This window comes from Rhipicephalus microplus, chromosome 2 (assembly GCF_043290135.1).
Source record: "Rhipicephalus microplus isolate Deutch F79 chromosome 2, USDA_Rmic, whole genome shotgun sequence".
NCBI classification, from domain to species: Eukaryota; Metazoa; Arthropoda; class Arachnida; order Ixodida; family Ixodidae; genus Rhipicephalus; species Rhipicephalus microplus.
The window spans coordinates 8,250,482-8,322,570 of record NC_134701.1 but is presented as its reverse complement, the minus strand read 5'-3'; the positions used below and the strand labels follow the sequence as shown (position 1 = coordinate 8,322,570).

Here is a 72,089-nt window from a genome sequence, read left to right as displayed (position 1 = left end):
CTTTCAGTTAACAGCCGATCGCGCTAGCCAATTGCGCTACAGAGACAGTCCACTCTCACCACCGTCAGACCATTTCTTCAGAGCTATCACCCCAAAGAAAAAAAAGCGCCGCACCACCACCGGGTGCGCTCAAACCTCCAATCTTTCGGATAACAGCCGATTGCGCTAGCCAATTGCGCCACGAAGACAGTCCTGCTCCACTCTCACCACCATCAGAACATATCTTCAAAGCTATCAGCGGAAAGAAAAAAAAGCGCCGCACCACCACCGGGTGAGCTCAAACCTCCAACTTTCGGTTAACAGCCGATCGCGCTAGCGAACTGCGCCACGGAGACAGTCGTGCTCCACTCTCACCACCATCAGAACATATCTTCCAAGCTATCAGCGCAAAGAAAAGAAGCAACACACCTCTCCCGGGAGGGCTCGAAAGTCCAACCTTTCGGTTAACAGCCGATCGCGCTAGCCAATTGCGCCACGGAGACAGTCATGCTCTATTCTCACCACCATCAGAACATATCTTCAAAGCTATCAGTCCAAAGAAAAAAAAGCGCCGCACCACCACCGGGTGGGCTCGAAACTCCAACCTTTCGGTTAACAGCCGATCGCGCTAGCCAATTGCGCCACAGAGACAGTCCACTCTCACCACAGTCAGACCATTTCTTCAGAGCTATCACCCCAAAGAAAAAAAAGCGCCGCACCACCACCGGGTGGGCTCAAACCTCCAACCTTTCGGATAACAGCCGATCGCGCTAGCCAATTGCGCCACGAAGACAGTCCTGCTCCACTCTCACCACCATCAGAACATATCTTCAAAGCTATTACCGCAAAGAAAAAAGCAACAGACCACTCCCGGGAGGGCTCGAAACTCCAACCTTTCGGTTAACAGCCGATCACGCTAGCCCATTGCGCCACGGAGACAGTTTTGCTCCACTCTCACCACCATCAGAACATAACTTCAAAGCTATCAGCGCAAAGAAAAAAAAGCGCCGCACCACCACCGGGTGGGCTCAAACCTCCAACCTTTCGGTTAACAACGAAATCGCGCTAGCCAATTGCGCCACGGAGACAGTCCTGCTTCACTCTCACCACCATAAGAACATATCTTCAAGGCTATCAGCCCAAAGAAAAAAAGCGCCACACCACCACCGGGTGGGCTCAAACCTCCGACTTTTCGGTTAACAGCCGATCGCGCTAGCCAATTGCGCCACGGAGACAGTCCTGCTCCACTCTCACCACCGTCAGAACATACCTTCAAAGCTATCAGCCCAAAGAAGAAAAAGCGCTTCACCACCACCGCGTGGGCTCGAACTTCCAATCTTTCGGTTAACAGCCGATCGCGCTAGCCAATTGCGCCACGGAGACAGTCCTGCTCCACTCTCACCACCATCAGAACATATCTTCAAAGCTATCAGCCCACAGAAAAAAAAGCGCCGCACCACCACCGGGAGGGCTCGAACCTCCAACCTTTCGGTTAACAGCCGATCGCGCTAACCAATTGCGCCACGGAGACAGTCGTGCTCCACTCTCACCACCATCAGAACACATCTTCAAAGCTATCAGCGCAAAGAAAAAAGCAACACACCACTCCTGGGAGGGCTCGAACCTCCAACTTTTCGGTTAACAGCCGATCGCGCTAACCAATTGCGCCACGGAGACAGTCGTGCTCCACTCTCACCACCGTCAGAACATACCTTCAAAGCTATCAGCGCAAAGGAAAAAAGCCACACACCCCTCCCGGGAGAGCTCGAAACTCCAACCTTTCGGTTAACAGCTGATCGCGCTAGCCCAATGCGCCACGGAGATAGTCTTGCTCCCCTCTCACCACCACCAGAACATATCTTCAAAGCTATCAGCCCAAAAAAACAAAAGCGCCGCACCACCACTGGGTGGGCTCGAACCTCCAACCTTTCGGTTAACAGCCGATCGCGCTAGCCAATTGCGCCACGGAGACAGTCGTGCTCCACTCTCACCACCATCAGAACACATCTTCAAAGCTATCAGCGCAAAGAAAAAAGCAACACACCACTCCTGGGAGGGCTCGAACCTCCAACTTTTCGGTTAACAGCCGATCGCGCTGGCCAATTGCGCCACGGAGACAGTCCTGCTCCACTCTCACCACAAAAAAACATATCTTCAAAGCTATCAGCCCTAAGAAAAAAAAGCGCCGAACCACCACCGGGTGGGCTCGAACCTCCAACCTTTCGGTTAACAGCCGATCGCGCTAGCCAATTGCGCCATGGAGACAATCGTGCTCCACTCTCACCACCATCAGAAAATATCTTCAAAGCTATCAGCGCAATAAAAAAAGCAACACAGCCCACCCGGGACGGCTGGAACCTCCAACTTTTCGGTAATTAGCCGATCGCGCTAGCCAATTGCGCCACGGGGACAGTCCTGCTCCACTCTCACCACCGTCAGAACATTTCTTCAGAGCTAGACCAAAGAAAAAAAAGCGCCGCACCAACACCGGGTGGGCTCGAACCTCCAACCTTTCGGTTAACAGCCGATCGCGCTAGCCAATTGCGCCACAGAGACAGTCGTGCTCCACTCTCACCACCGTCAGACCATTTCTTCAGAGCTATCACCCCAAAGAAAAAAAAGCGCCGCACCACCACAGGGTGGGCTCAAACCTCCAACCTTTCGGATAACAGCCGATCGCGCTAGCCAATTGCGCCACGAAGACAGTCCTGCTCCACTCTCACCACCATCAGAACATATCTTCAAAGCTATTACCGCTAAGAAAAAAGCAACACACCACACCCGGGAGGCCTCGAAACTCCAACCTTTCGGTTAACAGCCAATCGCGCTAGCCCATTGCGCCATGGAGACAGTCTTGCTCCACTCTCACCACAATCAGAACATATCTTCAAAGCTAGCAGCGCAAAGAAAAAAAAGCGCCGCACCACCACTGGGTGGGCTCCAACCTCCAACCTTTCGGTTAACAATGAAATCGCGCTAGCCAATTGCGCCACGGAGATAGTCCTGCACCACTCTCACCACCATCAGAACATAACTTCAAAGCTATCAGCGCAAAGAAAAAAGCAACACACCACTCCCGGGAGGGCTCGAAACTCCAACCTTTTGGTTAACAGCCAATCGTGCTAGCCCATTGCGCCACGAAGACAGTCTTGCTCTACTCTCACCACCATCAGAACATATCTTGAAAGCTATCAGCGCAAAGAAAAAAAAGCGCCGCACCACCACCGGGTGGGCTCGAACCTCAACTTTTCGGTTCACAGCCGATCGCGCAAGCCAATTGCGCCACGGAGACAGTCCAGCTCCACTCACACCACCATCAGAACATATCTTCAAAGCTATCAGCCCAAAGAAAAAAAAGCGCCACACCACCACCGGTTGGGCTCGAACCTCCGACGATTCGGTTAACAGCCGATTGCGCTAGCCGATTGCGCCACGGAGACAGTCCTGCTCCACTCTCACCACCATCAGAACATATCTTCAAAGCTATCAGTCCAAAGAAAAAAAAGCGCCGCACCACCACCGGGTGGGCTCGAAACTCCAACCTTTCAGTTAACAGCCGATCGCGCTAGCCTATTGCGCCACGGAGACAGTCCTGCTCCACTCTCACCACCATCATAACATGTCTTCAAAGCTTTCAGCCCAAAGAAAAAAAGCGCCGCACCACCACCCGGTAGGCTCGAACCTCCGACCTTTTGGTTAACAGCCGATCGCGCTAGCCAATTGCGCCACAGAGACAGTCCACTCTCACCACAGTCAGACCATTTCTTCAGAGCTATCACCCCAAAGAAAAAAAAGCGCCGCACCACCTCCGGGTGGGCTCAAACCTCCAACCTTTCGGATAACAGCCGATCGCGCTAGCCAATTGCGCCACGAAGACAGTCCTGCTCCACTCTCACCACCATCAGAACATATCTTCAAAGCTATCAGCGCAAAGAAAAAAAAGCGCCGCACCACCACCGGGTGGGCTCAAACCTCCAACCTTTCGGTTAACAACGAAATCGCGCTAGCCAATTGCGCCACGGAGATAGTCCTACTCCACTCTCACCACCATCAGAACATATCTTCAGAGCTATCAGCGCAAAGAAAAAAGCAACACACCACTCCTGGGAGGGCTCGAAACTCCAACCTTTCGGTTAACAGCCAATCGCGCTAGCCAATTGCGCCACGGAGACAGTCCTGCTTCACTCTCACCACCATCAGAACATATCTTCAAAGCTATCAGCACAAAGAAAAAAAAGCGCCGCACCACCACCGGGTGGGCTCGAACCTCCAACCTTTCCGTTAACAGCCGATCGCGCTAGCGAACTGCGCCACGGAGACAGTCGTGCTCCAGTCTCACCACCATCAGAACATATCTTCCAAGCTATCAGCGCAAAGAAAACAAGCAACACACCTCTCCCGGGAGGGCTCGAAAGTCCAACCTTTCGGTTAACAGCCGATCGCGCTAGCCAATGTCGCCACGGAGACAGTCATGCTCTACTCTCGCCACCATCAGAACATATCTTCAAAGCTATCAGTCCAAAGAAAAAAAAGCGCCGCACCACCACCGGGTGGGCTCGAAACTCCAACCTTTCGGTTAACAGCCGATCGCGCTAGCCTATTGCGCCACGGAGACAGTCCTGCTCCACTCTCACCACCATCATAACATGTCTTCAAAGCTTTCAGCCCAAAGAAAAAAAGCGCCGCACCACCACCCGGTAGGCTCGAACCTCCGACCTTTTGGTTAACAGCCGATCGCGCTAGCCAATTGCGCCACAGAGACAGTCCACTCTCACCACAGTCAGACCATTTCTTCAGAGCTATCACCCCAAAGAAAAAAAAGCGCCGCACCACCACCGGGTGGGCTCAAACCTCCAACCTTTCGGATAACAGCCGATCGCGCTAGCCAATTGCGCCACGAAGACAGTCCTGCTCCACTCTCACCACCATCAGAACATATCTTCAAAGCTATTACCGCAAAGAAAAAAGCAACACACCACTCCCGGGAGGGCTCAAAACTCCAACCTTTCGGTTAACAGCCGATCACGCTAGCCCATTGCGCCACGGAGACAGTCTTGCTCCACTCTCCCCACCATCAGAACATAACTTCAAAGCTATCAGCGCAAAGAAAAAAAAGCGCCGCACCACCACCGGGTGGGCTCAAACCTCCAACCTTTCGGTTAACAACGAAATCGCGCTAGCCAATTGCGCCACGGAGATAGTCCTACTCCACTCTCACCACCATCAGAACATATCTTCAGAGCTATCAGCGCATAGAAAAAAGCAACACACCACTCCCGGGAGGGCTCGATACTCCAACCTTTTGGTTAACAGCCGATCGCACTAGCCCATTGCGCCACGGAGACAGTCTTGCTCTACTCTCACCACCATCAGAACATATCTTCAAAGCTATCAGCGCGAAGAAAAAAAGCGCCGCACCACCACCGGGTTGGCTGAACCCTCAACCTTTCGGTTAACAGCCGATCGCGCTAACCAATTCCGCCACGGAGACAGTCGTGCTCCACTCTCACCACCGTCAGAACATACTTCAAAGCTATCAGCGCAAAGAAAAAAAGCCACACACCCCTCCCGGGGGAGCTCGAAACTCCAACCTTTCGGTTAACAGCCGATCGCGCTAGCCCAATGCGCCACGGAGACAGTCTTGCTCCCCTCTCACCACCATCAGAACATATCTTCAAAGCTATCAGCCCAAAAAAAACAAAAGCGCCGCACCACCACTGGGTGGGCTCGAACCTCCAACCTTTCGGTTAACAGCCGATCGCGCTAGCCAATTGCGCCACGGAGACAGTCGTGCTCCACTCTCACCACCATCAGAGCACATCTTCAAAGCTATCAGCGCAAAGAAAAAAGCAACACACCACTCCCGGGAGGGCTCGAACCTCCAACTTTTCGGTTAACAGCCGATCGCGCTGGCCAATTGCGCCACGGAGACAGTCCTGCTCCACTCTCACCACAATAAAAATATCTTCAAAGCTATCAGCCCTAAGAAAAAAAAAGCGCCGAACCACCACCGGGTGGGCTCGAACCTCCAACCTTTCGGTTAACAGCCGATCGCGCTAGCCAATTGCGCCATGGAGACAATCGTGCTCCACTCTCACCACCATCAGAAAATATCTTCAAAGCTATCAGCGCAATAAAAAAAGCAACACAGCCCACCCGGGACGGCTGGAACCTCCAACTTTTCGGTTAATAGCCGATCGTGCTAGCCAATTGCGCCACGGGGACAGTCCTGCTCCACTCTCACCACCGTAGAACATTTATTCAGAGCTAGATCAAAGAAAAAAAAGCGCCGCACCAACACCGGGTGGGCTCGAACCTCCAACCTTTCGGTTAACAGCCGATCGCGCTAGCCCATTGCGCCACGGAGACAGTCCTGCTCCACTCTCACCACCGTCAGGCCATTTCGTCAGAGCTATCACCCCAAAGAAAAAAAAGCGCCGCACCACCACCGGGTGGGCTCAAACCTCCAACCTTTCGGATAACAGCCGATCGCGCTAGCCAATTGCGCCACGAAGACAGTCCTGCTCCACTCTCACCACCATCAGAACATATCTTCAAAGCTATTACCGCAAAGAAAAAAGCAACACACCACACCCGGGAGGGCTCGAAACTCCAACCTTTCGGTTAACACCCAATCGCGCTAGCCCATTGCGCCATGGAGACAGTCTTGCTCCACTCTCACCACAATCAGAACATATCTTCAAAGCTAGCAGCGCAAAGAAAAAAAAGCGCCGCACCACCACTGGGTGGGCTCCAACCTCCAACCTTTCGGTTAACAACGAAATTGCGCTAGCCAATTGCGCCACGGAGATAGTCCTGCACCACTCTCACCACCATCAGAACATATCTTCAAAGCTATCAGCGCAAAGAAAAAAGCAACACACCACTCCCGGGAGGGCTCGAAACTCCAACCTTTCGGTTAACAGCCAATCGTGCTAGCCCATTGCGCCACGAAGACAGTCTTGCTCTACTCTCACCACCATCAGAACATATCTTGAAAGCTATCAGCGCAAAGAAAAAAAAGCGCCGCACCACCACCGGGTGGGCTCGAACCTCCAACTTTTCGGTTCACAGCCGATCGCGCAAGCCAATTGCGCCACGGAGACAGTCCAGCTCCACTCACACCACCATCAGAACATATCTTCAAAGCTATCAGCCCAAAGAAAAAAAAGCGCCACACCACCACCGGGTGGGCTCGAACCTCCGACGATTCGGTTAACAGCCGATTGCGCTAGCCAATTGCGCCACGGAGACAGTCCTGCTCCACTCTCACCACCATCAGAACATATCTTCAAAGCTATCAGTCCAAAGAAAAAAAAGCGCCGCACCACCACCGGGTGGGCTCGAAACTCCAACCTTTCGGTTAACAGCCGATCGCGCTAGCCTATTGCGCCACGGAGACAGTCCTGCTCCACTCTCACCACCATCATAACATGTCTTCAAAGCTTTCAGCCCAAAGAAAAAAAGCGCCGCACCACCACCCGGTAGGCTCGAACCTCCGACCTTTTGGTTAACAGCCGATCGCGCTAGCCAATTGCGCCACAGAGACAGTCCACTCTCACCACAGTCAGACCATTTCTTCAGAGCTATCACCCCAAAGAAAAAAAAGCGCCGCACCACCACCGGGTGGGCTCAAACCTCCAACCTTTCGGATAACAGCCGATCGCGCTAGCCATTTGCGCCACGAAGACAGTCCTGCTCCACTCTCACCACCATCAGAACATATCTTCAAAGCTATCAGCGCAAAGAAAAAAAAGCGCCGCACCACCACCGGGTGGGCTCAAACCTCCAACCTTTCGGTTAACAACGAAATCGCGCTAGCCAATTGCGCCACGGAGATAGTCCTACTCCACTCTCACCACCATCAGAACATATCTTCAGAGCTATCAGCGCAAAGAAAAAAGCAACACACCACTCCTGGGAGGGCTCGAAACTCCAACCTTTCGGTTAACAGCCAATCGCGCTAGCCAATTGCGCCACGAAGACAGTCCTGCTTCACTCTCACCACCATCAGAACATATCTTCAAAGCTATCAGCACAAAGAAAAAAAAGCGCCGCACCACCACCGGGTGGGCTCGAACCTCCAACCTTTCGGTTAACAGCCGATCGCGCTAGCCTATTGCGCCACGGAGACAGTCCTGCTCCACTCTCACCACCATCATAACATGTCTTCAAATCTTTCAGCCCAAAGAAAAAAAGCGCCGCACCACCACCCGGTAGGCTCGAACCTCCGACCTTTTGGTTAACAGCCGATCGCGCTAGCCAATTGCGCCACAGAGACAGTCCACTCTCACCACAGTCAGACCATTTCTTCAGAGCTATCACCCCAAAGAAAAAAAAAGCGCCGCACCACCACCGGGTGGGCTCAAACCTCCAACCTTTCGGATAACAGCCGATCGCGCTAGCCAATTGCGCCACGAAGACAGTCCTGCTCCACTCTCACCACCATCAGAACATATCTTCAAAGCTATTACCGCAAAGAAAAAAGCAACACACCACTCCCGGGAGGGCTCAAAACTCCAACCTTTCGGTTAACAGCCGATCACGCTAGCCCATTGCGCCACGGAGACAGTCTTGCTCCACTCTCACCACCATCAGAACATAACTTCAAAGCTATCAGCGCAAAGAAAAAAAAGCGCCGCACCACCACCGGGTGGGCTCAAACCTCCAACCTTTCGGTTAACAACGAAATCGCGCTAGCCAATTGCGCCACGGAGATAGTCCTACTCCACTCTCACCACCATCAGAACATATCTTCAGAGCTATCAGCGCATAGAAAAAAGCAACACACCACTCCCGGGAGGGCTCGATACTCCAACCTTTTGGTTAACAGCCGATCGCACTAGCCCATTGCGCCACGGAGAAATTCTTGCTCTACTCTCACCACCATCAGAACATATCTTCAAAGCTATCAGCGCGAAGAAAAAAAGCGCCGCACCACCACCGGGTGGGCTGAACCCTCAACCTTTCGGTTAACAGCCGATCGCGCAAGCCAATTGCGCCACGGAGACAGTCCAGCTCCACTCTCACCACCATCAGAACATATCTTCAAGGCTATCAGCCCAAAGAAAAAAAGCGCCACACCACCACCGGGTGGGCTCAAACCTCCGACTTTTCGGTTAACAGCCGATCGCGCTAGCCAATTGCGCCACGGAGACAGTCCTGCTCCACTCTCACCACCGTCAGAACATACCTTCAAAGCTATCAGCCCAAAGAAGAAAAAGCGCTGCACCACCACCGCGTGGGCTCGAACCTCCAATCTTTCGGTTAACAGCCGATCGCGCTAGCCAATTGCGCCACGGAGACAGTCCTGCTCCACTCTCACCACCATCAGAACATATCTTCAAAGCTATCAGCCCACAGAAAAAAAAGCGCCGCACCACCACCGGGAGGGCTCGAACCTCCAACCTTTCGGTTAACAGCCGATCGCGCTAACCAATTGCGCCACGGAGACAGTCGTGCTCCACTCTCACCACCGTCAGAACATACCTTCAAAGCTATCAGCGCAAAGAAAAAAAGCCACACACCCCTCCCGGGAGAGCTCGAAACTCCAACCTTTCGGTTAACAGCCGATCGCGCTAGCCCAATGCGCCACGGAGACAGTCTTGCTCCCCTCTCACCACCATCAGAACATATCTTCAAAGCTATCAGCCCAAAAAAACAAAAGCGCCGCACCACCACTGGGTGGGCTCGAACCTCCAACCTTTCGGTTAACAGCCGATCGCGCTAGCCAATTGCGCCACGGAGACAGTCGTGCTCCACTCTCACCACCATCAGAACACATCTTCAAAGCTATCAGCGGAAAGAAAAAAGCAACACACCACTCCCGGGAGGGCTCGAACCTCCAACTTTTCGGTTAACAGCCGATCGCGCTGGCCGATTGCGCCACGGAGACAGTCCTGCTCCACTCTCACCACAATAAAACATATCTTCAAAGCTATCAGCCCTAAGAAAAAAAAGCGCCGCACCACCACCGGGTGGGCTCGAACCTCCAACCTTTCGGTTAACAGCCGATCGCGCTAGCCAATTGCGCCATGGAGACAATCGTGCTCCACTCTCACCACCATCAGAAAATATCTTCAAAGCTATCAGCGCAATAAAAAAAGCAACACAGCCCACCCGGGACGGCTGGAACCTCCAACTTTTCGGTTAATAGCCGATCGCGCTAGCCAATTGCGCCACGGGGACAGTCCTGCTCCACTCTCACCACCGTCAGAACATTTCTTCAGAGCTAGACCAAAGAAAAAAAAGCGCCGCACCAACACCGGGTGGGCTCGAACCTCCAACCTTTCGGTTAACAGCCGATCGCGCTAGCCAATTGCGCCACGAAGACAGTCCTGCTCCACTCTCACCACCATCAGAACATATCTTCAAAGCTATTACCGCAAAGAAAAAAGCAACACACCACTCCCGGGAGGGCTCAAAACTCCAACCTTTCGGTTAACAGCCGATCACGCTAGCCCATTGCGCCACGGAGACAGTCTTGCTCCACTCTCACCACCATCAGAACGTAACTTCAAAGCTATCAGCGCAAAGAAAAAAAAGCGCCGCACCACCACCGGGTGGGCTCAAACCTCCAACCTTTCGGTTAACAACGAAATCGCGCTAGCCAATTGCGCCACGGAGATAGTCCTACTCCACTCTCACCACCATCAGAACATATCTTCAGAGCTATCAGCGCAAAGAAAAAAGCGACACACCACTCCCGGGAGGGCTCGATACTCCAACCTTTTGGTTAACAGCCGATCGCACTAGCCCATTGCGCCACGGAGACAGTCTTGCTCTACTCTCACCACCATCAGAACATATCTTCAAAGCTATCAGCGCGAAGAAAAAAAGCGCCGCACCACCACCGGGTGAATTGAATTGAATTGAATCTTTATTTTTTATGTCTGGTACAACATGAAGGATGGCGGGAGTAAAAGCTGCATTAAAACAGCTTGACTAGCTCCCGCTACCTAAAAATAAATGGGTCACAAGCAGTGGCATACAAATGAGAACAAAAGCATAATGTACAGAAATTCCCATGCTATTGGGAATAAAATAATTACATAATCTGAACGTAAACAGGATACAACAGTTCCTACGAATAGAAGAACAAAACATCAGTATCTTGAAGAGGCTGTGTATACATGTGTTGAAAAATACATAAGAGGTCAAACGGATACAAAAGGGTAGATTTCATCATAATACAATTTATAAGAAAAGAGATGCAATATTTTTTGTGGTCATGGTTTCTATATTTACGTCATTGCTGCTTAAATAATTCAACATTCTGGGAATAACACTGCGTACCATTTGGTCACCATACTTTGTGCGTGATCGTGGTATTAACCAGAGGTTATGCTTACGGGTATCATATTTATTTTCCGAAGATTGCAGGTTGGCTAAGTCAGATAGTACAGTTTTTTGCTTCAGCTCTTTTTTTATAGTCCTACAAATGTTGTAACTGTAAAGATTTTGAAAACTGATTAGTTTATATTTTTGTTGCATGTACATAACTGATTGATATGGTTCTTTCTTAGCAATAATTTTCAGAAATCTAGTTTGAAGTCTAGTAAGCTTCTCAATATTTGTTTGTGTTGTGTCACCCCATACTATAAAGCAATAGTTTACATAGGACATAAATAAGGAATGATAAATAATAAGTATTGTTTTTATTGGAAGTAGATAATTGTTGCGATAAATTATACCAAGTACACGTGCCGTTTTTGTTGCCACCTGCTCTACTTGTGCATCCCATAGCATGTTGTTTGAAAATACGATACCTAATGTTTTGACATTGTCAACTATTTCAATCAGACTGTTATTAAGATAGAGCGGAGAACTTACTTGTTCCTGCTTGCCTTTTGCTCGAAATATAACCGCTTTGGTTTTTTCCGCATTTATTAATAGTCCATTGGAACATGCCCACTTATATATCTTCTCTAATATATTATTTCCTTTTTGAATCAACTGGTCAGTATCGTTATGTGCAAAAAATACGCTTGTATCGTCCGCATAAATAACGAATTTTGCTGAAGGGTCTATGTTTACAATATCATTTATATACAAATTAAACAGGAATGGACCTAAAATACTGCCCTGAGGCACTCCAGAGAATTTGGTTTAGTCACCGAAGAAAAATTGTTTATGCACACGTATTGTTTCCTTTCGCTTAGATATGAGTCGAGCAAGTCTAAAGCAACACCTCGTACACCGTATAAATCCAGCTTATGTAAAAGTAAAAGTAGTAGGAAAGGTTGAGGGCTGAACCCTCAACCTTTCGGTTAACAGCCGATGGCGCAAGCCAATTGCGCCACGGAGACAGTCCAGCTCCACTCTCACCACCATCAGAACATATCTTCAAGGCTATCAGCCCAAAGAAAAAAAGCGCCACACCACCACCGGGTGGGCTCAAACCTCCGACTTTTCGGTTAACAGCCGATCGCGCTAGCCAATTGCGCCACGGAGACAGTCCTGCTCCACTCTCACCACCGTCAGAACATACCTTCAAAGCTATCAGCCCAAAGAAGAAAAAGCGCTGCACCACCACCGCGTGGGCTCGAACCTCCAATCTTTCGGTTAACAGCCGATCGCGCTAGCCAATTGCGCCACGGAGACAGTTCTGCTCCACTCTCACCACCATCAGAACATATCTTCAAAGCTATCAGCCCACAGAAAAAAAAAGCGCCGCACCACCACCGGGAGGGCTCGAAACTCCAACCTTTCGGTTAACAGCCGATCGCGCTAACCAATTGCGCCACGGAGACAGTCGTGCTCCACTCTCACCACCGTCAGAACATACCTTCAAAGCTATCAGCGCAAAATAAAGCCACACACCCCTCCCGGGAGAGCTAGAAACTCCAACCTTTCGGTTAACAGCCGATCGCGCTAGCCCAATGCGCCACGGAGACAGTCTTGCTCCCCTCTCACCACCATCAGAACATATCTTCAAAGCTATCAGCCCAAAAAACAAAAGCGCCGCACCACCACTGGGTGGGCTCGAACCTCCAACCTTTCGGTTAACAGCCGATCGCGCTAGCCAATTGTGCCACGGAGACAGTCGTGCTCCACTCTCACCACCATCAGAACACATCTTCAAAGCTATCAGCGCAAAGAAAAAAGCAACACACCACTCCCGGGAGGGCTCGAACCTCCAACTTTTCGGTTAACAGCCGATCGCGCTGGCCAATTGCGCCACGGAGACAGTCCTGCTCCACTCTCACCACAATAAAACATATCTTCAAAGCTATCAGCCCTAAGAAAAAAAAGCGCCGCACCACCACCGGGTGGGCTCGAACCTCCAACCTTTCGGTTAACAGCCGATCGCGCTAGCCAATTGCGCCACGGGGACAGTCCTGCTCCACTCTCACCACCGTCAGAACATTTCTTCAGAGCTAGACCAAAGAAAAAAAAGCGCCGCACCAACACCGGGTGGGCTCGAACCTCCAACCTTTCGGTTAACAGCCGATCGCGCTAGCCAATTGCGCCACAGAGACAGTCGTGCTCCACTCTCACCACCGTCAGACCATTTCTTCAGAGCTATCACCCCAAAGAAAAAAAAGCGCCGCACCGCCACCGGGTGGGCTCAAACCTCCAACCTTTCGGATAACAGCCGATCGCGCTAGCCAATTGCGCCACGAAGACAGTCCTGCTCCGCTCTCACCACCATCAGAACATATCTTCAAAGCTATTACCGCAAAGAAAAAAGCAACACACCACACCCGGGAGGGCTCGAAACTCCAACCTTTCGGTTAACAGCCAATCGCGCTAGCCCATTGCGCCACGGAGACAGTCTTGCTCCACTCTCACCACAATCAGAACATATCTTCAAAGCTAGCAGCGCAAAGAAAAAAAAGCGCCGCACCACCACTGGGTGGGCTCCAACCTCCAACCTTTCGGTTAACAACGAAATCGCGCTAGCCAATTGCGCCACGGAGATAGTCCTGCACCACTCTCACCACCATCAGAACATATCTTCAAAGCTATCAGCGCAAAGAAAAAAGCAACACACCACTCCCGGGAGGGCTCGAAACTCCAACCTTTCGGTTAACAGCCAATCATACTAGCCCATTGCGCCACGAAGACAGTCTTGCTCTACTCTCACCACCATCAGAACATATCTTGAAAGCTATCAGCGCAAAGAAAAAAAAGCGCCGCACCACCACCGGGTGGGCTCGAACCTCCAACTTTTCGGTTCACAGCAGATCGCGCAAGCCAATTGCGCCACGGAGACAGTCCAGCTCCACTCACACCACCATCAGAACATATCTTCAAAGCTATCAGCCCAAAGAAAAAAAAGCGCCACACCACCACCGGGTGGGCTCGAACCTCCAACGATTCGGTTAACAGCCGATTGCGCTAGCCAATTGCGCCACGGAGACAGTCCTGCTCCACTCTCACCACCATCAGAACATATCTTCAAAGCTATCAGCACAAAGAAAAAAAAGCGCCGCACCACCACCGGGTGGGCTCGAACCTCCAACCTTTCGGTTAACAGCCGATCGCGCTAGCGAACTGCGCCACGGAGACAGTCGTGCTCCACTCTCACCACCATCAGAACATATCTTCCAAGCTATCAGCGCAAAGAAAAGAAGCAACACACCTCTCCCGGGAGGGCTCGAAAGTCCAACCTTTCGGTTAACAGCCGATCGCGCTAGCCAATTGCGCCACGGAGACAGTCATGCTCTACTCTCACCACCATCAGAACATATCTTCAAAGCTATCAGTCCAAAGAAAAAAAAGCGCCGCACCACCACTGGGTGGGCTCGAAACTCCAACCTTTCGGTTAACAGCCGATCGCGCTAGCCTATTGCGCCACGGAGACAGTCCTGCTCCACTCTCACCACCATCATAACATGTCTTCAAAGCTTTCAGCCCAAAGAAAAAAAGCGCCGCACCATCACCCGGTAGGCTCGAACCTCCGACCTTTTGGTTAACAGCCGATCGCGCTAGCCAATTGCGCCACAGAGACAGTCCACTCTCACCACAGTCACACCATTTCTTCAGAGCTATCACCCCAAAGAAAAAAAAGCACCGCACCACCACCGGGTGGGCTCAAACCTCCAACCTTTCGGATAACAGCCGATCGCGCTAGCCAATTGCGCCACGAAGACAGTCCTGCTCCACTCTCACCACCATCAGAACATATCTTCAAAGCTATTACCGCAAAGAAAAAAGCAACACACCACTCCCGGGAGGGCTCGAAACTCCAACCTTTCGGTTAACAGCCGATCACGCTAGCCCATTGCGCCACGGAGACAGTCTTGCTCCACTCTCACCACCATCAGAACATAACTTCAAAGCTATCAGCGCAAAGAAAAAAAAGCGCCGCACCACCACCGGGTGGGCTCAAATCTCCAACCTTTCGGTTAACAACGAAATCGCGCTGGCCAATTGCGCCACGGAGATAGTCCTACTCCACTCTCACCACCATCAGAACATATCTTCAAAGCTATCAGCGCAAAGAAAAAAGCAACACACCACTCCCGGGAGGGCTCGAAACTCCAACCTTTCGGTTAACAGCCAATCGCACTAGCCCATTGCGCCACGGAGACAGTCTTGCTCTACTCTCACCACCATCAGAACATATCTTCAAAGCTATCAGCGCGAAGAAAAAAAAGCGCCGCACCACCACCGGGTGGGCTGAACCCTCAACCTTTCGGTTAACAGTCGATCGCGCAAGCCAGTTGCCCCACGGAGACAGTCCAGCTCCACTCTCACCACCATCAGAACATATCTTCAAGGCTAGCAGCCCAAAGAAAAAAAAAGCGCCACACCACCACCGGGTGGGCTCAAACCTCCGACTTTTCGGTTAACAGGCGATTGCGCTAGCCAATTGCGCTAGAGAGACAGTCCACTCTCACCACCGTCAGACCATTTCTTCAGAGCTATCACCCCAAAGAAAAAAAAGCGCCGCACCACCACTGGGTGGGCTCAAACCTCCAACCTTTCGGATAACAGCCGATTGCGCTAGCCAATTGCGCCACGAAGACAGTCCTGCTCCACTCTTCACCACCATCAGAACATATCTTCAAAGCTATTACCACAAAGAAAAAAGCAACACACCACTCCCGGGAGGGCTCGAAACTCCAACCTTTCGGTTAACAGCCGATCGCGCTAGCCCATTGCGCCACGGAGACAGTCTTGCTCCACTCTCACCACCATCAGAACATATCTTCAAAGCTATCAGCGGAAAGAAAAAAAAGCGCCGCACCACCACCGGGTGAGCTCAAACCTCCAACTTTCGGTTAACAACGAAATCGCGCTAGCCAATTGCGCCACGGAGATAGTCCTACTCCACTCTCACCACCATCAGAACATATCTTCAGAGCTATCAGCGCAAAGAAAAAAGCAACACACCACTCCCGGGAGGGCTCGATACTCCAACCTTTTGGTTAACAGCCGATCGCACTAGCCTATGCGCCACGGAGACAGTCTTGCTCTACTCTCACCACCATCAGAACATATCTTCAAAGCTATCAGCGCGAAGAAAAAAAGCGCCACACCACCACCGGGTGGGCTGAACCCTCAACCTTTCGGTTAACAGCCGATCGCGCAAGCCAATTGCGCCACGGAGACAGTCCAGCTCCACTCTCACCACCATCAGAACATATCTTCAAGGCTATCAGCCCAAAGAAAAAAAAGCGCCACACCACCACCGGGTGGGCTCAAACCTCCGACTTTTCGGTTAACAGCCGATCGCGCTAGCCAATTGCGCCACGGAGACAGTCCTGCTCCACTCTCACCACCGTCAGAACATACCTTCAAAGCTATCAGCCCAAAGAAGAAAAAGCGCTGCACCACCACCGCGTTGGCTCGAACCTCCAATCTTTCGGTTAACAGCCGATCGCGCTAGCCAATTGCGCCACGGAGACAGTCTTGCTCCCCTCTCACCACCATCAGAACATATCTTCAAAGCTATCAGCCCAAAAAAAACAAAAGCGCCGCTCCACCACTGGGTGGGCTCGAACCTCCAACCTTTCGGTTAACAGCCGATCGCGCTAGCCAATTGCGCCACGGAGACAGTCGTGCTCCACTCTCACCACCATCAGAACACATCTTCAAAGCTATCAGCGCAAAGAAAAAAGCAACACACCACTCCCGGGAGGGCTCGAACCTCCAACTTTTCGGTTAACAGCCGATCGCGCTGGCCAATTGCGCCACGGAGACAGTCCTGCTCCACTCTCACCACAATAAAACATATCTTCAAAGCTATCAGCCCTAAGAAAAAAAAGCGCCGAACCACCACCGGGTGGGCTCGAACCTCCAACCTTTCGGTTAACAGCCGATCGCGCTAGCCAATTGCGCCATGGAGACAATCGTGCTCCACTCTCACCACCATCAGAAAATATCTTCAAAGCTATCAGCGCAATAAAAAAAGCAACACAGCCCACCCGGGATGGCTGGAACCTCCAACTTTTCGGTTAATAGCCGATCGTGCTAGCCAATTGCGCCACGGGGACAGTCCTGCTCCACTCTCACCACCGTCAGAACATTTCTTCAGAGCTAGACCAAAGAAAAAAAAGCGCCGCACCAACACCGGGTGGGCTCGAACCTCCAACCTTTCGGTTAACAGCCGATCGCGCTAGCCCATTGCGCCACGGAGACAGTCCTGCTCCACTCTCACCACCGTCAGGCCATTTCGTCAGAGCTATCACCCCAAAGAAAAAAAAGCGCCGCACCACCACCGGGTGGGCTCAAACCTCCAACCTTTCGGATAACAGCCGATCGCGCTAGCCAATTGCGCCACGAAGACAGTCCTGCTCCACTCTCACCACCATCAGAACATATCTTCAAAGCTATTACCGCAAAGAAAAAAGCAACACACCACACCCGGGAGGGCTCGAAACTCCAACCTTTCGGTTAACAGCCAATCGCGCTAGCCCATTGCGCCATGGAGACAGTCTTGCTCCACTCTCACCACAATCAGAACATATCTTCAAAGCTAGCAGCGCAAAGAAAAAAAAGCGCCGCACCACCACTGGGTGGGCTCCAACCTCCAACCTTTCGGTTAACAACGAAATTGCGCTAGCCAATTGCGCCACGGAGATAGTCCTGCACCACTCTCACCACCATCAGAACATATCTTCAAAGCTATCAGCGCAAAGAAAAAAGCAACACACCACTCCCGGGAGGGCTGGAAACTCCAACCTTTCGGTTAACAGCCAATCGTGCTAGCCCATTGCGCCACGAAGACAGTCTTGCTCTACTCTCACCACCATCAGAACATATCTTGAAAGCTATCAGCGCAAAGAAAAAAAAGCGCCGCACCACCACCGGGTGGGCTCGAACCTCCAACTTTTCGGTTCACAGCCGATCGCGCAAGCCAATTGCGCCACGGAGACAGTCCAGCTCCACTCACACCACCATCAGAACATATCTTCAAAGCTATCAGCCCAAAGAAAAAAAAGCGCCACACCACCACCGGGTGGGCTCGAACCTCCGACGATTCGGTTAACAGCCGATTGCGCTAGCCAATTGCGCCACGGAGACAGTCCTGCTCCACTCTCACCACCATCAGAACATATCTTCAAAGCTATCAGTCCAAAGAAAAAAAAGCGCCGCACCACCACCGGGTGGGCTCGAAACTCCAACCTTTCGGTTAACAGCCGATCGCGCTAGCCTATTGCGCCACGGAGACAGTCCTGCTCCACTCTCACCACCATCATAATGTGTCTTCAAAGCTTTCAGCCCAAAGAAAAAAAGCGCCGCACCACCACCCGGTAGGCTCGAACCTCCGACCTTTTGGTTAACAGCCGATCGCGCTAGCCAATTGCGCCACAGAGACAGTCCACTCTCACCACAGTCAGACCATTTCTCAGAGCTATCACCCCAAAGAAAAAAAAGCGCCGCACCACCACCGGGTGGGCTCAAACCTCCAACCTTTCGGATAACAGCCGATCGCGCTAGCCAATTGCGCCACGGAGATAGTCCTACTCCACTCTCACCACCATCAGAACATATCTTCAGAGCTATCAGCGCAAAGAAAAAAGCAACACACCACTCCTGGGAGGGCTCGAAACTCCAACCTTTCGGTTAACAGCCAATCGCGCTAGCCAATTGCGCCACGGAGACAGTCCTGCTTCACTCTCACCACCATCAGAACATATCTTCAAAGCTATCAGCACAAAGAAAAAAAAGCGCCGCACCACCACCGGGTGGGCTCGAACCTCCAACCTTTCGGTTAACAGCCGATCGCGCTAGCGAACTGCGCCACGGAGACAGTCGTGCTCCACTCTCACCACCATCAGAACATATCTTCCAAGCTATCAGCACAAAGAAAAGAAGCAACACACCTCTCCCGGGAGGGCTCGAAAGTCCAACCTTTCGGTTAACAGCCGATCGCGCTAGCCAATTTCGCCACGGAGACAGTCATGCTCTACTCTCACCACCATCAGAACATATCTTCAAAGCTATCAGTCCAAAGAAAAAAAAGCGCCGCACCACCACCGGGTGGGCTCGAAACTCCAACCTTTCGGTTAACAGCCGATCGCGCTAGCCTATTGCGCCACGGAGACAGTCCTGCTCCACTCTCACCACCATCATAACATGTCTTCAAAGCTTTCAGCCCAAAGAAAAAAAAGCGCCGCACCACCACCCGGTAGGCTCGAACCTCCGACCTTTTGGTTAACAGCCGATCGCGCTAGCCAATTGCGCCACAGAGACAGTCCACTCTCACCACAGTCAGACCATTTCTTCAGAGCTATCACCCCAAAGAAAAAAAAGCGCCGCACCACCACCGGGTGGGCTCAAACCTCCAACCTTTCGGATAACAGCCGATCGCGCTAGCCAATTGCGCCACGAAGACAGTCCTGCTCCACTCTCACCACCATCAGAACATATCTTCAAAGCTATTACCGCAAAGAAAAAAGCAACACACCACTCCCGGGAGGGCTCAAAACTCCAACCTTTCGGTTAACAGCCGATCACGCTAGCCCATTGCGCCACGGAGACAGTCTTGCTCCACTCTCACCACCATCAGAACATAACTTCAAAGCTATCAGCGCAAAGAAAAAAAAGCGCCGCACCACAACCGGGTGGGCTCAAACCTCCAACCTTTCGGTTAACAACGAAATCGCGCTAGCCAATTGCGCCACGGAGATAGTCCTACTCCACTCTCACCACCATCAGAACATATCTTCAGAGCTATCAGCGCATAGAAAAAAGCAACACACCACTCCCGGGAGGGCTCGATACTCCAACCTTTTGGTTAACAGCCGATCGCACTAGCCCATTGCGCCACGGATACAGTCTTGCTCTACTCTCACCACCATCAGAACATATCTTCAAAGCTATCAGCGCGAAGAAAAAAAGCGCCGCACCACCACCGGGTGGGCTGAACCCTCAACCTTTCGGTTAAAGCCGATCGCGCAAGCCAATTGCGCCACGGAGACAGTCCAGCTCCACTCTCACCACCATCAGAACATATCTTCAAGGCTATCAGCCCAAAGAAAAAAAGCGCCACACCACCACCGGGTGGGCTCAAACCTCCGACTTTTCGGTTAACAGCCGATCGCGCTAGCCAATTGCGCCACGGAGACAGTCCTGCTCCACTCTCACCACCGTCAGAACATACCTTCAAAGCTATCAGCCCAAAGAAGAAAAAGCGCTGCACCACCACCGCGTGGGCTCGAACCTCCAATCTTTCGGTTAACAGCCGATCGCGCTAGCCAATTGCGCCACGGAGACAGTCCTGCTCCACTCTCACCACCATCAGAACATATCTTCAAAGCTATCAGCCCACAGAAAAAAACGCGCCGCACCACCACCGGGAGGGCTCGAACCTCCAACCTTTCGGTTAACAGCCGATCGCGCTAACCAATTGCGCCACGGAGACAGTCGTGCTCCACTCTCACCACCGTCAGAACATACCTTCAAAGCTATCAGCGCAAAGAAAAAAAGCCACACACCCCTCCCGGGAGAGCTCGAAACTCCAACCTTTCGGTTAACAGCCGATCGCGCTAGCCCAATGCGCCACGGAGACAGTCTTGCTCCCCTCTCACCACCATCAGAACATATCTTCAAAGCTATCAGCCCAAAAAAACAAAAGCGCCGCACCACCACTGGGTGGGCTCGAACCTCCAACCTTTCGGTTAACAGCCGATCGCGCTAGCCAATTGCGCCACGGAGACAGTCGTGCTCCACTCTCACCACCATCAGAACACATCTTCAAAGCTATCAGCGCAAAGAAAAAAGCAACACACCACTCCCGGGAGGGCTCGAACCTCCAACTTTTCGGTTAACAGCCGATCGCGCTGGCCAATTGCGCCACGGAGACAGTCCTGCTCCACTCTCACCACAATAAAACATATCTTCAAAGCTATCAGCCCTAAGAAAAAAAAGCGCCGCACCACCACCAGGTGGGCTCGAACCTCCAACCTTTCGGTTAACAGCCGATCGCGCTAGCCAATTGCGCCATGGAGACAATCGTGCTCCACTCTCACCACCATCAGAAAATATCTTCAAAGCTATCAGCGCAATAAAAAAAAGCAACACAGCCCACCCGGGACGGCTGGAACCTCCAACTTTTCGGTTAATAGCCGATCGCGCTAGCCAATTGCGCCACGGGGACAGTCCTGCTCCACTCTCACCACCGTCAGAACATTTCTTCAGAGCTAGACCAAAGAAAAAAAAGCGCCGCACCAACACCGGGTGGGCTCGAACCTCCAACCTTTCGGTTAACAGCCGATCGCGCTAGCCAATTGCGCCACGAAGACAGTCCTGCTCCACTCTCACCACCATCAGAACATATCTTCAAAGCTATTACCGCAAAGAAAAAAGCAACACACCACTCCCGGGAGGGCTCAAAACTCCAACCTTTCGGTTAACAGCCGATCACGCTAGCCCATTGCGCCACGGAGACAGTCTTGCTCCACTCTCACCACCATCAGAACATAACTTCAAAGCTATCAGCGCAAAGAAAAAAAAGCGCCGCACCACCACCGGGTGGGCTCAAACCTCCAACCTTTCGGTTAACAACGAAATCGCGCTAGCCAATTGCGCCACGGAGATAGTCCTACTCCACTCTCACCACCATCAGAACATATCTTCAGAGCTATCAGCGCAAAGAAAAAAGCAACACACCACTCCCGGGAGGGCTCGATACTCCAACCTTTTGGTTAACAGCCGATCGCACTAGCCCATTGCGCCACGGAGACAGTCTTGCTCTACTCTCACCACCATCAGAACATATCTTCAAAGCTATCAGCGCGAAGAAAAAAAGCGCCGCACCACCACCGGGTGAATTGAATTGAATTGAATCTTTATTTTTCATGTCTGGTACAACATGAAGGATGGCGGGAGTAAAAGCTGCATTAAAACAGCTTGACTAGCTCCCGCTACCTAAAAATAAATGGGTCACAAGCAGTGGCATACAAATGAGAACAAAAGCATAATGTACAGAAATTCCCATGCTATTGGGAATAAAATAATTACATAATCTGAACGTAAACAGGATACAACAGTTCCTACGAATAGAAGAACAAAACATCAGTATCTTGAAGAGGCTGTGTATACATGTGTTGAAAAATACATAAGAGGTCAAACGGATACAAAAGGGTAGATTTCATCATAATACAATTTATAAGAAAAGAGATGCAATATTTTTTGTGGTCATGGTTTCTATATTTACGTCATTGCTGCTTAAATAATTCAACATTCTGGGAATAACACTGCGTACCATTTGGTCACCATACTTTGTGCGTGATCGTGGTATTAACCAGAGGTTATGCTTACGGGTATCATATTTATTTTCCGAAGATTGCAGGTTGGCTAAGTCAGATAGTACAGTTTTTTGCTTCAGCTCTTTTTTTATAGTCCTACAAATGTTGTAACTGTAAAGATTTTGAAAACTGATTAGTTTATATTTTTGTTGCATGTACATAACTGATTGATATGGTTCTTTCTTAGCAATAATTTTCAGAAATCTAGTTTGAAGTCTAGTAAGCTTCTCAATATTTGTTTGTGTTGTGTCACCCCATACTATAAAGCAATAGTTTACATAGGACATAAATAAGGAATGATAAATAATAAGTATTGTTTTTAATGGAAGTAGATAATTGTTGCGATAAATTATACCAAGTACACGTGCCGTTTTTGTTGCCACCTGCTCTACTTGTACATCCCATAGCATGTTGTTTGAAAATACGATACCTAATGTTTTGACATTGTCAACTATTTCAATCAGACTGTTATTAAGATAGAGCGGAGAACTTACTTGTACCTGCTTGCCTTTTGCTCGAAATATAACCGCTTTGGTTTTTTCCGCATTTATTAATAGTCCATTGGAACATGCCCACTTATATATCTTCTCTAATATATTATTTCCTTTTTGAATCAACTGGTCAGTATCGTTATGTGCAAAAAATACGCTTGTATCGTCCGCATAACTAACGAATTTTGCTGAAGGGTCTATGTTTACAATATCATTTATATACAAATTAAACAGGAATGGACCTAAAATACTGCCCTGAGGCACTCCAAGAGAATTTGGTTTAGTCACCGAAGAAAAATTGTTTATGCACACGTATTGTTTCCTTTCGCTTAGATATGAGTCGAGCAAGTCTAAAGCAACACCTCGTACACCGTATAAATCCAGCTTATGTAAAAGTAAAAGTAGTAGGAAAGGTTGAGGGCTGAACCCTCGACCTTTCGGTTAACAGCCGATCGCGCAAGCCAATTGCGCCACGGAGACAGTCCAGCTCCACTCTCACCACCATCAGAACATATCTTCAAGGCTATCAGCCCAAAGAAAAAAAGCGCCACACCACCACCGGGTGGGCTCAAACCTCCGACTTTTCGGTTAACAGCCGATCGCGCTAGCCAATTGCGCCACGGAGACAGTCCTGCTCCACTCTCACCACCGTCAGAACATACCTTCAAAGCTATCAGCCCAAAGAAGAAAAAGCGCTGCACCACCACCGCGTGGGCTCGAACCTCCAATCTTTCGGTTAACAGCCGATCGCGCTAGCCAATTGCGCCACGGAGACAGTTCTGCTCCACTCTCACCACCATCAAAACATATCTTCAAAGCTATCAGCCCACAGAAAAAAAAAGCGCCGCACCACCACCGGGAGGGCTCGAACCTCCAACCTTTCGGTTAACAGCCGATCGCGCTAACCAATTGCGCCACGGAGACAGTCGTGCTCCACTCTCACCACCGTCAGAACATACCTTCAAAGCTATCAGCGCAAAAAAAAGCCACACACCCCTCCCGGGAGAGCTAGAAACTCCAACCTTTCGGTTAACAGCCGATCGCGCTAGCACAATGCGCCACGGAGACAGTCTTGCTCCCCCCTCACCACCATCAGAACATATCTTCAAAGCTATCAGCCCGAAAAACAAAAGCGCCGCACCACCACTGGGTGGGCTCGAACCTCCAACCTTTCGGTTAACAGCCGATCGCGCTAGCCAATTGCGCCACGGAGACAGTCGTGCTCCACTCTCACCACCATCAGAACACATCTTCAAAGCTATCAGCGCAAAGAAAAAAGGAACACACCACTCCCGGGAGGGCTCGAACCTCCAACTTTTCGGTTAACAGCCGATCGCGCTGGCCAATTGCGCCACGGAGACAGTCCTGCTCCACTCTCACCACAATAAAACATATCTTCAAAGCTATCAGCCCTAAGAAAAAAAAGCGCCGCACCACCACCGGGTGGGCTGGAACCTCCAACCTTTCGGTTAACAGCCGATCGCGCTAGCCAATTGCGCCACAGAGACAGTCGTGCTCCACTCTCACCACCGTCAGACCATTTCTTCAGAGCTATCACCCCAAAGAAAAAAAAGCGCCGCACCGCCACCGGGTGGGCTCAAACCTCCAACCTTTCGGATAACAGCCGATCGCGCTAGCCAATTGCGCCACGAAGACATCCCTGCTCCACTCTCACCACCATCAGAACATATCTTCAAAGCTATTACCGCAAAGAAAAAAGCAACACACCACACCCGGGAGGGCTCGAAACTCCAACCTTTCGGTTAACAGCCAATCGCGCTAGCCCATTGCGCCACGGAGACAGTCTTGCTCCACTCTCACCACAATCAGAACATATCTTCAAAGCTAGCAGCGCAAAGAAAAAAAAGCGCCGCACCACCACTGGGTGGGCTCCAACCTCCAACCTTTCGGTTAACAACGAAATCGCGCTAGCCAATTGCGCCACGGAGATAGTCCTGCACCACTCTCACCACCATCAGAACATATCTTCAAAGCTATCAGCGCAAAGAAAAAAGCAACACACCACTCCCGGGAGGGCTCGAAACTCCAACCGTTCGGTTAACAGCCAATCATGCTAGCCCATTGCGCCACGAAGACAGTCTTGCTCTACTCTCACCACCATCAGAACATATCTTGAAAGCTATCAGCGCAAAGAAAAAAAAGCGCCGCACCACCACCGGGTGGGCTCGAACCTCCAACTTTTCGGTTCACAGCCGATCGCGCAAGCCAATTGCGCCACGGAGACAGTCCAGCTCCGCTCACACCACCATCAGAACATATCTTCAAAGCTATCAGCCCAAAGAAAAAAAAGCGCCACACCACCACCGGGTGGGCTCGAACCTCCAACGATTCGGTTAACAGCCGATTGCGCTAGCCAATTGCGCCACGGAGACAGTCCTGCTCCACTCTCACCACCATCAGAACATATCTTCAAAGCTATCAGCCCAAAGAAAAAAAAGCACCGCACCACCACCGGGTGGGCTCGAACCTCCAACCTTTCGGTTAACAGCCGATCGCGCTAGCCAATTGCGCCACGGAGACAGTCCTGCTTCACTCTCACCACCATCAGAACATATCTTCAAAGCTATCAGCACAAAGAAAAAAAAGCGCCGCACCACCACCGGGTGGGCTCGAACCTCCAACCTTTCGGTTAACAGCCGATCGCGCTAGCGAACTGCGCCACGGAGACAGTCGTGCTCCACTCTCACCACCATCAGAACATATCTTCAAAGCTATCAGTCCAAAGAAAAAAAAGCGCCGCACCACCACTGGGTGGGCTCGAAACTCCAACCTTTCGGTTAACAGCCGATCGCGCTAGCCTATTGCGCCACGGAGACAGTCCTGCTCTACTATCACCACCATCATAACATGTCTTCAAAGCTTTCAGCCCAAAGAAAAAAAGCGCCGCACCATCACCCGGTAGGCTCGAACCTCCAACCTTTCGGTTAACAGCCGATCGCGCTAGCCAATTGCGCCACAGAGACAGTCGTGCTCCACTCTCACCACCGTCAGACCATTTCTTCAGAGCTATCACCCCAAAGAAAAAAAAGCGCCGCACCGCCACCGGGTGGGCTCAAACCTCCAACCTTTCGGATAACAGCCGATCGCGCTAGCCAATTGCGCCACGAAGACATCCCTGCTCCACTCTCACCACCATCAGAACATATCTTCAAAGCTATTACCGCAAAGAAAAAAGCAACACACCACACCCGGGAGGGCTCGAAACTCCAACCTTTCGGTTAACAGCCAATCGCGCTAGCCCATTGCGCCACGGAGACAGTCTTGCTCCACTCTCACCACCGTCAGAACATTTCTTCAGAGCTAGACCAAAGAAAAAAAAGCGCCGCACCAACACCGGGTGGGCTCGAACCTCCAACCTTTCGGTTAACAGCCGATCGCGCTAGCCAATTGCGCCACAGAGACAGTCGTGCTCCACTCTCACCACCGTCAGACCATTTCTTCAGAGCTATCACCCCAAAGAAAAAAAAGCGCCGCACCGCCACCGGGTGGGCTCAAACCTCCAACCTTTCGGATAACAGCCGATCGCGCTAGCCAATTGCGCCACGAAGACATCCCTGCTCCACTCTCACCACCATCAGAACATATCTTCAAAGCTATTACCGCAAAGAAAAAAGCAACACACCACACCCGGGAGGGCTCGAAACTCCAACCTTTCGGTTAACAGCCAATCGCGCTAGCCCATTGCGCCACGGAGACAGTCTTGCTCCACTCTCACCACAATCAGAACATATCTTCAAAGCTAGCAGCGCAAAGAAAAAAAAGCGCCGCACCACCACTGGGTGGGCTCCAACCTCCAACCTTTCGGTTAACAACGAAATCGCGCTAGCCAATTGCGCCACGGAGATAGTCCTGCACCACTCTCACCACCATCAGAACATATCTTCAAAGCTATCAGCGCAAAGAAAAAAGCAACACACCACGCCCGGGAGGGCTCGAAACTCCAACCTTTCGGTTAACAGCCAATCATGCTAGCCCATTGCGCCACGAAGACAGTCTTGCTCTACTCTCACCACCATCAGAACGTATCTTGAAAGCTATCAGCGCAAAGAAAAAAAAGCGCCGCACCACCACCGGGTGGGCTCGAACCTCCAACTTTTCGGTTCACAGCCGATCGCGCAAGCCAATTGCGCCACGGAGACAGTCCAGCTCCACTCACACCACCATCAGAACATATCTTCAAAGCTATCAGCCCAAAGAAAAAAAAGCGCCACACCACCACCGGGTGGGCTCGAACCTCCAACGATTCGGTTAACAGCCGATTGCGCTAGCCAATTGCGCCACGGAGACAGTCCTGCTCCACTCTCACCACCATCAGAACATATCTTCAAAGCTATCAGCCCAAAGAAAAAAAAGCACCGCACCACCACCGGGTGGGCTCGAACCTCCAACCTTTCAGTTAACAGCCGATCGCGCTAGCCAATTGCGCCGCGGAGACAGTCCTGCTTCACTCTCACCACCATCAGAACATATCTTCAAAGCTATCAGCACAAAGAAAAAAAAGCGCCGCACCACCACCGGATGGGCTCGAACCTCCAACCTTTCGGTTAACAGCCGATCGCGCTAGCGAACTGCGCCACGGAGACAGTCGTGCTCCACTCTCACCACCATCAGAACATATCTTCAAAGCTATCAGTCCAAAGAAAAAAAAGCGCCGCACCACCACTGGGTGGGCTCGAAACTCCAACCTTTCGGTTAACAGCCGATCGCGCTAGCCTATTGCGCCACGGAGACAGTCCTGCTCCACTCTCACCACCATCATAACATGTCTTAAAGCTTTCAGCCCAAAGAAAAAAAGCGCCGCACCATCACCCGGTAGGCTCGAACCTCCGACCTTTTGGTTAACAGCCGATCGCGCTAGCCAATTGCGCCACAGAGACAGTCCACTCTCACCACAGTCAGACCATTTCTTCAGAGCTATCACCCCAAAGAAAAAAAAGCGCCGCACCACCACCGGGTGGGCTCAAACCTCCAACCTTTCGGATAACAGCCGATCGCGCTAGCCAATTGCGCCACGAAGACAGTCCTGCTCCACTCTCACCACCATCAGAACATATCTTCAAAGCTATTACCGCAAAGAAAAAAGCAACACACCACTCCCGGGAGGGCTCGAAACTCCAACCTTTCGGTTAACAGCCGATCACGCTAGCCCATTGCGCCACGGAGACAGTCTTGCTCCACTCTCACCACCATCAGAACATAACTTCAAAGCTATCAGCGCAAAGAAAAAAAAGCGCCGCACCACCACCGGGTGGGCTCAAATCTCCAACCTTTCGGTTAACAACGAAATCGCGCTAGCCAATTGCGCCACGGAGATAGTCCTACTCCACTCTCACCACCATCAGAACATATCTTCAAAGCTATCAGCGCAAAGAAAAAAGCAACACACCACTCCCGGGAGGGCTCGAAACTCCAACCTTTCGGTTAACAGCCAATCGCACTAGCCCATTGCGCCACGGAGACAGTCTTGCTCTACTCTCACCACCATCAGAACATATCTTCAAAGCTATCAGCGCGAAGAAAAAAAAGCGCCGCACCACCACCGGGTGGGCTGAACCCTCAACCTTTCGGTTAACAGTCGATCGCGCAAGCCAGTTGCCCCACGGAGACAGTCCAGCTCCACTCTCACCACCATCAGAACATATCTTCAAGGCTAGCAGCCCAAAGAAAAAAAAGCGCCACACCACCACCGGGTGGGCTCAAACCTCCGACTTTTCGGTTAACAGCCGATTGCGCTAGCCAATTGCGCTACAGAGACAGTCCACTCTCACCACCGTCAGACCATTTCTTCAGAGCTATCACCCCAAAGAAAAAAAAGCGCCGCACCACCACTGGGTGGGCTCAAACCTCCAACTTTTCGGATAACAGCCGATTGCGCTAGCCAATTGCGCCACGAAGACAGTCCTGCTCCACTCTTCACCACCATCAGAACATATTTTCAAAGCTATTACCACAAAGAAAAAAGCAACACACCACTCCCGGGAGGGCTCGAAACTCCAACCTTTCGGTTAACAGCCGATCGCGCTAGCCCATTGCGCCACGGAGACAGTCTTGCTCCACTCTCACCACCATCAGAACATATCTTCAAAGCTATCAGCGGAAAGAAAAAAAAGCGCCGCACCACCACCGGGTGAGCTCAAACCTCCAACTTTCGGTTAACAACGAAATCGCGCTAGCCAATTGCGCCACGGAGATAGTCCTACTCCACTCTCACCACCATCAGAACATATCTTCAGAGCTATCAGCGCAAAGAAAAAAGCAACACACCACTCCCGGGAGGGCTCGATACTCCAACCTTTTGGTTAACAGCCGATCGCACTAGCCTATGCGCCACGGAGACAGTCTTGCTCTACTCTCACCACCATCAGAACATATCTTCAAAGCTATCAGCGCGAAGAAAAAAAGCGCCACACCACCACCGGGTGGGCTGAACCCTCAACCTTTCGGTTAACAGCTGATCGCGCAAGCCAATTGCGCCACGGAGACAGTCCAGCTCCACTCTCACCACCATCAGAACATATCTTCAAGGCTATCAGCCCAAAGAAAAAAAAGCGCCACACCACCACCGGGTGGGCTCAAACCTCCGACTTTTCGGTTAACAGCCGATCGCGCTAGCCAATTGCGCCACGGAGACAGTCCTGCTCCACTCTCACCACCGTCAGAACATACCTTCAAAGCTATCAGCCCAAAGAAGAAAAAGCGCTGCACCACCACCGCGTTGGCTCGAACCTCCAATCTTTCGGTTAACAGCCGATCGCGCTAGCCAATTGCGCCACGGAGACAGTCCTGCTCCACTCTCACCACCATCAGAACATATCTTCAAAGCTATCAGCCCAAAGAAAAAAAAGCGCCGCACCACTCCCGGGAGGGCTCGAACCTCCAACTTTTCGGTTAACAGCCGATCGCGCTGGCCAATTGCGCCACGGAGACAGTCGTGCGCCGCTCTCACCACCGTCAGACCATTTCTTCAGAGCTATCACCCCAAAGAAAAAAAAGCGCCGCACCACCACCGGGTGGGCTCAAACCTCTAACCTTTCGGATAACAGCCGATCGCGCTAGCCAATTGCGCCACGAAGACAGTCCTGCTCCTATCTCTCCACCATCAGAACATATCTTCAAAGCTATTACCGCAAAGAAAAAAGCAACACACCACTCCCGGGAGGGCTCGAAACTCCAACCTTTCGGTTAACAGCCAATCGCACTAGCCCATTGCGCCACGGAGACAGTCTTGCTCTACTCTCACCACCATCAGAACATATCTTCAAAGCTATCAGCGCGAAAAAAAAAGCGCCGCACCACCACCGGGTGGGCTGAACCCTCAACCTTTCGGTTAACAGTCGATCGCGCAAGCCAATTGCCCCACGGAGACAGTCCAGCTCCACTCTCACCACCGTCAGAACATACCTTCAAAGCTATCAGCCCAAAGAAGAAAAAGCGCTGCACCACCACCGCGTTGGCTCGAACCTCCAATCTTTCGGTTAACAGCCGATCGCGCTAGCCAATTGCGCCACGGAGACAGTCCTGCTCCACTCTCACCACCATCAGAACATATCTTCAAAGCTATCAGCCCACAAAACAAAAGCGCCGCACCACCACCGGGAGGGCTCGAACCTCCAACCTTTCGGTTAACAGCCGATCGCGCTAACCAATTGCGCCACGGAGACAGTCGTGCTCCACTCTCACGACCGTCAGAACATACCTTCAAAGCTATCAGCGCAAAGAAAAAAAGCCACACCCCTCCCGGGAGAGCTCGAAACTCCAACCTTTCGGTTAACAGCCGATCGCGCTAGCCCAATGCGCCACGGAGACAGTCTTGCTCCCCTCTCACCACCATCAGAACATATCTTCAAAGCTATCAGCCCAAAGAAAAAAAAGCGCCGCACCACTCCCGGGAGGGCTCGAACCTCCAACTTTTCGGTTAACAGCCGATCGCGCTGGCCAATTGCGCCACGGAGACAGTCCTGCTCCACTCTCACCACAATAAAACATATCTTCGAAGCTATCAGCCCAAAGAAAAAAAAGCGCCGCACCACCACCGGGTGGGCTCGAACCTCCAACCTTTCGGTTAACAGCCGATCGCGCTAGCCAATTGCGCCACAGAGACAGTCGTGCGCCGCTCTCACCACCGTCAGACCATTTCTTCAGAGCTATCACCCCAAAGAAAAAAAAGCGCCGCACCACCACCGGGTGGGCTCAAACCTCTAACCTTTCGGATAACAGCCGATCGCGCTAGCCAATTGCGCCACGAAGACAGTCCTGCTCCTATCTCTCATCCATCAGAACATATCTTCAAAGCTATTACCGCAAAGAAAAAAGCAACACACCACTCCCGGGAGGGCTCGAAACTCCAACCTTTCGGTTAACAGCCAATCGCACTAGCCCATTGCGCCACGGAGACAGTCTTGCTCTACTCTCACCACCATCAGAACATATCTTCAAAGCTATCAGCGCGAAAAAAAAGCGCCGCACCACCACCGGGTGGGCTGAACCCTCAACCTTTCGGTTAACAGTCGATCGCGCAAGCCAATTGCCCCACGGAGACAGTCCAGCTCCACTCTCACCACCATCAGAACATATCTTCAAGGCTAGCAGCCCAAAGAAAAAAAAAGCGCCACACCACCACCGGGTGGGCTCAAACCTCCGACTTTTCGGTTAACAGCCGATCGCGCTAGCCAATTGCGCTACGGAGACAGTCCTGCTCCACTCTCACCACCGTCAGAACATACCTTCAAAGCTATCAGCCCAAAAAAGAAAAAGAGCCGCACCACCACCGCGTGGGCTCGAACCTCCAATCTTTCGGTTAACAGCCGATCGCGCTAGCCAATTGCGCCACGGAGACAGTCCTGCTCCACTCTCACCACCATCAAACATATCTTCAAAGCTATCAGACCAAACAAATAAAAGCGCCGCACCACCACCGGGTGGGCTCGAACCTCCAACCTTTCAGTTAACAGCCGATCGCGCTAGCCAATTGCGCGACAGAGACAGTCCACTCTCACCACCGTCAGACCATTTCTTCAGAGCAATCACCCCAAAGAAAAAAAAGCGCCGCACCACCACCGGGTGGGCTCAAACCTCCAACCTTTCGGATAACAGCCGATTGCGCTAGCCAATTGCGCCACGAAGACAGTCCTGCTCCACTCTCACCACCATCAGAACATATCTTCAAAGCTATTACCGCAAAGAAAAAAGCAACACACCACTCCCGGGAGGGCTCGAAACTCCAACCTTTCGGTTAACAGCCAATCGCGCTAGCCCATTGCGCCACGGAGACAGTCTTGCTCCACTCTCACCACCTTCAGAACATATCTTCAAAGCTATCAGCGGAAAGAAAAAAAAGCGCCGCACCACCACCGGGTGAGCTCAAACCTCCAACTTTCGGTTAACAACGAAATCGCGCTAGCCAATTGCGCCACGGAGATAGTCCTACTCCACTCTCACCACCATCAGAACATATCTTCAGAGCTATCAGCGCAAAGAAAAAAGCAACACACCACTCCCGGGAGGGCTCGAAACTCCAACCTTTCGGTTAACAGCCAATCGCACTAGCCCATTGCGCCACGGAGACAGTCTTGCTCTACTCTCACCACCATCAGAACATATCTTCAAAGCTATCAGCGCGAAGAAAAAAAGCGCCGCACCACCACCGGGTGGGCTGAACCCTCAACATTTCGGTTAACAGTCGATCGCGCAAGCCAGTTGCCCCACGGAGACAGTCCAGCTCCACTCTCACCACCATCAGAACATATCTTCAAGGCTAGCAGCCCAAAGAAAAAAAAGCGCCACAGCACCACCGGGTGGGCTCAAACCTCCGACTTTTCGGTTAACAGCCGATTGCGCTAGCCAATTGCGCTACAGAGACAGTCCACTCTCACCACCGTCAGACCATTTCTTCAGAGCTATCACCCCAAAGAAAAAAAAGCGCCGCACCACCACTGGGTGGGCTCAAACCTCCAACCTTTCGGATAACAGCCGTTGCGCTAGCCAATTGCGCCACGAAGACAGTCCTGCTCCACTCTTCACCACCATCAGAACATATCTTCAAAGCTATTACCACAAAGAAAAAAGCAACACACCACTCCCGGGAGGGCTCGAAACTCCAACCTTTCGGTTAACAGCCGATCGCGCTAGCCCATTGCGCCACGGAGACAGTCTTGCTCCACTCTCACCACCATCAGAACATATCTTCAAAGCTATCAGCGGAAAGAAAAAAAAGCGCCGCACCACCACCGGGTGAGCTCAAACCTCCAACTTTCGGTTAACAACGAAATCGCGCTAGCCAATTGCGCCACGGAGATAGTCCTACTCCACTCTCACCACCATCAGAACATATCTTCAGAGCTATCAACGCAAAGAAAAATGCAACACACCACTCCCGGGAGGGCTCGATACTCCAACCTTTTGGTTAACAGCCGATCGCACTAGCCTATGCGCCACGGAGACAGTCTTGCTCTACTCTCACCACCATCAGAACATATCTTCAAAGCTATCAGCGCGAAGAAAAAAAGCGCCACACCACCACCGGGTGGGCTGAACCCTCAACCTTTCGGTTAACAGCCGATCGCGCAAGCCAATTGCGCCACGGAGACAGTCCAGCTCCACTCTCACCACCATCAGAACATATCTTCAAGGCTATCAGCCCAAAGAAAAAAAAGCGCCACACCACCACCGGGTGGGCTCAAACCTCCGACTTTTCGGTTAACAGCCGATCGCGCTAGCCAATTGCGCCACGGAGACAGTCCTGCTCCACTCTCACCACCGTCAGAACATACCTTCAAAGCTATCAGCCCAAAGAAGAAAAAGCGCTGCACCACCACCGCGTTGGCTCGAACCTCCAATCTTTCGGTTAACAGCCGATCGCGCTAGCCAATTGCGCCACGGAGACAGTCCTGCTCCACTCGCACCACCATCAGAACATATCTTCAAAGCTATCAGCCCACAAAACAAAAGCGCCGCACCACCACCGGGAGGGCTCGAACCTCCAACCTTTCGGTTAACAGCCGATCGCGCTAACCAATTGCGCCACGGAGACAGTCGTGCTCCACTCTCACCACCGTCAGAACATACCTTCAAAGCTATCAGCGCAAAGAAAAAAAGCCACACCCCTCCCGGGAGAGCTCGAAACTCCAACCTTTCGGTTAACAGCCGATCGCGCTAGCCCAATGCGCCACGGAGACAGTCTTGCTCCCCTCTCACCACCATCAGAACATATCTTCAAAGCTATCAGCCCAAAGAAAAAAAAGCGCCGCACCACTCCCGGGAGGGCTCGAACCTCCAACTTTTCGGTTAACAGCCGATCGCGCTGGCCAATTGCGCCACGGAGACAGTCCTGCTCCACTCTCACCACAATAAAACATATCTTCGAAGCTATCAGCCCAAAGAAAAAAAAGCGCCGCACCACCACCGGGTGGGCTCGAACCTCCAACCTTTCAGTTAACAGCCGATCGCGCTAGCCAATTGTGCCACAGAGACAGTCATGCGCCGCTCTCACCACCGTCAGACCATTTCTTCAGAGCTATCACCCCAAAGAAAAAAAAGCGCCACACCACCACCGGGTGGGCTCAAACCTCTAACCTTTCGGATAACAGCCGATCGCGCTAGCCAATTGCGCCACGAAGACAGTCCTGCTCCTATCTCTCCACCATCAGAACATATCTTCAAAGCTATTACCGCAAAGAAAAAAGCAACACACCACTCCCGGGAGGGCTCGAAACTCCAACCTTTCGGTTAACAGCCAATCGCACTAGCCCATTGCGCCACGGAGACAGTCTTGCTCTACTCTCACCACCATCAGAACATATCTTCAAAGCTATCAGCGCGAAAAAAAAAGCGCCGCACCACCACCGGGTGGGCTGAACCCTCAACCTTTCGGTTAACAGTCGATCGCGCAAGCCAATTGCCCCACGGAGACAGTCCAGCTCCACTCTCACCACCATCAGAACATATCTTCAAGGCTAGCAGCCCAAAGAAAAAAAAAGCGCCACACCACCACCGGGTGGGCTCAAACCTCCGACTTTTCGGTTAACAGCCGATCGCGCAAGCCAATTGCGCCACGGAGACAGTCCAGCTCCACACTCACCACCATCAGAACATATCTTCAAGGCTATCAGCCCAAAGAAAAAAAAGCGCCACACCACCACCGGGTGGGCTCAAACCTCCGACTTTTCGGTTAACAGCCGATCGCGCTAGCCAATTGCGCCACGGAGACAGTCCTGCTCCACTCCCACCACCGTCAGAACATACCTTCAAAGCTATCAGCCCAAAGAAGAAAAAGCGCTGCACCACCACCGCGTTGGCTCGAACCTCCAATCTTTCGGTTAACAGCCGATCGCCTCAGCCAATTGCGCCACGGAGACAGTCCTGCTCCACTCTCACCACCATCAGAACATATCTTCAAAGCTATCAGCCCACAAAACAAAAGCGCCGCACCACCACCGGGAGGGCTCGAACCTCCAACCTTTCGGTTAACAGCCGATCGCGCTAACCAATTGCGCCACGGAGACAGTCGTGCTCCACTCTCACCACCGTCAGAACATACCTTCAAAGCTATCAGCGCAAAGAAAAAAAGCCACACCCTTCCCGGGAGAGCTCGAAACTCCAACCTTTCGGTTAACAGCCGATCGCGCTAGCCCAATGCGCCACGGAGACAGTCTTGCTCCCCTCTCACCACCATCAGAACATATCTTCAAAGCTATCAGCCCAAAGAAAAAAAAGCGCCGCACCACTCCCGGGAGGGCTCGAACCTCCAACTTTTCGGTTAACAGCCGATCGCGCTGGCCAATTGCGCCACGGAGACAGTCCTGCTCCACTCCCACCACAATAAAACATATCTTCGAAGCTATCAGCCCAAAGAAAAAAAAGCGCCGCACCACCACCGGGTGGGCTCGAACCCCCAACCTTTCGGTTAACAGCCGATCGCGCTAGCCAATTGCGCCACAGAGACAGTCGTGCGCCGCTCTCACCACCGTCAGACCAATTCTTCAGAGCTATCACCCCAAAGAAAAAAAAGCGCCGCACCACCACCGGGTGGGCTCAAACCTCTAACCTTTCGGATAACAGCCGATCGCGCTAGCCAATTGCGCCACGAAGACAGTCCTGCTCCTATCTCTCCACCATCAGAACATATCTTCAAAGCTATTACCGCAAAGAAAAAAGCAACACACCACTCCCGGGAGGGCTCGAAACTCCAACCTTTCGGTTAACAGCCAATCGCACTAGCCCATTGCGCCACGGAGACAGTCTTGCTCTACTCTCACCACCATCAGAACATATCTTCAAAGCTATCAGCGCGAAAAAAAAAGCGCCGCACCACCACCGGGTGGGCTGAACCCTCAACCTTTCGGTTAACAGTCGATCGCGCAAGCCAATTGCCCCACGGAGACAGTCCAGCTCCACTCTCACCACCATCAGAACATATCTTCAAGGCTAGCAGCCCAAAGAAAAAAAAAGCGCCACACCACCACCGGGTGGGCTCAAACCTCCGACTTTTCGGTTAACAGCCGATCGCGCTAGCCAATTGCGCTACGGAGACAGTCCTGCTCCACTCTCACCACCGTCAGAACATACCTTCAAAGCTATCAGCCCAAAAAAGAAAAAGAGCCGCACCACCACCGCGTGGGCTTGAACCTCCAATCTTTCGGTTAACAGCCGATCGCGCTAGCCAATTGCGCCACGGAGACAGTCCTGCTCCACTCTCACCACCATCAGAACATATCTTCAAAGCTATTAGACCAAACAAATAAAAGCGCCGCACCACCACCGGGTGGGCTCGAACCTCCAACCTTTCAGTTAACAGCCGATCGCGCTAGCCAATTGCGCTACAGAGACAGTCCACTCTCACCACCGTCAGACCATTTCTTCAGAGCTATCACCCCAAAGAAAAAAAAGCGCCGCACCACCACCGGGTGGGCTCAAACCTCCAACCTTTCGGATAACAGCCGATTGCGCTAGCCAATTGCGCCACGAAGACAGTCCTGCTCCACTCTCACCACCATCAGAACATATCTTCAAAGCTATTACCGCAAAGAAAAAAGCAACACACCACTCCCGGGAGGGCTCGAAACTCCAACCTTTCGGTTAACAGCCGATCGCGCTAGCCCATTGCGCCACGGAGACAGTCTTGCTCCACTCTCACCACCTTCAGAACATATCTTCAAAGCTATCAGCGGAAAGAAAAAAAAGCGCCGCACCACCACCGGGTGAGCTCAAACCTCCAACTTTCGGTTAACAACGAAATCGCGCTAGCCAATTGCGCCACGGAGATAGTCCTACTCCACTCTCACCACCATCAGAACATATCTTCAGAGCTATCAGCGCAAAGAAAAAAGCAACACACCACTCCCGGGAGGGCTCGATACTCCAACCCTTTGGTTAACAGCCGATCGCACTAGCCCATTGCGTCACGGAGACAGTCTTGCTCTACTCTCACCACCATCAGAACATATCTTCAAAGCTATCAGCACGAAGAAAAAAAGCGCCGCACCACCACCTGGTGGGCTGAACCCTCAACATTTCGTTTAACAGCCGATCGCGCAAGCCAATTGCGCCACGGAGACAGTCCAGCTCCACTCTCACCACAATCAGAACATATCTTCAAAGCTATCAGCCCAAAGAAAAAAAAGCGCCACACCACCACCGGGTGGGCTCAAACCTCCGACTTTTTGGTTAACAGCCGATCGCGCTAGCCAATTGCGCCACGGAGACAGTCCTGCTCCACTCTCACCACCGTCAGAACATATCTTCAAAGCTATCAGCCCAAAGAAAAAAAAGCACCGCACCACCACCGGGTTGGCTCGAACCTCCAACCTTTGGGTTAACAGCCAATCCCGCTAGCCAATTGCGCCACGGAGACAGTCCTTCTCCACTCTCACCACCATGAGAACATATCTTCAAAGCTATCAGCACAAAGAAAAAAAAGCGCCGCACCACCACCGGGTTGGCTCGAACCTCCAAACTTTCGGTTAACAGCCGATCGCGCTAGCGAACTGCGCCACGGAGACAGTCGTGCTCTACTCTCACCACCATCAGAACATATCTTCAAAGTTATCAGCGCAAAGTAAAGAAGCAACACACCACTCCCGGGAGGGCTCGAAACTCCAACCTTTCGGTTAACAGCCGATCGCGCTAGCCAATTGCGCCACGGAGACAGTCCTGCTCCACTCTCACCACCATCATAACATATCTTCAAAGCTATCAGCCCAAAGAAAAAAAAGCGCCGCACCACCACCCGGTGGGCTCGAACCTCCAAACTTTCGGTTAACAGCCGATCGCGCTAGCGAACTGCGCCACGGAGACAGTCCTGCTCTACTCTCACCACCATCAGAACATATCTTCAAAGCTATCAGCCCAAAGAAAAAAAAGCGCCGCACCACCGCCGGGTGGGCTCGAAACTCCAACCTTTCGGTTAACAGCCGATCGCGCTAGCCTATTGCGCCACGGAGACAGTCCTGCTCCACTCTCACCACCATCATAACATATCTTCAAAGCTATCAGCCCAAAGAAAAAAAAGCGCCGCACCACCACCCGGTGGGCTCGAACCTCCAGCTTTTCAGTTAACAGCTGATCACGCTAGCCAATTGCGCCACGGAGACAGTCCTGCTCCACTCTCACCACCATCAGAACATATCTTCAAAGCTATCAGCCCAAAGAAAAAAAAGCGCCGCACCACCACCGCGTGGGCTCGAAACTCCAACCTTTTGGTTAACAGCCGATCGCGCTAGCCAATTGCGCCACGGAGACAATCCTGCTCCACTCTCACCACCATCAGAACATATCTTCAAAGCTATCAGCCCAAAGAAAAAAAGCAACGCACCACCACCGGGTGGGCTCGAACCTCCAACCTTTCGGTTAACAGCCAATCGCGCAAGCCAATTGCGCCACGGAGACAGTCCTGCTCCACTCTCACCACCGTCAGAACATATCTTCAAAGCTATCAGCCCAAAGAAAAAAAGCGCCGCACCACCACTGGGTGGGCTCAAACCTCCAAACTTTTGGTTCACAGCCGATAGCGCTAGCCAACTGCGCTACGGAGACAGTCGTGCTCTACTCTCACCACCATCAGAACATATATTCAAAGCTATCAGCGCAAAGAAAAAAGAAACACACCACTCCCGGGAGGGCTCGAAACACCAAACTTTCGGTTAACGGCCGATCGCGCTAGCCAATTGCGCCACGGAGACAATCGTGCTCCACTCTCACCACCGTCAGAACATACCTTCAAAGCTATCAGCGCAAAGAAAAAAAGCCACACACCCCTCCCGGGAGAGCTCGAAACTCCAACCGTTCGGTTAACAGCCGATCGCGCTAGCCCAATGCGCCACGGAGACAGTCTTGCTCCCCTCTCACCACAATAAAACATATCTTCAAAGCTATCAGCCCAAAGAAAAAAAAGCGCCGCACCACCACCGGGTGGGCTCGAACCTCCAACCCTTCGGTTAACAGCCGATCGCGCTAGCCAATTGCGCCACAGAGACAGTCGTGCTCCGCTCTCACCACCGTCAGACCATTTCTTCAGAGCTATCACCCCAAAGAAAAAAAAGCGCCGCACCACCACCGGGTGGGCTCAAACCTCTAACCTTTCGGATAACAGCCGATCGCGCTAGCCAATTGCGCCACGAAGACAGTCCTGCTCCTATCTCTCCACCATCAGAACCTATCTTCAAAGCTATTACCGCAAAGAAAAAAGCAACACACCACTCCCGGGAGGGCTCGAAACTCCAACCTTTCGGTTAACAGCCGATCGCGCTAGCCCATTGCGCCACGCAGACAGTCTTGCTCCACTGTCACCACCATCAGAACATTACTTCAAAGCTATCAGCGCAAAGAAAAAAAAGCGCCGCACCACCACCGGGTGGCTTCAAACCTCCAACCTTTCGGTTAACAACGAAATCGCGCTAGCCAATTGCGCCAAGGAGATAGTCCTACTCCACTCTCACCACCATCAGAACATATCTTCAAAGCTATCAGCGCAAAGAAAAAAGCAACACACCACTCCCGGGAGGGCTCGAAACTCCAACCTTTCGGTTAACAGCCGATCGCGCTAGCCCATTGCGTCACGGAGACAGTCTTGCTCTACTCTCACCACCATCAGAACATATCTTCAAAGCTATCAGCACGAAGAAAAAAAGCGCCGCACCACCACCTGGTGGGCTGAACCCTCAACATTTCGGTTAACAGCCGATCGCGCAAGCCAATTGCGCCACGGAGACAGTCCAGCTCCACTCTCACCACAATCAGAACATATCTTCAAAGCTATCAGCCCAAAGAAAAAAAAGCGCCACACCACCACCGGGTGGGCTCAAACCTCCGACTTTTTGGTTAACAGCCGATCGCGCTAGCCAATTGCGCCACGGAGACAGTCCTGCTCCACTCTCACCACCATCAGAACATATCTTCAAAGCTATCAGCCCAAAGAAAAAAAAGCACCGCACCACCACCGGGTTGGCTCGAACCTCCAACCTTTGGGTTAACAGCCAATCGCGCTAGCCAATTGCGCCACGGAGACAGTCCTTCTCCACTCTCACCACCATGAGAACATATCTTCAAAGCTATCAGCACAAAGAAAAAAAAGCGCCGCACCACCACCAGGTTGGCTCGAACCTCCAAACTTTCGGTTAACAGCCGATCGCGCTAGCGAACTGCGCCACGGAGACAGTCGTGCTCTACTCTCACCACCATCAGAACATATCTTCAGAGTTATCAGCGCAAAGAAAAGAAGCAACACACCACTCCCGGGAGGGCTCGAAACTCCAACCTTTCGGTTAACAGCCGATCGCGCTAGCCAATTGCGCCACGGAGACAGTCCTGCTCTACTCTCACCACCATCAGAACATATCTTCAAAGCTATCAGCCCAAAGAAAAAAAAGCGCCGCACCACCGCCGGGTGGGCTCGAAACTCCAACCTTTCGGTTAACAGCCGATCGCGCTAGCCTATTGCGCCACGGAGACAGTCCTGCTCCACTCTCACCACCATCATAACATATCTTCAAAGCTATCAGCCCAAAGAAAAAAAAGCGCCGCACCACCACCCGGTGGGCTCGAACCTCCAGCTTTTCAGTTAACAGCTGATCACGCTAGCCAATTGCGCCACGGAGACAGTCCTGCTCCACTCTCACCACCATCAGAACATATCTTCAAAGCTATCAGCCCAAAGAAAAAAAAGCGCCGCACCACCACCGCGTGGGCTCGAAACTCCAACCTTTTGGTTAACAGCCGATCGCGCTAGCCAATTGCGCCACGGAGACAATCCTGCTCCACTCTCACCACCATCAGAACATATCTTCAAAGCTATCAGCCCAAAGAAAAAAAGCAACGCACCACCACCGGGTGGGCTCGAACCTCCAACCTTTCGGTTAACAGCCAATCGCGCAAGCCAATTGCGCCACGGAGACAGTCCTGCTCCACTCTCACCACCGTCAGAACATATCTTCAAAGCTATCAGCCCAAAGAAAAAAAGCGCCGCACCACCACTGGGTGGGCTCAAACCTCCAAACTTTTGGTTCACAGCCGATAGCGCTAGCCAACTGCGCTACGGAGACAGTCGTGCTCTACTCTCACCACCATCAGAACATATATTCAAAGCTATCAGCGCAAAGAAAAAAGAAACACACCACTCCCGGGAGGGCTCGAAACACCAAACTTTCGGTTAACGGCCGATCGCGCTAGCCAATTGCGCCACGGAGACAATCGTGCTCCACGCTCACCACCATCAGAACATATCTTCAAAGCTAATAGCGCAAAGAAAAAAGCAACACACCCCACCCGGGAGGGCTCGAACCTCCAACTTTTTGGTTAACAGCCGATCGCGCTAGCCAATGGCGCCACGGGGACAGTCCTGCTTCACTCTCACCACCATCAGAACATATCATCAAAGCTATCAGCCCACAGAAAAAAAGCGCCGCACCACCACCGGGAGGGCTCAAACCTCCAACCTTTCGGTTAACAGCCGATCGCGCTAGCCTATTGCGCCACGGAGACAGTCGTGCTCTACTCTCACCACCATAAGAACATACGTTCAAAGCTATCAGCGCAAAGAAAAAAGCAACACACCCCTCCCGGGAGAGCTCGAACCTCCCACTTTTCGGTTAACAGCCGATCGCGCTAGCCAATTGTGCCACGGAGACAGTCCTGCTCCACTCTCAACACCGTCAGAACATTTCTTCAGAGCTATCAGCTCAAAGAAAAAAAAGCGCCGCACCACCACCGGGTGGGCTCGAACCTCCAACCTTTCGGTTAACAGCCGACCGCGCTAGCCAATTGCCCCACGGAGACAGTTGTGCTCCACTCTCACCACCGTCAGAACATTTATTCAGAGCCATCACCTCAAAGAAAAAAAGCGCCGCACCACCACCGGGTGGGCTCAAACCTCCAACTTTTCGGTTAACAACGAAATCGCGCTAGCCAATTGCGCACCGGAGAGAGTCCTGCTCCACTCTCACCACCGGCAGAACATATCTTCAAAGCTCTCAGCCCAAAGACAAAAAAAGCGCCACACCACCACCGGGTGGGCTCGAACCTCCAAACTTTCGGTTAACAGCCGATCGCGCTAGCCAATTGCCCCACGGAGACAGTCGTGCTCCACTCTCACCACCGTCAGAACATTTCTTCAGAGCTATCACCCCAAAGAAAAAAAAGCGCCGCACCACCACCGGTTGGGCTCGAACCTCCAACCTTTCGGTTAACAGCCGATCGCGCAAGCCAATTGCGCCACGGAGAGAGTCCTGCTCCACTCTCACCACCATCAGAACATATCTTCAAAGCTATCAGCCCAAAAAAAAGCACCGCACCACCACCGGGTGGGCTCGAACCTCCAACCTTTCGGTTAACAGCCAATGGCGCTAGCCAATTGCGCCACTGAGACAGTCCTGCTCCACTCTCACCACCATCAGAACATATCTTCAAAGCTATCAGCGCAAAGAAAAAAAAGCGCCACACCACTACCGGATGGGCTCGAACCTCCAACCTTTCGGTTAACAGCCGATCGCGCAAGCCAATTGCGCCACGGAGACAGTCCTGCTCCACTCTCACCACCATCAGAACATATCTTCAAAGCTATCAGCACAAAGATAAAAAAGCACCGCAGCGCCACCGGGTGGGCTCGAACCTCCAACCTTTCGGTTAACAGCCAATCGCGCTAGCCAATTGCGCCACGGAGACAGTCCTGCTTCACTCTCACCACCATCAGAACATATCTTCAAAGCTATAAGCCCAAAGAAAAAAAAGCGCCGAACCACCGCCACATGGGCTCGAACCTCCAACATTTCGGTTAACGGCCGATCGCGCTAGCTGATTGCGCCACGGAGACAATCGTGCTCCACGCTCACCACCATCAGAACATATCTTCAAAGCTATCAGCGCAAAGAAAAAAGCAACACACCCCACCCGGGAGGGCTCGAACCTCCAACCTTTCGGTTAACAGCCGATCGCGCAAGCCAATTGTGCCACGGAGAAAGTCCTGCTTCACTCTCACCACCATCAGATCATATCATCAAAGCTATCAGCCCACAGAAAAAAAAGCGCCGCACCACCACCGGGTGGGCTCAAACCTCCAACCTTTCGGTTAACAGCCGATCGCGCTAGCCTATTGCGCCACGGAGACAGTCCTGCTCCACTCTCACCACCATCAGAACATATCTTCAAAGCTATCAGCCCAAAGAAAAAAAAGCACCGCACCACCACCGGGTTGGCTCGAACCTCCAACCTTTCGGTTAACAGCCAATCGCGCTAGCCAATTGCGCCACGGAGACAGTCCTGCTCCACTCTCACCACCATGAGAACATATCTTCAAAGCTATCAGCACAAAGAAAAAAAAAGCGCCGCACCACCACCGGGTTGGCTCGAACCTCCAAACTTTTGGTTAACAGCCGATCGCGCTAACGAACTGTGCCACGGAGACAGTCGTGCTCTACTCTCACCACCATCAGAACATATCTTCAAAGTTATCAGCGCAAAGAAAAGAAGCCACACACCACTCCCGGGAGGGCTCGAAACTCCAACCTTTCGGTTAACAGCCGATCGCGCTAGCCAATTGCGCCATGGAGACAGTCCTGCTCTACTCTCACCACCATCAGAACATATCTTCAAAGCTATCAGCCCAAAGAAAAAAAAGCGCCGCACCACCACCGGGTGGGCTCGAAACTCCAACCTTTCGGTTAACAGCCGATCGCGCTAGCCTATTGCGCCACGGAGACAGTCCTGCTCCACTCTCACCACCATCATAACATATCTTCAAAGCTATCAGCCCAAAGAAAAAAAGGCGCCGCACCACCACCCGGTGGGCTCGAACCTCCAGCTTTTCAGTTAACAGCTGATCACGCTAGCCAATTGCGCCACGGAGACAGTCCTGCTCCACTCTCACCACCATCAGAACATATCTTCAAAGCTATCAGCCCAAAGAAAAAAGAGCGCCGCACCACCACCGCGTGGGCTCGAAACTCCAACCTTTTGGTTAACAGCCGATCGCGCTAGCCAATTGCGCCACGGAGACAATCCTGCTCCACTCTCACCACCATCAGAACATATCTTCAAAGCTATCAGCCCAAAGAAAAAAAGCAACGCACCACCACCGGGTGGGCTCGAACCTCCAACCTTTCGGTTAACAGCCAATCGCGCAAGCCAATTGCGCCACGGAGACAGTCCTGCTCCACTCTCACCACCGTCAGAACATATCTTCAAAGCTATCAGCCCAAAAAAAAGCGCCGCACCACCACCGGGTGGGCTCGAACCTCCAAACTTTTGGTTAACAGCCGATAGCGCTAGCCAACTGCGCTACGGAGACAGTCGTGCTCTACTCTCACCACCATCAGAACATATATTCAAAGCTATCAGCGCAAAGAAAAAAGAAACACACCACTCCCGGGAGGGCTCGAAACACCAAACTTTCGGTTAACGGCCGATCGCGCTAGCCATTTGCGCCACGGAGACAATCGTGCTCCACGCTCACCACCATCAGAACATATCTTCAAAGCTAATAGCGCAAAGAAAGAAGCAACACACCCCACCCGGGAGGGCTCGAACCTCCCACTTTTCGGTTAACAGCCGATCGCGCTAGCCAATTGTGCCACGGAGACAGTCCTGCTCCACTCTCACCACCGTCAGAACATTTCTTCAGAGCTATCAGCCCAAAGAAAAAAAAGCGCCGCACCACCACCGGGTGGGCTCGAACCTCCAACCTTTCGGTTAACAGCCGACCACGCTAGCCAATTCCCCACGGAGAAGGTTGTGCTCCACTCTCACCGCCGTCAGAACATTTATTCAGAGCTATCACCCCAAAGAAAAAAAGCGCCGCACCACCACCGGGTGGGCTCAAACTTCCAACCTTTCGGTTAACAGCCGATCGCGCTAGCCAATTGCGCCACGGAGACAGTCCTGCTCCACTCTCACCACCATAAGAACATATCTTCAAAGCTATCAGCGCAAAGAAAAAAGCAACAAACCACTCCCGGGAGGGCTCGAAACTCCAATGTTTCGGTTAACAGCCGATCGCGCTAGCTCATTGCGCCACGAAGACAGTCTTGCTTCACTCTCACCACCATCAGAACATATCTTCAAAGCTATCAGCGCAAAGAAAAAAAAGCGCCGCACCACCACCGGGTGGGCTCAAACCTCCAACTTTTCGGTTAACAACGAAATCGCGCTAGCCAATTGCGCACCGGAGAGAGTCCTGCTCCACTCTCACCACCGTCACAACATATCTTCAAAGCTCTCAGCCCAAAGAAAAAAAAAGCGCCACACCATCACCGGGTGGGCTCGAACCTCCCACTTTTCGGTTAACAGCCGATCGCGCTAGCCAATTGTGCCACGGAGACAGTCGTGCTCCACTCTCACCACCGTCAGAACATTTCTTCAGAGCTATCAGCCCACAGAAAAAAAGCGCCGCACCACCACCGGGTGGGCTCGAACCTCCAACCTTTCGGTTAACAGCCGCCCGCGCTAGCCAATTGCTCCACGGAGACAGTTGTGCTCCACTCTCACCGCCGTCAGAACATTTATTCAGAGCTATCACCCCAAAAAAAAGCGCCGCACCACCACCGGGTGGGCTCAAACCTCCAACCTTTCGGTTAACAGCCGATCGCGCTAGCCAATTGCGCCACGGAGACAGTCCTGCTCCACTCTCACCACCATCAGAACATATCTTCAAAGCTATCAGCGCAAAGAAAAAAAGCAACACACCCCTCCCGGGAGAGCTCGAAACTCCAACCTTTCGGTTAACAGCCGATCGCGTTAGCCCATTGCGCCACGGAGACAGTCTTGCTCCCCTCTCACCACCATCAGAACATTCCTTCAGAGCTATCAGACCAAAAAAAATCGCCGCACCACCACCGGGTGGGCTGAACCCTCAACATTTCGGTTAACAGCCGATCGCGCTAGCCAATTGCGCTACAGAGACAGTCCACTCTCACCACCGTCAGACCATTTCTTCAGAGCTATCACCCCAAAGAAAAAAAAGCGCCGCACCACCACCGGGTGGGCTCAAACCTCCAACCTTTCGGATAACAGCCGATCGCGCTAGCCAATTGCGCCATGAAGACTGTCCTGCTCCACTCTCACCACCATCAGAACATATCTTCAAAGCTATTACCGCAAAGAAAAAAGCAACACACCACTCCCGGGAGGGCTCGAAACTCCAACCTTTCGGTTAACAGCCGATCGCGCTAGCCAATTGCGCCACGGAGACAATCGTGCTCCACGCTCACCACTATCAGAACATATCTTAAAAGCTAATAGCGCAAAGAAATAAGCAACACACCCCACCCGGGAGGGCTCGAACCTCCAACTTTTCGGTTAACAGCCGATCGCGCTAGCCAATTGTGCCACGGAGACAGGCCTGCTCCACTCTCACCACCGTCAGAACATATCTTCAAAGCTCTCAGCCCAAAAAAAAAAGCGCCACACCACCACCGGGTGGGCTCGAACCTCCAAACTTTGGGTTAACAGTCGATCGCGCTAGCCAACTGCGCCACGGAGACAGTCGTGCTCCAATCTCACCACCGTCAGACCATTTCTTCAGAGCTATCGCCCCAAAGAAAAAAAAAGCGCCGCACCACCACCGCGTGGGCTCGAACCTCGAACCTTTTGGTTAACAGCCGATCACGCTTGCCAATTGCGCCACGGAGACAGTCCTGCTCCACTCTCACCACCGTCAAAACATTTCTTCAGAGCTATCAGCCCAAAGAAAAAAAGCGCCGCTGCACCACCGGGTGGGCTCGAAACTCCAACCTTTCGGTTAACAGCCGATCGCGCTAGCAAATCGCGCCATGGAGACAGTCCTGCTCTACTCTCACCACCATCAGAACATATCTTCAAAGCTATTACCACAAAGAAAACAAAGCGCCGCACCACCACCGGGTGGGCTCGAACCTCCAACCTTTCGGTTAACAGCCGATCGAGCTAGCCAATTGCGCCACGGAGACAGTCCTGCTCCACTCTCACCACCATCAGAACATATCTTCAAACTATCAGTGCAAAGAAAAAAGCAACACACCACTCCCGGGAGGGCTCGAAACTCCAACCTTTCGGTTAACAGCCGATCGTGCTAGCCCATTGCGCCACGGGGACAGTCTTGCTCCACTCTCACCACCATCAGAACATATCTTCAAAGCTATCAGCGCAAAGAAAAAAAAGTGCCGCACCACTACCGGATGGGCTCGAACCTCCAACCTTTCGGTTAACAGCCGATCGCGCAAGCCAATTGCACCACGGAGACAGTCCTGCTCCACTCTCACCACCATCAGAACATATCTTCAAATCTATCAGCACAAAGAAAAAAAAGCACCGCAGCGCCACCGGGTGGGCTCGAACCTCCAACGTTTCGGTTAACAGCCAATCGCGCTAGCCAATTGCGCCACGGAGACAGTCCTGCTTCACTCTCACCACCATCAGAACATATCTTCAAAGCTATAAGCCCAAAGAAAAAAAAGCGCCGAACCACCACCGGGTGGGCTCGAACCTCCAACCTTTCGGTTAACGGCCGATCGCGCTAGCCAATTGCGCCACGGAGACAATCGTGCTCCACGCTCACCACCATCAGAACATATCTTCAAAGCTATCAGCGCAAAGAAAAAAGCAACACAGCCCACCTGGGAGGGCTCGAACCTCCAACCTTTCGGTTAACAGCCGATCGCGCTAGCCACTTGTGCCACGGAGACAGTCCTGCTTCACTCTCACCACCATCAAAACATATCATCAAAGCTATCAGCCCACAGAAAAAAAAGCGCCGCACCACCACCGGGTGGGCTCAAACCTCCAACCTTTCGGTTAACAGCCGATCGCGCTAGCCTATTGCGCCACGGAGACAGTCGTGCTCCACTCTCACCACCGTAAGAACATACGTTCAAAGCTATCAGCGCAAAGAAAAAAGCAACACACCCCTCCCGGGAGAGCTCGAACCTCCCACTTTTCGGTTAACAGCCGATCGCGCTAGCCAATTGTGCCACGGAGACAGTCCTGCTCCACTCTCACCACCGTCAGAACATTTCTTCAGAGCTATCAGCCCAAAGAAAAAAAAGCGCCGCACCACCACCGGGTGGGCTCGAACCTCCAACCTTTCGGTTAACAGCCGACCGCGCTAGCCCATTGCCCCACGGAGACAGTTGTGCTCCACTCTCACCGCCGTCAGAACATTTATTCAGAGCTATCACCCCAAAGAAAAAAAAGCGCCGCACCACCACCGGGTGGGCTCAAACCTCCAATCTTTCGGTTAACAGCCGATCGCGCTAGCCATTTGCGCCCCAGAGACAGTCCTGCTCCACTCTCACCACCATCAGAACATATCTTCAAAGCTATCAGCGCAAAGAAAAAAGCAACACACCACTCCCGGGAGGGCTCGAAACTCCAACGTTTTGGTTAACAGCCGATCGCGCTAGCCCATTGCGCCACGGAGACAGTCTTGCTCCACTCTCACCACCATCAGAACATATCTTCAAAGCTATCAGCGCAAAGAAAAAAAGCGCCGCACCACCACTGGGTGGGCTCATACCTCCAACTTTTCGGTTAACAACAAAATCGCGCTAGCCAATTGCGCCACGGAGAGAGCCCTGCTCCACTCTCACCACCGTCAGAACATATCTTCAAAGCTATCAGCCCAAAGAAAAAAAAAGCGCCGCACCACCACCGGGTGGGCTCAAACCTCCAAACTTTCGGTTAACAGCCGATCGCGCTAGCCTATTGCGCCACGGAGACAGTCGTGCTCCACTCTCACCACCGTAAGAACATACCTTCAAAGCTATCAGCGCAAAGAAAAAAGCAACACACCCCTCCCGGGAGAGCTCGAACCTCCAACCTTTCGGTTAACAGCCGATCGCGCTAGCCAATTGCGCCACGGAGACAATCGTGCTCCACGCTCACCACTATCAGAACATATCTTAAAAGCTAATAGCGCAAAGAAATAAGCAACACACCCCACCCGGGAGGGCTCGAACCTCCAACTTTTCGGTTAACAGCCGATCGCGCTAGCCAATTGTGCCACGGAGACAGGCCTGCTCCACTCTCACCACCGTCAGAACATATCTTCAAAGCTCTCAGCCCAAAAAAAAAAGCGCCACACCACCACCGGGTGGGCTCGAACCTCCAAACTTTGGGTTAACAGTCGATCGCGCTAGCCAACTGCGCCACGGAGACAGTCGTGCTCCAATCTCACCACCGTCAGACCATTTCTTCAGAGCTATCGCCCCAAAGAAAAAAAAAGCGCCGCACCACCACCGCGTGGGCTCGAACCTCGAACCTTTTGGTTAACAGCCGATCACGCTTGCCAATTGCGCCACGGAGACAGTCCTGCTCCACTCTCACCACCGTCAAAACATTTCTTCAGAGCTATCAGCCCAAAGAAAAAAAGCGCCGCTGCACCACCGGGTGGGCTCGAAACTCCAACCTTTCGGTTAACAGCCGATCGCGCTAGCAAATCGCGCCATGGAGACAGTCCTGCTCTACTCTCACCACCATCAGAACATATCTTCAAAGCTATTACCACAAAGAAAACAAAGCGCCGCACCACCACCGGGTGGGCTCGAACCTCCAACCTTTCGGTTAACAGCCGATCGAGCTAGCCAATTGCGCCACGGAGACAGTCCTGCTCCACTCTCACCACCATCAGAACATATCTTCAAACTATCAGTGCAAAGAAAAAAGCAACACACCACTCCCGGGAGGGCTCGAAACTCCAACCTTTCGGTTAACAGCCGATCGTGCTAGCCCATTGCGCCACGGGGACAGTCTTGCTCCACTCTCACCACCATCAGAACATATCTTCAAAGCTATCAGCGCAAAGAAAAAAAAGTGCCGCACCACTACCGGATGGGCTCGAACCTCCAACCTTTCGGTTAACAGCCGATCGCGCAAGCCAATTGCACCACGGAGACAGTCCTGCTCCACTCTCACCACCATCAGAACATATCTTCAAATCTATCAGCACAAAGAAAAAAAAGCACCGCAGCGCCACCGGGTGGGCTCGAACCTCCAACGTTTCGGTTAACAGCCAATCGCGCTAGCCAATTGCGCCACGGAGACAGTCCTGCTTCACTCTCACCACCATCAGAACATATCTTCAAAGCTATAAGCCCAAAGAAAAAAAAGCGCCGAACCACCACCGGGTGGGCTCGAACCTCCAACCTTTCGGTTAACGGCCGATCGCGCTAGCCAATTGCGCCACGGAGACAATCGTGCTCCACGCTCACCACCATCAGAACATATCTTCAAAGCTATCAGCGCAAAGAAAAAAGCAACACAGCCCACCTGGGAGGGCTCGAACCTCCAACCTTTCGGTTAACAGCCGATCGCGCTAGCCACTTGTGCCACGGAGACAGTCCTGCTTCACTCTCACCACCATCAAAACATATCATCAAAGCTATCAGCCCACAGAAAAAAAAGCGCCGCACCACCACCGGGTGGGCTCAAACCTCCAACCTTTCGGTTAACAGCCGATCGCGCTAGCCTATTGCGCCACGGAGACAGTCGTGCTCCACTCTCACCACCGTAAGAACATACGTTCAAAGCTATCAGCGCAAAGAAAAAAGCAACACACCCCTCCCGGGAGAGCTCGAACCTCCCACTTTTCGGTTAACAGCCGATCGCGCTAGCCAATTGTGCCACGGAGACAGTCCTGCTCCACTCTCACCACCGTCAGAACATTTCTTCAGAGCTATCAGCCCAAAGAAAAAAAAGCGCCGCACCACCACCGGGTGGGCTCGAACCTCCAACCTTTCGGTTAACAGCCGACCGCGCTAGCCCATTGCCCCACGGAGACAGTTGTGCTCCACTCTCACCGCCGTCAGAACATTTATTCAGAGCTATCACCCCAAAGAAAAAAAAGCGCCGCACCACCACCGGGTGGGCTCAAACCTCCAATCTTTCGGTTAACAGCCGATCGCGCTAGCCATTTGCGCCCCAGAGACAGTCCTGCTCCACTCTCACCACCATCAGAACATATCTTCAAAGCTATCAGCGCAAAGAAAAAAGCAACACACCACTCCCGGGAGGGCTCGAAACTCCAACGTTTTGGTTAACAGCCGATCGCGCTAGCCCATTGCGCCACGGAGACAGTCTTGCTCCACTCTCACCACCATCAGAACATATCTTCAAAGCTATCAGCGCAAAGAAAAAAAGCGCCGCACCACCACTGGGTGGGCTCATACCTCCAACTTTTCGGTTAACAACAAAATCGCGCTAGCCAATTGCGCCACGGAGAGAGCCCTGCTCCACTCTCACCACCGTCAGAACATATCTTCAAAGCTATCAGCCCAAAGAAAAAAAAAGCGCCGCACCACCACCGGGTGGGCTCAAACCTCCAAACTTTCGGTTAACAGCCGATCGCGCTAGCCTATTGCGCCACGGAGACAGTCGTGCTCCACTCTCACCACCGTAAGAACATACCTTCAAAGCTATCAGCGCAAAGAAAAAAGCAACACACCCCTCCCGGGAGAGCTCGAACCTCCAACCTTTCGGTTAACAGCCGATCGCGCTAGCCAATTGCGCCACGGAGACAGTCCTGCTCTACTCTCACCACCGTCAGAACATTTCTTCAGAGCTATCAGCCCAAAGAAAAAAAAGCGCCGCACCACCACCGGGTGGGCTCGAACCTCCAACCTTTCGGTTAACAGCCGACCGCGCTAGCCAATTGCTCCACGGAGACAGTTGTGCTCCACTCTCACCGCCGTCAGAACATTTATTCAGAGCTATCACCCCAAAAAAAAGCGCCGCACCACCACCGGGTGGGCTCAAACCTCCAACCTTTCGGTTAACAGCCGATCGCGCTAGCCAATTGCGCCACGGAGACAGTCCTGCTTCACTCTCACCACCATCAGAACATATCTTCAAAGCTATCAGCCCACAGAAAAAAAAGCGCCGCACCACCACCGGGTGGGCTCGAACCTTTAACCTTTCGATTAACAGCCGATCGCGCTAGCCCATTGCGCCACGGAGACAGTCGTGCTCCATTCTCACCACCATCAGAACATACCTTCAAAGCTATCAGCGCAAAGAAAAAAAGCAACACACCCCTCCCGGGAGAGCTCGAAACTCCATCCTTTCGGTTAACAGCCGATCGCGTTAGCCCATTGCGCCACGGAGACAGTCTTGCTCCCCTCTCACCACCATCAGAACATTCCTTCAGAGCTATCAGACCAAAAAAAAGCGCCGCACCACCACCGGGTGTGCTCGAACCTCCAACCTTTCGGTTAACAGCCGATCGCGCTAGCCAATTGCGCTACAGAGACAGTCCACTCTCACCACCGTCAGACCATTTCTTCAGAGCTATCACCCCAAAGAAAAAAAAGCGCCGCACCACCACCGGGTGGGCTCAAACCTCCAACCTTTCGGATAACAGCCGATCGCGCTAGCCAATTGCGCCACGAAGACTGTCCTGCTCCACACTCACCACCATCAGAACATATCTTCAAAGCTATTACCGCAAAGAAAAAAGCAACACACCACTCCCGGGATGGCTCGAAACTCCAACCTTTCGGTTAACAGCCGATCGCGCTAGCCAATTGCGCCACTGAGACAGTCTTGCTCCACTCTCACCACCATCAGAATATATCTTCAAAGCTATCAGCGCAAAGAAAAAAAAGCGCCGCACCACCACCGGGTGGGCTCAAACCTCCAACCTTTCGGTTAACAACGAAATCGCGCTAGCCAATTGCGCCACGGAGATAGTCCTACTCCACTCTCACCACAATCAAAACATATCTTCAGAGCTATCAGCGCAAAGAAAAAAGCAACACACCACTCCCGGGAGGGCTCGATATTCCAACCTTTTCGTTAACAGCCGATCCCACTAGCCCATTGCGCCACGGAGACAGTCTTGCTCTACTCTCACCACCATCAGAACATATCTTCAAAGCTATCAGCGCGAAGAAAAAAAAGCGCCGCACCACCACCGGGTGGGCTGAACCCTCAACCTTTCAGTTAACAGCCGATCGCGCAAGCCAATAGCGCCACGGAGACAGTCCAGCTCCACTCTCACCACCATCGGAACATATCTTCAAGGCTATCAGCCCAAAGAAAAAAAAGCGCCACACCACCACCGGGTGGGCTCAAACCTCGGACTTTTTGGTTAACAGCCGATCGCGCTAGCCGATTGCGCCACGGAGACAGTCCTGCTCCACTCTCACCACCGTCAGAACATACCTTCAAAGCTATCAGCCCAAAGAAGAAAAAGCGCCGCACCACCACCGCGTGGGCTCGAACCTCCAATCTTTCGGTTAAAAGCCGATCGCGCTAGCCAATTGCGCCACGGAGACAGTCCTGCTCCACTCTCACCACCATCAGAACATATCTTCAAAGCTATCAGCCCACAGAAAAAAAGCGCCGCACCACCACCGGGAGGGCTCGAACCTCCAACCTTTCGGTTAACAGCCGATCGCGCTAACCAATTGCGCCACGGAGACAGTCGTGCTCGGCTCTCACCACCGTCAGAACATACCTTCAAAGCTATCAGCGCAAAAAAAAAGCCACACACCCCTCCCGGGAGAGCTCGAAACTCCAACCTTTCGGTTAACAGCCGATCGCGCTAGCCCAATACGCCACGGAGACAGTCTTGCTCCCCTCTCACCTCCATCAGAACATATCTTCAAAGCTATCAGCCCAAAGAAAAAAAAGCGCCGCACCACCACCGGGTGGGCTCGAACCTCCAACTTTTCGGTTAACAGCCGATCGCGCTAGCCAATTGCGCCGTGGAGACAGTCGTGCTCCACTCTCACACCATCAGAACATATCTTCAAAGCTATCAGCGCGAAGAAAAAAAAGCGCCGCACCACCACCGGGTGGGCTAAACCCTCAACCTTTCGGTTAACATCCGATCGCGCAAGCCAATTGCGCCAAGGAGACAGTCCAGCTAACCTCTCACCAACATCAGAACATATCTTCAAGGCTATCAGCCCAAAGAAAAAAAAGCGCCACACCACCACCGGGTGGGCTCAAACCTCCGACTTTTCGGTTAACAGCCGATCGCGCTAGCCAATTGCGCCACGGAGACAGTCCTGCTCCACTCTCACCACCGTCAGAACATACCTTCAAAGCTATCAGCCCAAAGAAGAAAAAGCGCCGCACCACCACCGCGTGGGCTCGAACCTCCAATCTTTCGGTTAACAGCCGATCGCGCTAGCCAATTGCGCCACGGAGACAGTCCTGCTCCACTCTCACCACCGTCAGAACATATCTTCAAAGCTATCAGCCCAAAGAAAAAAGCGCCGCACCACCACCGGGTGGGCTCGAACCTCCAAACTTTTGGTTAACAGCCTATCGCGCTAGCCTATTGCGCCACGGAGACAGTCGTGCTCCACTCTCACCACCGTAAGAACATACCTTCAAAGCTATCAGCGCAAAGAAAAAAGCAACACACCCCTCCCGGGAGAGCTCGAACCTCCAACTTTTCGGTTAACAGCCGATCGCGCTAGCCAATTGCGCCACGGAGACAGTCCTGCTCCACACTCACCACCATCAGAAGATATCTTCGAAGCTACCAGCGCAAAGAAAAAAGCAACACACCACTCCTGGGAGGGCTCGAACCTCCAACTTTTCGGTTAACAGCCGATCGCGCTGGCCAATTGCGCCACGGAGACAGTCCTGCTCCACTCTCACCACCATTAGAACATATCTTTCAAGCTATCAGCCCAAAGAAAAAAAAGCGCCGAACCACCACCGGGTGGGCTCGAACCTCCAAACTTTCGGTTAACGGCCGATCGCGCTAGCCAATTGCGCCACAGAGACAGTCGTGTTCCACTCTCCCCACCGTCAGAACATTTCTTCAGAGCTATCAGCCCAAAGAAAAAAAAGCGCCGCACCACCACCGGGTGGGCTCGAACCTCCAACCTTTCGGTTAACAGCCGACCGCGCTAGCCAATTGCTCCACGGAGACAGTTGTGCTCCACTCTCACCGCCGTCAGAACATTTATTCAGAGCTATCACCCCAAAAAAAAGCGCCGCACCACCACCGGGTGGGCTCAAACCTCCAACCTTTCGGTTAACAGCCGATCGCGCTAGCCAATTGCGCCACGGAGACAGTCCTGCTCTACTCTCACCACCATCAGAACATATCTTCAAAGCTATCAGCGCAAAGAAAAAAGCAACACACTTCTCCCGGGAGGGCTCGAAACTCCAACCTTTTGGTTAACAGCCGATCGCGCTAGCCCATTGCGACAAGGATACAGTCCTGCTCCACTCTCACCACCATCAGAAGATATCTTCGAAGCTATCAGCGCAAAGAAAAAAGCAACACACCACTCCCGGGAGGGCTCGAACCTCCAACTTTTTGGTTAACAGCCGATCGCGCTGGCCAATTGCGCCACGGAGACAGTCCTGCTCCACTCTCACCACCATTAGAACATATCTTTCAAGCTATCAGCACAAAGAAAAAAAAGCGCCGAACCACCACCGGGTGGGCTCGAACCTCCAAACTTTCGGTTAACGGCCGATCGCACTAGCCCATTGCGCCACAGAGACAGTCGTGCTCCACTCTCACCACCGTCAGACCATTTCTTCAGAGCTATCGCCCCAAAGAAAAAAAAGCGCCGCACCATCACAGGGTGGGCTCGAACCTCCAACCTTTCGGTTAACAGCCGATCGCGCTAGCCAATCGTGCCACGGAAACAGTCCTGCTTCACTCTCACCACCATCAGAACATATCATCAAAGCTATCAGCCCACAGAAAAAAAAGCGCCGCACCACCACCGGGTGGGCTCAAACCTCCAACCTTTCGGTTAACAGCCGATCGCGCTAGCCTATTGCGCCACGGAGACAGTCGTGCTCTACTCTCACCACCATAGGAACATACGTTCAAAGCTATCAGCGCAAAGAAAAAAGCAACACACTCCTCCCGGGAGAGCTCGAACCTATCACTTTTCGGTTAACAGCCGATCGCGCTAGCCAATTGTGCCACGGAGACAGTCCTGCTCCACTCTCACCACCGTCAGAACATTTCTTCAGAGCTATCAGCCCAAAGAAAAAAAAGCGCCGCACCACCACCGGGTGGGCTCGAACCTCCAACCTTTCGGTTAACAGCCGACCGCGCTAGCCAATTGCCCCACGGAGACAGTTGTGCTCCATTCTCACCGCCGTCAGAACATTTATTCAGAGCTATCACCCCAAAGAAAAAAAGCGCCGCACCACCACCGGGTGGGCTCAAACCTCCAACCTTTCGGTTAACAGCCGATCGCGCTAGCCAATTGCGCCACGTAGACAGTCCTGCTCCACTCTCACCACCATCAGAACATATCTTCAAAGCTATCAGCGCAAAGAAAAAAGCAACACACCACTCCCGGGAGGGCTCGAAACACCAATGTTTCGGTTAACAGCCGATCGCGCTAGCCCATTGCGCCACGGAGACAGTCTTGCTCCACTCTCACCACCATCAGAACATATCATCAAAGCTTTCAGCGCAGAGAAAAAAAAGCGCCGCACCACCACCGGGTGGGCTCAAACCTCCAACTTTTCTGTTAACAACGAAATCGCGCTAGCCAATTGCGCCACGGAGAGAGTCCTGCTCCACTCTCACCACCGTCAGAACATATCCTCAAAGCTCTCAGTCCAAAGAAAAAAAAAGCGCCGCACCACCATCGGGTGGGCTCGAACCTCCAAACTTTCGGTTAACAGCCGATCGCGCTAGCCAATTGCCCCACGGAGACAGTCGTGCTCCACTCTCACCACCGTCAGACCATTTCTTCAGAGCTATCGCCCCAAAGAAAAAAAAAGCGCCGCACCATCACAGGGTGGGCTCGAACCTCCAACCGTTCGATTAACAGCCGATCGCGCTAGCCTATTGCACCACGAAAACAGTCGTGCTCCACTCTCACCACCGTAAGAACATACGTTCAAAGCTATCAGCGCCAAGAAAAAAGCAACACACCCCTCCCGGGAGAGCTTGAACCTCCCACTTTTCGGTTAACAGCCGATCGCGCTAGCCAATTGTGCCACGGAGACAGTCCTGCTCCACTCTCACCACCGTCAGAATATTTCTTCAGAGCTATCAGCCCAAAGAAAAAAAAGCGCCGCACCACCACCGGGTGGGCTCGAACCTCCAACGTTTCGGTTAACAGCCGACCGCGCTAGCCAATTGCCCCACGGAGACAGTTGTGCTCCACTCTCACCGCCGTCAGAACATTTATTCAGAGCTATCACCCCAAAGAAAAAAAAAGCGCCGCACCACCACCGCGTTGGCTCGAACCTCCAATCTTTCGGTTAACAGCCGATCGCGCTAGCCAATTGCGCCACGGAGACAGCCCTGCTCCACTCTCACCACCATCAGAACATATCTTCAAAGCTATCAGCGCAAAGAAAAAAAGCCACACACCCCTCCCGGGAGAGCTCGAAACTCCAACCTTTCGGTTAACAGCCGATCGCGCTAGCCCAATGCGCCACGGAGACAGTCTTGCTCCCCTCTCACCACAATAAAATCTTATCTTCAAAGCTATCAGCCCAAAGAAAAAAAAGCGCCGCACCACCACCGGGTGAGCTCAAACCTCCAACTTTCGGTTAACAACGAAATCGCGCTAGCCAATTGCGCCACGGAGATAGTCGTACTCCACTCTCACCACCATCAGAACATATCTTCAGAGCTATCAGCGCAAAGAAAAAAGCAACACACCACTCCCGGGAGGGCTCGATACTCCAACCCTTTGGTTAACAGCCGATCGCACTAGCCTATTGCGCCACGGAGACAGTCTTGCTCTACTCTCACCACCATCAGAACATATCTTCAAAGCTATCAGCGCGAAGAAAAAAAGCGCCGCACCACCACCGGGTGGGCTGAACCCTCAACCTTTCGGTTAACAGCCGATCGCGCAAGCCAATTGCGCCACGGAGAATGTCCAGCTCCACTCTCACCACCATCAGAACATATCTTCAAGGCTATCAGCCCAAAGAAAAAAAAGCGCCACACCACCACCGGGTGGGCTCAAACCTCCGACTTTTCGGTTAACAGCCGATCGCGCTAGCCAATTGCGCCACGGAGACAGTCCTGCTCCACTCTCACCACCGTCAGAACATACCTTCAAAGCTATCAGCCCAAAGAAGAAAAAGCGCTGCACCACCACCGCGTTGGCTCGAACCTCCAATCTTTCGGTTAACAGCCGATCGCGCTAGCCAATTGCGCCACGGAGACAGCCCTGCTCCACTCTCACCACCATCAGAACATATCTTCAAAGCTATCAGCCCACAGAAAAAAAAGCGCCGCACCACCACCGGGAGGGCTCGAACCTCCAACCTTTCGGTTAACAGCCGATCGCGCTAACCAATTGCGCCACGGAGACAGTCGTGCTCCACTCTCACCACCGTCAGAACATACCTTCAAAGCTATCAGCGCAAAGAAAAAAAGCCACACACCCCTCCCGGGAGAGCTCGAAACTCCAACCTTTCGGTTAACAGCCGATCGCGCTAGCCCAATGCGCCACGGAGACAGTCTTGCTCCCCTCTCACCACAATAAAACATATCTTCAAAGCTATCAGCCCAAAGAAAAAAAAGCGCCGCACCACCACCGGGTGGGCTCGAACCTCCAACCCTTCGGTTAACAGCCGATCGCGCTAGCCAATTGCGCCACAGAGACAGTCGTGCTCCGCTCTCACCACCGTCAGACCATTTCTTCAGAGCTATCACCCCAAAGAAAAAAAAGCGCCGCACCACCACCGGGTGGGCTCAAACCTCTAACCTTTCGGATAACAGCCGATCGCGCTAGCCAATTGCGCCACGAAGACAGTCCTGCTCCTATCTCTCCACCATCAGAACATATCTTCAAAGCTATTACCGCAAAGAAAAAAGCAACACACCACTCCCGGGAGGGCTCGAAACTCCAACCTTTCGGTTAACAGCCGATCGCGCTAGCCCATTGCGCCACGCAGACAGTCTTGCTCCACTGTCACCACCATCAGAACATATCTTCAAAGCTATCAGCGCAAAGAAAAAAAAGCGCCGCACCACCACCGGGTGGGTTCAAACCTCCAACCTTTCGGTTAACAACGAAATCGCGCTAGCCAATTGCGCCAAGGAGATAGTCCTACTCCACTCTCACCACCATCAGAACATATCTTCAAAGCTATCAGCAAAAAGAAAAAAGCAACACACCACTCCCGGGAGGGCTCGAAACTCCAACCTTTCGGTTAACAGCCGATCGCGCTAGCCCATTGCGTCACGGAGACAGTCTTGCTCTACTCTCACCACCATCAGAACATATCTTCAAAGCTATCAGCACGAAGAAAAAAAGCGCCGCACCACCACCTGGTGGGCTGAACCCTCAACATTTCGGTTAACAGCCGATCGCGCAAGCCAATTGCGCCACGGAGACAGTCCAGCTCCACTCTCACCACAATCAGAACATATCTTCAAAGCTATCAGCCCAAAGAAAAAAAAGCGCCACACCACCACCGGGTGGGCTCAAACCTCCGACTTTTTGGTTAACAGCCGATCGCGCTAGCCAATTGCGCCACGGAGACAGTCCTGCTCCACTCTCACCACCATCAGAACATATCTTCAAAGCTATCAGCCCAAAGAAAAAAAAGCACCGCACCACCACCGGGTTGGCTCGAACCTCCAACCTTTGGGTTAACAGCCAATCGCGCTAGCCAATTGCGCCACGGAGACAGTCCTTCTTCACTCTCACCACCATGAGAACATATCTTCAAAGCTATCAGCACAAAGAAAAAAAAGCGCCGCACCACCACCGGGTTGGCTCGAACCTCCAAACTTTCGGTTAACAGCCGATCGCGCTAGCGAACTGCGCCACGGAGACAGTCGTGCTCTACTCTCACCACCATCAGAACATATCTTCAAAGTTATCAGCGCAAAGAAAAGAAGCAACACACCACTCCCGGGAGGGCTCGAAACTCCAACCTTTCGGTTAACAGCCGATCGCGCTAGCCACTTGCGCCACGGAGACAGTCCTGCTCTACTCTCAACACCATCAGAACATATCTTCAAAGCTATCAGCCCAAAGAAAAAAAAGCGCCGCACCACCGCCGGGTGGGCTCGAAACTCCAACCTTTCGGTTAACAGCCGATCGCGCTAGCCTATTGCGCCACGGAGACAGTCCTGCTCCACTCTCACCACCATCATAACATATCTTCAAAGCTATCAGCCCAAAGAAAAAAAAGCGCCGCACCACCACCCGGTGGGCTCGAACCTCCAGCTTTTCAGTTAACAGCTGATCACGCTAGCCAATTGCGCCACGGAGACAGTCCTGCTCCACTCTCACCACCATCAGAACATATCTTCAAAGCTATCAGCCCAAAGAAAAAAGAGCGCCGCACCACCACCGCGTGGGCTCGAAACTCCAACCTTTTGGTTAACAGCCGATCGCGCTAGCCAATTGCGCCACGGAGACAATCCTGCTCCACTCTCACCACCATCAGAACATATCTTCAAAGCTATCAGCCCAAAGAAAAAAAGCAACGCACCACCACCGGGTGGGCTCGAACCTCCAACCTTTCGGTTAACAGCCAATCGCGCAAGCCAATTGCGCCACGGAGACAGTCCTGCTCCACTCTCACCACCGTCAGAACATATCTTCAAAGCTATCAGCCCAAAGAAAAAAAGCGCCGCACCACCACTGGGTGGGCTCAAACCTCCAAACTTTTGGTTCACAGCCGATAGCACTAGCCAACTGCGCTACGGAGACAGTCGTGCTCTACTCTCACCACCATCAGAACATATATTCAAAGCTATCAGCGCAAAGAAAAAAGAAACACACCACTCCCGGGAGGGCTCGAAACACCAAACTTTCGGTTAACGGCCGATCGCGCTAGCCAATTGCGCCACGGAGACAATCGTGCTCCACGCTCACCACCATCAGAACATATCTTCAAAGCTAATAGCGCAAAGAAAAAAGCAACACACCCCACCCGGGAGGGCTCGAACCTCCAACTTTTTGGTTAACAGCCGATCGCGCTAGCCAATGGCGCCACGGGGACAGTCCTGCTCCACTCTCACCACCATCAGAACATATCATCAAAGCTATCAGTCCACAGAAAAAAAGCGCCGCACCACCACCGGGAGGGCTCAAACCTCCAACCTTTCGGTTAACAGCCGATCGCGCTAGCCTATTGCGCCAAGGAGACAGTCGTGCTCTACTCTCACCACCATAAGAACATACGTTCAAAGCTATCAGCGCAAAGAAAAAAGCAACACACCCCTCCCGGGAGAGCTCGAACCTCCCACTTTTCGGTTAACAGCCGATCGCGCTAGCCAATTGTGCCACGGAGACAGTCCTGCTCCACTCTCACCACCGTCAGAACATTTCTTCAGAGCTATCAGCTCAAAGAAAAAAAGCGCCGCACCACCACCGGGTGGGCTCGAACCTCCAACCTTTCGGTTAACAGCCGACCGCGCTAGCCAATTGCCCCACGGAGACAGTTGTGCTCCACTCTCACCACCGTCAGAACATTTATTCAGAGCTATCACCTCAAAGAAAAAAAGCGCCGCACCACCACCGGGTGGGCTCAAACCTCCAACTTTTCGGTTAACAACGAAATCGCGCTAGCCAATTGCGCACCGGAGAGAGTCCTGCTCCACTCTCACCACCGGCAGAACATATCTTCAAAGCTCTCAGCCCAAAGAAAAAAAAAGCGCCACACCACCACCGGGTGGGCTCGAACCTCCAAACTTTCGGTTAACAGCCGATCGCGCTAGCCAATTGCCCCACGGAGACAGTCGTGCTCCACTCTCACCACCGTCAGAACATTTCTTCAGAGCTATCACCCCAAAGAAAAAAAAGCGCCGCACCACCACCGATTGGGCTCGAACCTCCAACCTTTCGGTTAACAGCCGATCGCGCAAGCCAATTGCGCCACGGAGACAGTCCTGCTCCACTCTCACCACCATCAGAACATATCTTCAAAGCTATCAGCCCAAAAAAAAGCACCGCACCACCACCGGGTGGGCTCGAACCTCCAACCTTTCGGTTAACAGCCAATGGCGCTAGCCAATTGCGCCACTGAGACAGTCCTGCTCCACTCTCACCACCGTCAAAACATTTCTTCAGAGCTATCAGCCCAAAGAAAAAAAGCGCTGCTGCACCACCGGGTGGGCTCGAAACTCCAACCTTTCGGTTAACAGCCGATCGCGCTAGCAAATCGCGCCATGGAGACAGTCCTGCTCTACTCTCACCACCATCAGAACATATCTTCAAAGCTATTACCACAAAGAAAACAAAGCGCCGCACCACCACCGGGTGGGCTCGAACCTCCAACCTTTCGGTTAACAGCCGATCGAGCTAGCAAATTGCGCCACGGAGACAGTCCTGCTCCACTCTCACCACCATCAGAACATATCTTCAAAGCTATCAGTGCAAAGAAAAAAGCAACACACCACTCCCGGGAGGGCTCGAAACTCCAACCTTTCGGTTAACAGCCGATCGTGCTAGCCCATTGCGCCACGGGGACAGTCTTGCTCCACTCTCACCACCAACAGAACATATCTTCAAAGCTATCAGCGCAAAGAAAAAAAAGCGCCGCACCACTACCGGATGGGCTCGAACCTCCAACCTTTCGGTTAACAGCCGATCGCGCAAGCCAATTGCGCCACGGATACAGTCCTGCTCCACTCTCACCACCATCAGAACATATCTTCAAAGCTATCAGCACAAAGATAAAAAAGCACCGCAGCGCCACCGGGTGGGCTCGAACCTCCAACCTTTCGGTTAACAGCCAATCGCGCTAGCCAATTGCGCCACGGAGACAGTCCTGCTTCACTCTCACCACCATCAGAACATATCTTCAAAGCTATAAGCCCAAAGAAAAAAAAGCGCCGAACCACCGCCACATGGGCTCGAACCTCCAACATTTCGGTTAACGGCCGATCGCGCTAGCCGATTGCGCCACGGAGACAATCGTGCTCCACGCTCACCACCATCAGAACATATCTTCAAAGCTATCAGCGCAAAGAAAAAAGCAACACACCCCACCCGGGAGGGCTCGAACCTCCAACCTTTCGGTTAACAGCCGATCGCGCTAGCCAATTGTGCCACGGAGAAAGTCCTGCTTCACTCTCACCACCATCAGATCATATCATCAAAGCTATCAGCCCACAGAAAAAAAAGCGCCGCACCACCACCGGGTGGGCTCAAACCTCCAACCTTTCGGTTAACAGCCGATCACGCTAGCCTATTGCGCCACGGAGACAGTCCTGCTCCACTCTCACCACCATCAGAACATATCTTCAAAGCTATCAGCCCAAAGAAAAAAAAGCACCGCACCACCACCGGGTTGGCTCGAACCTCCAACCTTTCGGTTAACAGCCAATCGCGCTAGCCAATTGCGCCACGGAGACAGTCCTGCTCCACTCTCACCACCATTAGAACATATCTTCAAAGCTATCAGCACAAAGAAAAAAAAAGCGCCGCACCACCACCGGGTTGGCTCGAACCTCCAAACTTTCGGTTAACAGCCGATCGCGCTAACGAACTGTGCCACGGAGACAGTCGTGCTCTACTCTCACCACCATCAGAACATATCTTCAAAGTTATCAGCGCAAAGAAAAGAAGCCACACACCACTCCCGGGAGGGCTCGAAACTCCAACCTTTCGGTTAACAGCCGATCGCGCTAGCCAATTGCGCCACGGAGACAGTCCTGCTCTACTCTCACCACCATCAGAACATATCTTCAAAGCTATCAGCCCAAAGAAAAAAAAGCGCCGCACCACCACCGGGTGGGCTCGAAACTCCAACCTTTCGGTTAACAGCCGATCGCGCTAGCCTATTGCGCCACGGAGACAGTCCTGCTCCACTCTCACCACCATCATAACATATCTTCAAAGCTATCAGCCCAAAGAAAAAAAGGCGCCGCACCACCACCCGGTGGGCTCGAACCTCCAGCTTTTCAGTTAACAGCTGATCACGCTAGCCAATTGCGCCACGGAGACAGTCCTGCTCCACTCTCGCCACCATCAGAACATATCTTCAAAGCTATCAGCCCAAAGAAAAAAGAGCGCCGCACCACCACCGCGTGGGCTCGAAACTCCAACCTTTTGGTTAACAGCCGATCGCGCTAGCCAATTGCGCCACGGAGACAATCCTGCTCCACCCTCACCACCATCAGAACATATCTTCAAAGCTATCAGCCCAAAGAAAAAAAGAAACGCACCACCACCGGGTGGGCTCGAACCTCCAACCTTTCGGTTAACAGCCAATCGCGCAAGCCAATTGCGCCACGGAGACAGTCCTGCTCCACTCTCACCACCGTCAGAACATATCTTCAAAGCTATCAGCCCAAAAAAAAGCGCCGCACCACCACCGGGTGGGCTCGAACCTCCAAACTTTTGGTTAACAGCCGATAGCGCTAGCCAACTGCGCTACGGAGACAGTCGTGCTCTACTCTCACCACCATCAGAACATATATTCAAAGCTATCAGCGCAAAGAAAAAAGAAACACACCACTCCCGGGAGGGCTCGAAACACCAAACTTTCGGTTAACGGCCGATCGCGCTAGCCATTTGCGCCACGGAGACAATCGTGCTCCACGCTCACCACCATCAGACCATATCTTCAAAGCTAATAGCGCAAAGAAAGAAGCAACACACCCCACCCGGGAGGGCTCGAACCTCCAACTTTTTGGTTAACAGCCGATCGCGCTAGCCAATGGCGCCACGGGGACAGTCCTGCTCCACTCTCACCACCATCAGAACATATCATCAAAGCTATCAGCCCACAGAAAAAAAAGCGCCGCACCACCACCGGGAGGGCTCAAACCTCCAACCTTTCGGTTAACAGCCGATCGCGCTAGCCTATTGCGCCACGGAGACAGTCGTGCTCTACTCTCACCACCATAAGTACATACGTTGAAAGCTATCAGCGCAAAGAAAAAAGCAACACACCCATCCCGGAAGAGCTCGAACCTCCCACTTTTCGGTTAACAGCCGATCGCGCTAGCCAATTGTGCCACGGAGACAGTCCTGCTCCACTCTCACCACCGTCAGAACATTTCTTCAGAGCTATCAGCCCAAAGAAAAAAAAGTGCCGCACCACCACCGGGTGGGCTCGAACCTCCAACCTTTCGGTTAACAGCCGACCGCGCTAGCCAATTCCCCACGGAGAAGGTTGTGCTCCACTCTCACCGCCGTCAGAACATTTATTCAGAGCTATCACCCCAAAGAAAAAAAGCGCCGCACCACCACCGGGTGGGCTCAAACCTCCAACCTTTCGGTTAACAGCCGATCGCGCTAGCCAATTGCGCCACGGAGACAGTCCTGCTCCACTCTCACCACCATAAGAACATATCTTCAAAGCTATCAGCGCAAAGAAAAAAGCAACAAACCACTCCCGGGAGGGCTCGAAACTCCAATGTTTCGGTTAACAGCCGATCGCGCTAGCTCATTGCGCCACGAAGACAGTCTTGCTTCACTCTCACCACCATCAGAACATATCTTCAAAGCTATCAGCGCAAAGAAAAAAAAGCGCCGCACCACCACCGGGTGGGCTCAAACCTCCAACTTTTCGGTTAACAACGAAATCGCGCTAGCCAATTGCGCACCGGAGAGAGTCCTGCTCCACTCTCACCACCGTCAGAACATATCTTCAAAGCTCTCAGCCCAAAGAAAAAAAAAGCGCCACACCATCACCGGGTGGGCTCGAACCTCCCACTTTTCGGTTAACAGCCGATCGCGCTAGCCAATTGTGCCACGGAGACAGTCGTGCTCCACTCTCACCACCGTCAGAACATTTCTTCAGAGCTATCAGCCCACAGAAAAAAAAGCGCCGCACCACCACCGGGTGGGCTCGAACCTCCAACCTTTCGGTTAACAGCCGCCCGCGCTAGCCAATTGCTCCACGGAGACAGTTGTGCTCCACTCTCACCGCCGTCAGAAAATTTATTCAGAGCTATCACCCCCAAAAAAAGCGCCGCACCACCACCGGGTGGGCTCAAACCTCCAACCTTTCGGTTAACAGCCGATCGCGCTAGCCAATTGCGCCACGGAGACAGTCCTGCTCCACTCTCACCACCATCAGAACATATCTTCAAAGCTATCAGCGCAAAGAAAAAAAGCAACACACCCCTCCCGGGAGAGCTCGAAACTCCAACCTTTCGGTTAACAGCCGATCGCGTTAGCCCATTGCGCCACGGAGACAGTCTTGCTCCCCTCTCACCACCATCAGAACATTCCTTCAGAGCTATCAGACCAAAAAAAATCGGCGCACCACCACCGGGTGGGCTGAACCCTCAACATTTCGGTTAACAGCCGATCGCGCTAGCCAATTGCGCTACAGAGACAGTCCACTCTCACCACCGTCAGACCATTTCTTCAGAGCTATCACCCCAAAGAAAAAAAAGCGCCGCACCACCACCGGGTGGGCTCAAACCTCCAACCTTTCGGATAACAGCCGATCGCGCTAGCCAATTGCGCCATGAAGACTGTCCTGCTCCACTCTCACCACCATCAGAACATATCTTCAAAGCTATTACCGCAAAGAAAAAAGCAACACACCACTCCCGGGAGGGCTCGAAACTCCAACCTTTCGGTGAACAGCCGATCGCGCTAGCCAATTGCGCCACGGAGACAATCGTGCTCCACGCTCACCACTATCAGAACATATCTTAAAAGCTAATAGCGCAAAGAAATGAGCAACACACCCCACCCGGGAGGGCTCGAACCTCCAACTTTTCGGTTAACAGCCGATCGCGCTAGCCAATTGTGCCACGGAGACAGGCCTGCTCCACTCTCACCACCGTCAGAACATATCTTCAAAGCTCTCAGCCCAAAAAAAAGCGCCACACCACCACCGGGTGGGCTCGAACCTCCAAACTTTCGGTTAACAGTCGATCGCGCTAGCCAACTGCGCCACGGAGACAGTCGTGCTCCAATCTCACCACCGTCAGACCATTTCTTCAGAGCTATCGCCCCAAAGAAAAAAAAAGCGCCGCACCACCACCGCGTGGGCTCGAACCTCGAACCTTTTGGTTAACAGCCGATCACGCTTGCCAATTGCGCCACGGAGACAGTCCTGCTCCACTCTCACCACCGTCAAAACATTTCTTCAGAGCTATCAGCCCAAAGAAAAAAAGCGCCGCTGCACCACCGGGTGGGCTCGAAACTCCAACCTTTCGGTTAACAGCCGATCGCGCTAGCAAATCGCGCCATGGAGACAGTCCTGCTCTACTCTCACCACCATCAGAACATATCTTCAAAGCTATTACCACAAAGAAAACAAAGCGCCGCACCACCACCGGGTGAGCTCGAACCTCCAACCTTTCGGTTAACAGCCGATCGAGCTAGCCAATTGCGCCACGGAGACAGTCCTGCTCCACTCTCACCACCATCAGAACATATCTTCAAACTATCAGTGCAAAGAAAAAAGCAACACACCACTCCCGGGAGGGCTCGAAACTCCAACCTTTCGGTTAACAGCCGATCGTGCTAGCCCATTGCGCCACGGGGACAGTCTTGCTCCACTCTCACCACCATCAGAACATATCTTCAAAGCTATCAGCGCAAAGAAAAAAAGTGTCGCACCACTACCGGATGGGCTCGAACCTCCAACCTTTCGGTTAACAGCCGATCGCGCAAGCCAATTGCACCACGGAGACAGTCCTGCTCCACTCTCACCACCATCAGAACATATCTTCAAATCTATCAGCACAAAGAAAAAAAAGCACCGCAGCGCCACCGGGTGGGCTCGAACCTCCAACGTTTCGGTTAACAGCCAATCGCGCTAGCCAATTGCGCCACGGAGACAGTCCTGCTTCACTCTCACCACCATCAGAACATATCTTCAAAGCTATAAGCCCAAAGAAAAAAAAGCGCCGAACCACCACCGGGTGGGCTCGAACCTCCAACCTTTCGGTTAACGGCCGATCGCGCTAGCCAATTGCGCCACGGAGACAATCGTGCTCCACGCTCACCACCATCAGAACATATCTTCAAAGCTATCAGCGCAAAGAAAAAAGCAACACACCCCACCTGGGAGGGCTCGAACCTCCAACCTTTCGGTTAACAGCCGATCGCGCTAGCCACTTGTGCCACGGAGACAGTCCTGCTTCACTCTCACCACCATCAAAACATATCATCAAAGCTATCAGCCCACAGAAAAAAAAGCGCCGCACCACCACCGGGTGGGCTCAAACCTCCAACCTTTCGGTTAACAGCCGATCGCGCTAGCCTATTGCGCCACGGAGACAGTCGTGCTCCACTCTCACCACCGTAAGAACATACGTTCAAAGCTATCAGCGCAAAGAAAAAAGCAACACACCCCTCCCGGGAGAGCTCGAACCTCCCACTTTTCGGTTAACAGCCGATCGCGCTAGCCAATTGTGCCACGGAGACAGTCCTGCTCCACTCTCACCACCGTCAGAACATTTCTTCAGAGCAATCAGCCCAAAGAAAAAAAAGCGCCGCACCACCACCGGGTGGGCTCGAACCTCCAACCTTTCGGTTAACAGCCGACCGCGCTAGCCCATTGCCCCACGGAGACAGTTGTGCTCCACTCTCACCGCCGTCAGAACATTTATTCAGAGCTATCACCCCAAAGAAAAAAAAGCGCCGCACCACCACCGGGTGGGCTCAAACCTCCAATCTTTCGGTTAACTGCCGATCGCGCTAGCCAGTTGCGCCCCAGAGACAGTCCTGCTCCACTCTCACCACCATCAGAACATATCTTCAAAGCTATCAGCGCAAAGAAAAAAGCAACACACCACTCCCGGGAGGGCTCGAAACTCCAACGTTTCGGTTAACAGCCGATCGCGCTAGCCCATTGCGCCACGGAGACAGTCTTGCTCCACTCTCACCACCATCAGAACATATCTTCAAAGCTATCAGCGCAAAGAAAAAAAGCGCCGCACCACCACTGGGTGGGCTCATACCTCCAACTTTTCGGTTAACAACAAAATCGCGCTAGCCAATTGCGCCACGGAGAGAGCCCTGCTCCACTCTCACCACCGTCAGAACATTTCTTCAGAGCTATCAGCCCAAAGAAAAAAAGCGCTGCTGCACCACCGGGTGGGCTCGAAACTCCAACCTTTCGGTTAACAGCCGATCGCGCTAGCAAATCGCGCCATGGAGACAGTCCTGCTCCACTCTCACCACCATCAGAACATATCTTCAAAGCTATAAGCCCAAAGAAAAAAAAGCGCCGAACCACCGCCACATGGGCTCGAACCTCCAACATTTCGGTTAACGGCCGATCGCGCTAGCCGATTGCGCCACGGAGACAATCGTGCTCCACGCTCACCACCATCAGAACATATCTTCAAAGCTATCAGCGCAAAGAAAAAAGCAACACACCCCACCCGGGAGGGCTCGAACCTCCAACCTTTCGGTTAACAGCCGATCGCGCTAGCCAATTGTGCCACGGAGAAAGTCCTGCTTCACTCTCACCACCATCAGATCATATCATCAAAGCTATCAGCCCACAGAAAAAAAAAGCGCCGCACCACCACCGGGTGGGCTCAAACCTCCAACCTTTCGGTTAACAGCCGATCACGCTAGCCTATTGCGCCACGGAGACAGTCCTGCTCCACTCTCACCACCATCAGAACATATCTTCAAAGCTATCAGCCCAAAGAAAAAAAAGCACCGCACCACCACCGGGTTGGCTCGAACCTCCAACCTTTCGGTTAACAGCCAATCGCGCTAGCCAATTGCGCCACGGAGACAGTCCTGCTCCACTCTCACCACCATGAGAACATATCTTCAAAGCTATCAGCACAAAGAAAAAAAAAGCGCCGCACCACCACCGGGTTGGCTCGAACCTCCAAACTTTCGGTTAACAGCCGATCGCGCTAACGAACTGTGCCACGGAGACAGTCGTGCTCTACTCTCACCACCATCAGAACATATCTTCAAAGTTATCAGCGCAAAGAAAAGAAGCCACACACCACTCCCGGGAGGGCTCGAAACTCCAACCTTTCGGTTAACAGCCGATCGCGCTAGCCAATTGCGCCACGGAGACAGTCCTGCTCTACTCTCACCACCATCAGAACATATCTTCAAAGCTATCAGCCCAAAGAAAAAAAAGCGCCGCACCACCACCGGGTGGGCTCGAAACTCCATCCTTTCGGTTAACAGCCGATCGCGCTAGCCTATTGCGCCACGGAGACAGTCCTGCTCCACTCTCACCACCATCATAACATATCTTCAAAGCTATCAGCCCAAAGAAAAAAAGGCGCCGCACCACCACCCGGTGGGCTCGAACCTCCAGCTTTTCAGTTAACAGCTGATCACGCTAGCCAATTGCGCCACGGAGACAGTCCTGCTCCACTCTCGCCACCATCAGAACATATCTTCAAAGCTATCAGCCCAAAGAAAAAAGAGCGCCGCACCACCACCGCGTGGGCTCGAAACTCCAACCTTTTGGTTAACAGCCGATCGCGCTAGCCAATTGCGCCACGGAGACAATCCTGCTCCACTCTCACCACCATCAGAACATATCTTCAAAGCTATCAGCCCAAAGAAAAAAAGCAACGCACCACCACCGGGTGGGCTCCAACCTCCAACCTTTCGGTTAACAGCCAATCGCGCAAGCCAATTGCGCCACGGAGACAGTCCTGCTCCACTCTCACCACCGTCAGAACATATCTTCAAAGCTATCAGCCCAAAAAAAAGCGCCGCACCACCACCGGGTGGGCTCGAACCTCCAAACTTTTGGTTAACAGCCGATAGCGCTAGCCAACTGCGCTACGGAGACAGTCGTGCTCTACTCTCACCACCATCAGAACATATCTTCAAAGCTAATAGCGCAAAGAAAGAAGCAACACACCCCACCCGGGAGGGCTCGAACCTCCAACTTTTTGGTTAACAGCCGATCGCGCTAGCCAATGGCGCCACGGGGACAGTCCTGCTCCACTCTCACCACCATCAGAACATATCATCAAAGCTATCAGCCCACAGAAAAAAAAGCGCCGCACCACCACCGGGAGGGCTCAAACCTCCAACCTTTCGGTTAACAGCCGATCGCGCTAGCCTATTGCGCCACGGAGACAGTCGTGCTCTACTCTCACCACCATAAGTACATACGTTGAAAGCTATCAGCGCAAAGAAAAAAGCAACACACCCATCCCGGAAGAGCTCGAACCTCCCACTTTTCGGTTAACAGCCGATCGCGCTAGCCAATTGTGCCACGGAGACAGTCCTGCTCCACTCTCACCACCGTCAGAACATTTCTTCAGAGCTATCAGCCCAAAGAAAAAAAAGCGCCGCACCACCACCGGGTGGGCTCGAACCTCCAACCTTTCGGTTAACAGCCGACCGCGCTAGCCAATTCCCCACGGAGAAGGTTGTGCTCCACTCTCACCGCCGTCAGAACATTTATTCAGAGCTATCACCCCAAAGAAAAAAAGCGCCGCACCACCACCGGGTGGGCTCAAACCTCCAACCTTTCGGTTAACAGCCGATCGCGCTAGCCAATTGCGCCACGGAGACAGTCCTGCTCCACTCTCACCACCATAAGAACATATCTTCAAAGCTATCAGCGCAAAGAAAAAAGCAACAAACCA

At 52.4% G+C, this 72,089-nt stretch overlaps 9 non-coding genes across 9 annotated transcripts; all 9 read right to left on the bottom strand.

Annotated features, from left to right (window-relative positions):
- Nucleotides 1–1,436: 1,436 nt before the first annotated feature.
- On the bottom strand, nucleotides 1,437–1,510 carry TRNAN-GUU (transfer RNA asparagine (anticodon GUU)). The gene has a single exon. It is a non-coding gene; the product is annotated as a tRNA-Asn (tRNA).
- Nucleotides 1,511–9,359: 7,849 nt separating this feature from the next.
- TRNAN-GUU (transfer RNA asparagine (anticodon GUU)) lies at nucleotides 9,360–9,433 on the bottom strand. Its single transcript has one exon. It is a non-coding gene; the product is annotated as a tRNA-Asn (tRNA).
- Nucleotides 9,434–20,726: 11,293 nt separating this feature from the next.
- Nucleotides 20,727–20,800, bottom strand: TRNAN-GUU (transfer RNA asparagine (anticodon GUU)). The gene has a single exon. It is a non-coding gene; the product is annotated as a tRNA-Asn (tRNA).
- A 3,226-nt stretch (nucleotides 20,801–24,026) lies between these two features.
- Nucleotides 24,027–24,100, bottom strand: TRNAN-GUU (transfer RNA asparagine (anticodon GUU)). Its single transcript has one exon. It is a non-coding gene; the product is annotated as a tRNA-Asn (tRNA).
- Nucleotides 24,101–30,784: 6,684 nt separating this feature from the next.
- TRNAN-GUU (transfer RNA asparagine (anticodon GUU)) lies at nucleotides 30,785–30,858 on the bottom strand. Its single transcript has one exon. It is a non-coding gene; the product is annotated as a tRNA-Asn (tRNA).
- A 3,294-nt stretch (nucleotides 30,859–34,152) lies between these two features.
- TRNAN-GUU (transfer RNA asparagine (anticodon GUU)) lies at nucleotides 34,153–34,226 on the bottom strand. Its single transcript has one exon. It is a non-coding gene; the product is annotated as a tRNA-Asn (tRNA).
- A 1,397-nt stretch (nucleotides 34,227–35,623) lies between these two features.
- On the bottom strand, nucleotides 35,624–35,697 carry TRNAN-GUU (transfer RNA asparagine (anticodon GUU)). The gene has a single exon. It is a non-coding gene; the product is annotated as a tRNA-Asn (tRNA).
- An 18,301-nt stretch (nucleotides 35,698–53,998) lies between these two features.
- On the bottom strand, nucleotides 53,999–54,072 carry TRNAN-GUU (transfer RNA asparagine (anticodon GUU)). The gene has a single exon. It is a non-coding gene; the product is annotated as a tRNA-Asn (tRNA).
- A 4,783-nt stretch (nucleotides 54,073–58,855) lies between these two features.
- Nucleotides 58,856–58,929, bottom strand: TRNAN-GUU (transfer RNA asparagine (anticodon GUU)). The gene has a single exon. It is a non-coding gene; the product is annotated as a tRNA-Asn (tRNA).
- Nucleotides 58,930–72,089: the final 13,160 nt, after the last annotated feature.